This window comes from Nanorana parkeri, unplaced genomic scaffold (assembly GCF_000935625.1).
Source record: "Nanorana parkeri isolate BGI_ZX_2015 unplaced genomic scaffold, ASM93562v1 scaffold737, whole genome shotgun sequence".
NCBI lineage: Eukaryota > Metazoa > Chordata > Amphibia > Anura > Dicroglossidae > Nanorana > Nanorana parkeri.
In genome coordinates, this window is record NW_017307005.1 from 314518 (window position 1) to 384397 (window position 69880).

The following is a 69880-nucleotide window of genomic DNA, read 5'->3' on the forward strand; positions in this document are numbered from 1 at the left end:
AGAGTACAACAAATCACAGCAATAGTACATTATAGCTGGCGGTATTCGGCATTGCACCACTGTATAATGTATTATTGCTGGTATTTGTTGTACTCCTCTATAGCTGGTGGTATTCTGCATTGCGCTGTGGTATTCCTTGATTTGTAGTCCTCTATACAGCGCAATGTGGAATACCAGCAGCTATATAGGAATACAACAAATCCTAGTGTATAATGTATTGCTGGGATTTGTATTCCTCTATAGCTGATGGTACATTGCGCTGTATAATATATAATATATATATAACCTCCTTACTTCTTTTCCCCGCGTCCCTGTGCCGATCGTGGATTTGGGCGGGCGGTGAGCGTGAGGCAGGGAGGAGGTGCGGTGTGTGGATGCGGGCGGGTCTGGCAGAGGCAAACATGAGGTGGGGAGGAGGAGGTGAGGCGTGCAGCATGTGGAGCCGTGAACAGGGCCAACCAATCGGAAGCCGATTAATCGATGATTGAAAAAGTTGACAACTTTTTCAATCATCGATTATGTCGATTAGTTGTTACAGCCCTAGTTCAGTCACCTTACAAGCTGCCACGGAGATACCTTTGCATGCGCGCTCCTGGCTGCCAATACACAGGATTCTCTAGCATGCATTCGAACAGATAGTCCCATCCCAAGCCCCTCCCCTTTTTCTCCTCCAAGTGAGTGACTGACAGCAGCTTTCCATACCTGAAATCAATGCCTTGGGACCCAGAGCCACAGAATTGAACCAAAAAGAATGTAAGTGTTGACTGAGGAATGTTTAAAGTATTATTAAATGCTCAATCTTTTTTTTTTTCAATAATAAATCCAGATCAAACAAATATGCATTGCCCATTAAAGTATTTCTTTAGATTTCTGCCCGAGTACTTACAGTCATCGTATTCCTTAACAGCACCAACTCTCTCAGCTCTGGCTCCCTGAACATCCTGCTGAGTACAAGATCACCAAGGACAGCATACTTTTCACCAACTGTCCATCTGCTAGCTTGGAGAAGCTTACTAGCACACACAAGGGTGGCTCCATGAGACCGTGCAAGGGAAAAGAGCCACTCTGGGGGCCGGTTCACACCATCTGTGCTCGGGCTGCGCTGGCCGTTTATTTTCCAGTGCAATCTGAACGCAAGGCAAAGCAATCTGCCTTGTCATAGATGGGCTTGGTTCACACCATTGCTTTCCAGCGGTGTGCATTTAAAAAAAGTATGGCATATAGGTTTTGTTTTTTTTTGGGGGGGGGGGGGGGGGGGGTTTTTTGTTTTTTTAAGCGCACCGCAGTGAGCCCATAGAACTGGATGAAATGTCCCTTGGTACATTTCGTAAGTTCTAAAAAGAAAGGTAGCTCGATCAAGCGCATCGGCACTGTCCAGGGACTTAGACACCAGCAGCCGTGCAGTTGAGCACAGCTGCTAGTGTGAACCTACCAAAAACAATGGGCAGCATCCATTGTAAGTGATTTCATCAGCATATGAAATAGAATAAAAGCCTTGTGACTTTAATATCACTTTAATTGTCTTTTTAGAATGCATATATTTAGAAAAAAGTGGATGGTTTAGTACTACTTTCATTTTTAATGCTGCGCCTCTCAATTTATTTCTTCCTATAGTTTAAGGTCCACATTCTTTGCAAGCTACTCTGTTTACCTTATAGGTCATTTCCACCTGAACAAAAAATTAATAAAATGCACACATATTCAAAAAAGAAATGTATTATTTTTTTGCATTAAATGCCAACAAAGCATTGCAACCAGAATCAGTGGATTCTCCCTCCCATCCCGTTCTGTTACTGACATTTAGTAACAGGGATATGAGGAAATGTCAATGAACTACAAGTGCAGTGGCAGACGGGAATTGTAACTTCCTCATTCACAGAACCTGTCAAAGGATCAGTGATTAGATGATGCAGCTGCCACGCACAGCCGCGCCTGTGGGCCATTGGGTGACCACTAATGATGTAACTTGCATTTTCGCACAGGAGTTGCATCCACCCCGGCACCAGGGCCATTCATGGCATCTTAGAGATGCTGTGAATGAGCGGAATGTGTACACTGCATGGTATGTGTGCCTTATAGTGTAAAAAGAAAAATTTGCTGCCAAAAAACCCTGCCTCCCAGGATTTTTTTTACTTTAAATTCTACATAATGCAATCGACATAACACTCTTGTTCTTTTTCAGTGCTTGTAGGCAGGACTGCAGCATTTTTCAGACGATTCTTTGCAGTCTCAGAGTATTGCACAGCATGAGAACATGCTGGAATTCACCGAGTGAGCAGAACAGCCAAAAGTACAAGGTGAATGCCCAGACGGTTCCCTCAGCTGGCACACTCTGTCCAGTGAGTAAACTGAATCCAGTCACCATGTTTGACTAGGAAGGCTTTACCAAATTGGCGTAGATGTTGCTTCTAAAAGCACATAGAAAACTCTTGCCATCATGTTAGGCCTCATGCATGCCCCTGGAGATTGCCATGTCAAGAAACTGCAAATTTTTGCGGCAGGAAACCCAGGTGTATCTGTATAGATGTGGCCACTGTGCCCATTCAGGGAATGACGAGCCGACAGCAGCTGAATCGGTTTGTGGCTGTCCACATGTAATCCTACATGGAACAATTACCTATGGATCAGAAGGGATGCTTGTCCTGGATACAAAGAGGGGCAATGATCTCTTCTGATCCACAGGTAACGGTTCCATGTAGAATTAGTTGAAGACAGCCATGGCCACTGTCACCATGTCATTAACTTGAACAGGCACAGTGGCCACTTCTATACGGACACACCTGGGTTACCTGCCGCAAAAATCCAGAGATTATTTCCACAGCAATGCTCAGTCACAGCCTCGAATGTTGTGTGCATGAAGCCTGACTAGGTAGCATTATGTCAAATGAAGTTAATTATTTGCATGAGGAAATGGTCTCATACATGGCTGAAGACAGAATCAGTCAGCCATGAACATGTAACATTCACAGGATGTATTTGACTTTAACTTGAACACGCAATATACAGCTGTTGCTTATAGTGGGCCTGAACATAAAAAAGTGAACATTTGCCATGTAAAGCTGGCCACACACCTATAGATTTTCTGCAGATTTTCTGTGGTCAGATGGGAAAAGTGCAACAGATTCCTCCATCTACACTAAACTATTTGGATGGAGGAATCTCCCACTGGGCCAAGCTTCAGTATCTTGCTAGTCGGCCCCGCTGGCTCTCAAAATACCTGCCTCCAATCAGACTGTTCAAGTATTTTGAGAGCCAGAGAGCCCGACTAGCAAGATACTGTAGCTTGGCCCAGTGGGAGATTCCTCCATTCACACAGTTTAGCGTAGATGGAGGAATCTATTGCACTTTTCCCATCTGACCATAGAAAATCTATAGGTGTATGGTCAGCTTTATCAGGAATATCTGAAAATGGTAATTGTGTCCAAGCAGTACCCTGAGAAATCTCCCATTTGCCTGAATTTCTCCTGAAAAATAGCAGTGTACGCCCTGGTATGTGACTGTGCCACCGCACTTCTATTATATAGGTGTATACCTGCAGTTTGAGACCTCAGGTACTGCTGACTCTGACTGCAAGTCTCAGGAGATTTGGTGATGTCACTAATGTGTTGTTCAATGATTTCCTTGCTAGAGAGGAAGCTGTATCTGAGGATCTGCAATGAAGAGATTGCTTTGCTTTTGTATCATTCATTCTCTGGACATGTGCTTCCGCCACCTCTCCTGCTGCTACACCAGTCCTCAGGACACCAATTTTTCAATAGACTTTTGTTAACGGAGCCGGGCCGAAAACTGTTGGGTTAACAGTGAAGGAAGCCAATCAGCTGCAGTTACTGTTTGCATACTCGGACAGCAATGGGTGCAATAGTCCAGCAGGTGAAAATCCCCCAAGCATTTAGTGTGAATGGTGAAAGCGAGTAATGGTTCTCGTTCAGGCCACTTCCTCCTGTATTATAACAGTGCATCTGTGGACATTTTTATCAGAAAATATATAGCTGGCCAAAGTACAAGTAGCATCCAACGTTTTATACCTATGATCTGCTTTAGGACCATATCACAGTAGACAAGGTTTGTTATTTTCTGCTGAAAATTTCTGAGCTGGATACAGGGATTCCACTCTGAGGTACAATGCTGGTGTATAAAACTACAAATCCCTGTGCGTAATTTCAGCTAGGGATGCACCGATATCGTTTTTTCTGTATCTAGTACCGATATTTTGCTTTCGGTACTCGCCGATACCGAGGACCGATACTGGTGCTTCTGCTGGCATGGAGCAGGCTTCCCAAGCAATCAGGAAGCCGGTCGGCATTGTTTGGCCGGCTTGATTATGATTGGCCGGGAAACCGGCTTCCCGGCCAATCAGGAAGCCAAGCGGCGAGTAATGACCCGGCATCAGGTACAGAAGCACTGATATCCATGCTGTTCGGCCCGCTCGATGCCGATTGGCCGGGAAGACGGCTTCCCAGCCTATCAGCAAGGAGCCGGCTTCCTGGCCAATCAGGAAGCTGGGAGGCAGGTAATTACTCGCCACCCGGCTTCCTGAGTGCCCAGGAAGCCGGCTCCATGTTCCCCTATGGCACTGCCGTGAAGGGGAAATTTTCCTCTGACCAGAAGTTCCAGTATCGGAATATTTGAGCGAGTACTCGTAATACTCAGTATCAGCACAGATAGTAGTATCGGTGCATTCCTAAATGTGTGTTGTTGTTTTTTCTTTACATGTGGATAGGGCTGCAACAACTAATCGACATAATCGATGATTGAAAAAGTTGTCAACTTTTTCAATCATCGATTAATCGGCTTTTGATTGGCTGGCCCTGTTCACGGCTCCACACACGCTGCATGCCACACCTCCTCCCCACCTCACGCTCGCCGCTGCCAGACCTGCCCGCATCCATGCTCCACACACCGCACCCCCTCCCTGCCTCACGCTCGCCGCTGCCAGACCTGCCCGCATCCACGCTCCACACACCGCACCCCCTCCCTGCCTCACGCTCACCGCGCGCCGAAATCCACGATCGGCACAGGGACGCGGGAAGAAGAAGTAAGGAGGAGCAGGTGTGGGGGGGATGACACCTGACAATAGACAGGCCCGATCTCAGAAACAAGTTGCTGGAAGACTGATCAGGTAAGTCTGCACTTTCCCACACATGGTGCTCTATAATGTATTGCTGGGATTTGTATTTCTCTATAGCTGATGGTACATTGTGCTGTATATTATACAGAGCAATGTACCATCAGCTATAGAGGAATACATATCCCAGCAATACATTATACACTGTATATTGCACGCCACACTTTATTTCCTTTTTTACTTCCCCGCTCCAAGCTTGCTCCTGTGATGGACTGCAATCTCAATACAAACTAGTAGTCCCATCACTGGAGCCATTTTTTAAAATGTATTTTATTTTTTATCCGATTAATCGAACTTAATAAATCGGCTAACTAATCGATTTTGAAAATAATCGTTAGCTGCAGCTCTACATGTGGAAGAAGGTTATGCCCCCTGTCAGTCTTACTGCTATCCAGAGATACATTAGAGAGATTTCCCCTCACTTTCTGTTTTGGGAACAACCTTTTATCAAACAGGAAGAGAGGGGAAATCTGCAAAAGGGAAACACACAAAAAGCTGAATGGGGTTCTAGCATTCCCTTACTTATATAAAGTATTTTCTTCTGTCTGTGTTGCGGTTAGAGATTTCCTCTCACTTCCTGTCTATGGGGACAACCTTTTTACTAGACAGGAACTATGACTATGGAAATTTCTCCAGAGGCGCCTCTGACCCTAGTAAACCCTAACAAGATTCCTAATCCTTTCCCACTCTATCCAAAATTAAATCAAATTCCAATGCGCCTTGGCTCCATGTAGTCTGGGGCAAATATTTAGTAGTGGAAAGAGAGCGCTGGGCATGTTAAGTGATGTGAATATGTCATATGTCAATATGCCATGCACCAACTACACAGTTAGCTGATGTGTAGTTGGTGTATGGTCAACAGTGGCACCCTATAAATGTGAAGCCAGCACTCCTTAAACACTATGTAGTAAAAGCAGATGTGTTAGTAGCATATATTGCAGCAAGACGCGGAAGCCACTCTGTCCCATCAAAGCCCATTCTGTATAGTGCAATGTTCGATGCACGGCAGAACATAACGCACATATTGTGCATTGTGGTGTAATGCATTGCTTACAAGGGGTCATGTCCCTTTTTCATATGTTGGAATGTATTGCCAGCCTATTCATAATCTGCTGTAACACATGGAATGCCCAAGTGTGAATGGGCCCTAAAAGCTTGCTGTACACATTGCTCTTCAAACTAGTGTTACATGTTGGCTCCAGTGTCTGTTAAACCAGTTTACAACTCTCAGCTGTTATTTGTTTTCCCTTTTGTGTACACATTATCCTGGGGACATTCCTCAATAGACACAGACCGCAGAATGGAACTTCAGTTATCCCAATACCTCCCACCAATATACACGGGTTTATGATCAGCGCTCCGTTCCATTAGGCACAAGCACTATACAGGTAGTGAATAGTGATGTGCGTGAGCTAGGCGAGAATCCAGTTTGCTAGAGTTCGCCTCGCAAAACGGTCAGCGACACCCCCCCCTCTCAGCCCAATCAGTAGTGGTCAGGGCATTCTCCGCTCCTTTGTTACGTGTAGCTGTGGAGTGGGAAATGCCCTGGCACCAATTGATTTGGCTGGGGGAGGAATGTGTCGCTGACAGTTTTGCACACACTAGTGCTCCCACCAAACCCACGCACATCACTAATGAACCGGGTTCTGCATGGACAATGGACAGAAAACAAGAGGGAACTCCCCATATATTTTCTAAATAACTAATTTTACCACCAAAACACAAGATTGAGATTGACCCTGAGATTTTTGTGCTGTGATCACTTGTATACCATACAGAGTCTGATTGTCAAATGACAGTGTGGTCCGTTTCTACAAACTGGGCCAAAGAAAAAACAGGGCTGTTTCCAATAGCAACCATCTTTGTGTCATAATGTCTGTTCTTCGCTGGGAAAATGAAACTAAAACTGTTACTGGTTGCTATGGGAAGAGACTAACTGATCCATATTTATCCCCTATATACCCCTAACATATACCTACCTCTACTTCCCTCCGTTCAGTCCCGGGATCTTAAGAATGAAGCTGAGAGGTATGGGAGCTGAAGGCCTGGTACGGGGGAACATGTGACTCACTCTATAGGACAGTGCTGGGCCAATCAGCATAGTCACATGTGGCTGTTTTTGCCTAGAGCAGAGGTAGCAGAGGCCCTCCAGCTGTGGTGCAACTACAAATCCATTGAGGCATTGCCAAACTCTGACCACGGGCATGACTTCCAGAGACAGCTGCATGATGGGTTTTGTAGTTTTGAACGCAGCTGGAGGGCCAGAGTCTGCCAACCTCTGGCCTAAAGGATGATGAATAATTAATGTCCTTACATTATTCCTCGTTCTGTGGCAGCTGGCGCTCTCCGACGTCCTGGATTGTAGGTGAGCCCTCGGCGACCGCAAGTACAATACAGGAACGTAGTTCCGCATTGTACGGGATGACCAATAGAGAGCTGAGACCAGTCAGGCAGTGAAGAGGAGCGCTTTGGGGGGACCGGTCTTACAGCACGCAGGAAGCCTGGAGGAGTGAGGAATAATGTCAGTATATAATCTCATACATCATCCTCCGGGGGAAACAAGCAGTGTGGAGGGGGACCTGCCGCAAGAGGAAGGGGTTTTACCCCAGAGTCCAGCTTTAAGGGGCAAATCCATCTGAATCTACCCATACATGGAACAATACACTCAATAAAAGAACAGTAAATGGCCGATTTGATGACTTCACCCTCACCTTCCCTCTTGCACAGTTGTACCGGCTCCTCTCCTGGACTGAAATTACTTGCTCTGATTTCACTGTACACTGCGATCCTCTCACAATGTGCATTGGAAGCTGCAGCAATAAGATAGAGCCCGCCTCATTTCCTGGCTGGAAGACGTCCAGCAACATATAGCTCTTTACTCCCCAACATGACTGTCTCTTGCCTGCCTCGTTCAGTCATTTGATTTCAGTTTTACCAATTATGGAAGCTCAGCATCACATGTGGACGTTACTTAAAGCTGGTCATACATCTATAGATTATCTGCAGATTTTCTACGGTCAGATGGAAAAAGTGCAACAGATTCCTCCATCTACGCTAAACTGTGTGGATGGAGGAATCTCCCACTGGGCCAAGCTTCAGTATCTTGCTAGTCGTCCCGAATGACTCTCAAAGTACCTGAACAATGCCTGCATCCAATCAGACTGTTCAGGTATTTTGAGAGCCAGCGGGGCCGACTAGCAAGATACTGAGGCTTGGCCCAGTGGGAGATTCCTCCATCCACACAGTTTAGCTCAGATGGAGGAATCTGTTGCACTTTTTCCATGTGACCATAGAAAATCTGCAGATAAGTTATAGGTGTATGGCCAGCTTTAGACTGTCTGCATGCAAATGCATCCAACCTTGGAACACACACTCCTCCAGATGAACATCCCCCATCAAGGGATTTTGATTTGCTTAACTCCTCCACTGCTTGTATCAAGGCTGAGAGCTTTTGAAAGAAGCACAGAGGCAGGGTCCTGTGATGTTTTCAGGATGTTTCATGTAAACCACCCTGCTGACCCCTCCCACCAGCCTTGAGCTGCCTGCATTACCATTCAATTATTACTACTACTATAATACGGAAGACATTACAATCACAACACAATTCAAGAGAAGATGGTAAGGAGGGCCTTGCCCCTGAGGGCTTACAATCTAACAGATCTAAATAATGATTTAAAAGAATAAAAAAAAAAAAGAAGAAGAAGACGACGTTGAAAAGACCTGTTGCCCCGTTCTATATCATTACATGTATAGACAGCAAATAAACAGACATTTCAGTACTGGGTAGATATTGAAGAGCTGAATGCCCTGAAGGATTCTCCAGCAGTGAGATCCCTGAACCCGGGTTCCAAGGTGCCCCAACTTCCTTGGTCCTACATGCACTGCTGGATGCAGGGAACAGGCAATGCCATGGCCGGTGACGCAGAGTTGGCCCATTGGGCATATAGACCTCAATAAGCTACTAGCGGGTAAGGTGCCATCCTCTGTGTTTCACCCATAATTAAAAAATACATTATAAGTGGGCACACCCCTAATAATTACATATCTGATACTTACAGCAAACCATCATTATATAGAAATCACACACAAACCACAATTACTTTTTACCTCCAGCACACCAGTGGACTTCTTACCTGCGGTTCATCGGCCGGACTCGCACTGCCACCTTGACAGACGCCATGTCTCATGCCTGTAATGGGGATGGCACTCACAAGCACCGAAATCTTCCGAAAGTGAAAGAACTCCCGGAAGGAGAACCCACTTGGATCTGTTACCTGGGCATCTAATGGGAAGAGATCTCCTGGGTACACCCCTAATAATCCTCAAGTCCCCCAGTCCAGTGACCGAGTTCTATACTAAATGCCTCCAGCCAGCAGAGTGAGTGCCAGGGGAACCACTGTCACAAGTTCAGCATGTTTCACTGTAACAGGCTCTCCTGGTGTTATTGCAGACACAGGCAATAACAAGGGGACAGGTGGAGATTTGTAGAGTCACAGGCTAATTTGGGCTGGCCAGCTGTCAGATGGGGCTTGCTGCCTAATGATCTCCCTTATTGACATCTAATTCAGAAAGGGAGGAAGAGTGCTGCCCGAGGCCCCTCCTCTACACCTCACTACAGTGTCATCATTTCAATCAGCTGCCCTCTTTCACCATGTGACACCATGTACCTCGCGGGGCATGCTGGGAGGAGTTGTAGTTTCTCCATGCGGAGAAATGCCAGAGGGTGATGAACGGCCGGACTACGAGTCCTAGGGTGCACAGCGCCCTGGCACTGTTTATGGTCAATGGTCACGTGGCCGTGTGAGTGCTGGGTGGCAGAGGAAATAGGCGAAGGAGCGGTGTACAGAGCATGGAGTGTGCGGCGTGATATGTTTACATGTGTGTGTCAGCAAGTTAAGACTGATGCAAATACGTGTGAAGTTCTCAGTCAGAGCATTGTTTGTGTAATTTCTGCTCAGTGACATGAATTACATAGAAGAAGTGGGGAGTTTGCACATGAAGTGCTGCTACTCATAAAGGGGACGTTTAAAGCCAATGTTATGTTAAAAAAAAGTTCCCCTTACACCTGACGGTTAAATGGTTAAAAGTTCCCCTTAAGGTCCCCATACACCTTGCGATAATCGCGGGAAATCCCGCGATCGTACGATTATCGTAAGGTGTGTGGAAGCCATGCGACCTCTACTACTATAAGGTTGCACAACTTTAAACTTACAAACATGTTTGAAAACCCGCCGAGCATCGTACGATGTTCGGCGGGTGTGTAGTATGTTCGTAAGATAAAAGCCGGACGGGCCGGTGTGCGCAAGCGCACACTGCCCGTTCGGCATTGCGGTCATCGGAAGCCCGCCCCTCAGGGGGGCGCGGCTTGTGATCATCGCAAGTACGATCTGCCTGTCCAAGATAGGCAGATCGTACATTTTTTTAAGTACCTTACAACCATCGCAAGACAAAAGTCTTGTGCCCAGCCTTACACCCTGCAAGGATTAAAATCTTGGTAATGTCTAGGACGGCCACCATTTACTTACCTGATCCCCGATTCTGCTGCCTACAAGACCGGCGCCCTCGGCTTCTTTATAGTGGTCAGATGCCCACTGATGTCATCACACCTAATGAAGGGTCCATAGCCCTTATTGACATGGGCATGTATAATGCAGGGCCCGTAGCCCTTCATTATATGATAAAACCTGAGGGAGAGTCCATGAGTCAGAGGGGAGAGAGGTAAGCACTGGGGCAGCGGAGATTAGGTAAGTATAAGAATGTGCTCCAATAGCTTATTGTTGGTTTCTGCAGCCGAGCAGGAGCGGAAGTGATGCAATTAGCGTTGCTTCTGGTCCCATTCAGCGGGGAGGCGATCATCGAACAGACGGCAATTTCTAGCTTGTGTGACACAATTGTCACTGGTGTGTTGTCTCGAATAACAAATGCGCTCATGTGACTTGGTCCTAAGGGATATTTTAGCTGTAAGCAGCTGTGCTTAGTGACCTGCTGGTTTTTTGATAGCGATATATTTTAGCGTTACCTGTATGCGTTAAAGCTGAACCCCAGGCAGGTGTAAAATATACAAATTATTGCAACTCTGTAGCTATTAAAACACCATTAAATTTCTTTTGGTTTTTTTAGTGCCTGAATTTGACCTGATATAAGGCTCCTGCAGTCCACTGTATGGCAGACCACAGCCTGGGAGAAGAAGAAGCAGCACAAGGAACCAATCAGTCGTGCTGCAGTGCTCATTTGCTACCAAGAAACATGCTGAAAAGGGAAGAAGGCAGAGTGACAGAGAGATGAACTTGTCAGTCTCCTGCTTCTCCTTTCACTCATTAGTCACAGGCTGGGGGAGGGACAAGACCTGTAATTGTTCCTTAACTGCAGCAGAGAAAAATCTGGTCTCCTGCCTTGACAGACTAGGCGGTGCGGCAAAGCTGTGTAAAACTCAAAGCTGAGACACATACAAAGCATTTAGCAGGTAAAACAACATTATTATATGTATTTTATCGATATATTTATGTTTGCCTGGAGTTCAGCTTTAACCTCCCTGGCGGTATTCCCGAGTGTAGCTCGTGGTTACTTTTCCATACCATAAACCAGGGCTCAAAATTTCCACGCGCCCCCTCGCAATTGGCGAGTGAAAATTGCGTGGGGGCGAGTGGAAATCCAGGGGGGGGACTTCCGCCGATTCGGCAGCGCCGATCGCTGTCTATTTCCTCCACCCGCTTCTTGGAGTGGCACCGCAGCCTCCGACGGCCGGGCCGCTTCTCCCTCGGCCCTGGCCACGCCTCCTCGTACACCCGGCAGTTCGCTTTCAGGCCCCATTAGCGGCGCGCTGCCGGGTGTGCGAGGAGACGTGGCCAGGGCCGAGGGAGAAGCGGCCCGGCCGTCGGAGGCTGCGGAACTCTTAAGGCCTGGCTAGTAGCTCAGGACTTGAAATTTTGAGTCCTGCCATAAGCGGTAACCCCGAGATACACTCGGGAAAGCCGCATAGTATTTACTTACCTTGTCTCTCGAGCCGCACTGTGTTCTGCAGCCGATGCCGGCTTCCATCTTCCGGGTTCCGTCGCTTGCGAGCATACGCGTCGCAGGGGGGACGAAAAAAAAATAGAGCGAAAAATGACATGAAAAAAAATAAAAATCTGCATGATTAGCTGCATGAAGCTAGCTAAATGTTTGCAAATGCTTGCTCTTTAGACTAGACATGTAAAGGTCAAAGTAAGTATAAAAAAGCTGTAAGAGAGGTTTGACCTGCACCACTGCTTCTCTGCTGGCTGCTATGTCTCTTCTTTGTCTGGTTTTGATGTAGCAGCCGGCAGATCAAACCACAGTGTGCAGCGAAGGACCCAGCATCCGATAAACCAAAAAGTGTGTCAGATGCTGAAAATTCTTCAGTCAATGTGGCTCTTGAAGAAAGCAAATATCTGAGGCAGGACGGGAAAGTATAACACCTCTTTCTTTTTTCATTTTAGCAACAGAGTCACTTTAATCTTTTTGCTGCCAGGCCCTGTACAGCAGCCGCAGGTTATTTGTGCAATTTTCACTTCTATTTTTTTAGACATTGTAAAATACCCACAAACCACATATTTTTAGAAAGCACGTTGCCACTAAAATAAAAAATAAATAAATTAAAAAGACGGTACTACTAATTATTTAGATCCTGTGATAGTTGCACAAATGTTTGTAAAAACAATATTTTTAAATAAAAATACACTAAAATCAATATTTGTACACAAATGCAATATAACTTCCAAAATTCCTGGATTCACACAGCGATTGCGCGTTTGGGCTGTGCTGGTCGATTATTCCAGCGTAGCCCCAACGCTAGACAAGGCAATTTGTCTTGCTCACGTGCACTACTTTTTTTAGCGCAACAGGAATGCGACGCGGTACAACCGTATCGCACCACGCTGTGCCCATAGAACTAAATGAAATACCACTGGTGACATTTCAATAAAGTTTTAACAACAAAAAAAAGTAAATAGTGCAATGCGCCAAGACTGCCACGTCAACACGTTTCTGGCAACGCACACTGCAGCGGCCGTGCGTTGTAGTGCAGATGCTGGCGTGAATCGGCCCTGAATCTAACATACAAAACTGTATCAATTTGCCAAATAACAAATATTTGTACATTTAAAATTGTGCCTTTGTTAGAAACGGCAAAAATTGCAGGTAAATAAGCAACTTATGCTAAAAATCAGGAGGTTGGGTTCACACCAGGGATGCACCAATACTGATACTAGTATCGGTGACAATACCAAATATTTGGGCGAGTACTGGTACTTGCCCAAATGTAGAGCTGCAACAATTATTCGATTAAGTCGATTAAAATCGACGATGGAAAACGTTGCCAACGTTTTCCATCGTCGATTCATCGGCTAAAATTCAAATTTCCCGCTCGCCGCTCACGCACGCTGCTTACGCCCGCCGTTTACGCCACGCCTACGTCAGTTAAGCCGCTTGCACCTACGCTGTTGTCACGCGACGCCGCGCCCACGCTGAGGACATTGCGTCTGGCCCTCTCCTCCCGGTGAGCTTCCCAACTCGCCGCTGCCCGCCGCGATCGAACAACGCCGCTGCCCGCCGACAACACCGTCATTCAAGGTAAGTCGAGATCCGCCGGGAGCTTTTAAATGTTTCCTGTGTGTTGTTTTTTATTTTTAAACGGCACACTGCAGAACATTAGTAGCTATAGAAATTAATCAAACTCAATAATCGGCTAACTAATCGATTATGAAAATAATCGTTAGCTGCAGCCCTACCCAAATGCTCCCAATAGTTATCCCGATACCGGAACTTCCGGTATCAGGAAGCTGGGCGGCGAGTCATTACACACCGCCTGGCTTCCTGATTGGCCAGAAAGCCGGCTCCATGCTCTCTCGTCGCCAAGTGACAAGAGAGCATGGAGCTGGCTTCCTGATTGGCTGGGAAGCCGACTCCATGCTCTCTCGTCATTTGGTGACGAGGGAGCATTGAGCCAGGGTCCTGGCCAATCAGGATGCCGGTGGGCGTGTAATGAATCACCGCCCGGCTTCCTAATTAGTCGGGTAGCATTGAGCCAGCTTCCCGGCCAATCATGAAGCTGGGGGGCATGTAATTCAACCCCCGGCTTCCTGATTGGTCAGAAATCAGACTCCATGCTTCTTTGTCACCTGTTGACAAGGCAGCATGAAGCCGGCTTCCCGGCTAATCAGGAAGCCAGGTGGTGAGTCATTATACGCCGCCCGACTTCCTTAACCACTTCAAGACCAGGTGTTTAGACCCCCTTCCTGGCCAGGCCATTTTTCAGTATTCAGCGCTGCGGTACTTTGACTGACATTTATTCCGTCATGCAACGCTGTACTGAAATGAATTTTATACCATTTTTTGGGGACAGATAGAGCTTTCTTTTGGTGGTATTTAAACACCACTGAGGTTTTTATTTTTTACTATAATTAGGAAAAATGACAGAAATATTTACATTATGTTAGGAAACATTTATTATTACCCAGTTTTTTGGAAAATATAAAAGATCGGGTCACGTCGGGTAAATAGACACCAAACATGTCAAGCTTTAAAATTGCGCCCACCCGCGAAATCGCAGAAAACTACCATACCCAAAATTGGCCATAGGCGACGCTTTAAAAGCTTTTACCGCTCATCAGTTTAGTGTTATCAGTGATTGATGGCCCTAAACTTATTGCTCTCACTGCGACAGGGGGACCAATCGGCACACCATACATGCGATCCGCCGGCTCTACAGCCGGCGGATCGCTTTTATGGTAACAGGCATCGCTGCCGGTTTTTAGATACCGGCCATTTCCCGCTCGCGCGGGGGGCATGTCTGAGCGGACGTCTAAAGACGCCCGCTCAGATCTAGAGACCTCTCGGCCAGAGGTGGTTAATGGGACTTTTGGTATCGGCGAGTTCCTGTAAAAAAAATATCAGTTCTCGTACTTGATACAGAAAAACCAGTATCAGTGCATACCTAGTTCACACCTATGCATTGAGGAAAATGCCCAATTTGCAGTGCCGTGTGTGTGCTGTGTTCATGTGTGTCACAATAAAATTATACAGGTAAACATTTTATCACAATGCACCACTTTACAATACAGTGTCACAACATAATAACGTGCTCTGGTATGAATAGATCTTTGGTGTGTTGGTGCACTACAATGCATACACATGCATATCGCAAAGGGGGGAGGGGGTCCACTGGGGGATGAGGACCAGATGGCACATGGAGGTTCTTGCAGCAAAATGGTTAAACAATACCCTCGTGTTTAGTGCCATAGTGTTACACCATGTACAATATAAAATACAGTAGTTATGTTTTAGAGAACAGTAGAAAGACAAGCAATGTTAAGCAGAAATAAAAGCACAATGTGATCACAGTGAAATACATTGAACAAAGGCCTCATTCATTGACATGTCAAGCTGGATAACATATCACCTGGAAAAATACTTCCTAAAATCAGATCAGAGAAGAACCAATGCAAAGCATGGAATGTGAGGAAGTAGTTAGCAATCAGCCAAAACACTCATCAGCATAATCATGGAGGTTTTCTGGTATAAATCATAACACTATCAATGGACAAGGAACGTCTCACATCTCTTTCACCTCTTCCAGATTAGCAGAATAAAAAAACATAGTCATAACCCACCTGTCAGGGCAAAATTAAAGAGGTGGAAGAAATGGGAGCAATGCATCATAACATCAACTAACATACACTGATACTCCAAGAGCGCTATTATAGCAATAATATATCAAACTAATTGGATTATTTAGAGATGCAGAACAACAGTGATGCAAAAAAGTATCTATTGACAGCTCATTGATTTTCTTTTACTAATGTGAGGGCAGTTAAAGCCTGTTCACATAACTCATTGATCTTTGGCTAACCGAATTGACCTGTTAGACTTAGGATTATCTCAAACTAAATGTGTTTTTCTCCATATTTTGTAAAAAAAAAAAAAAAAAATGGCCACTCTGAGCCAATGCAACTAAAACAACTTTTCCTGCCATCACAATGCATTTAGGTAATGGACACACCCCTGCCACGTTCACAGTTATGCGGACCATTAGAAATGTATACGCCCAAAGATACTTCCTCTAGATTCAATGCTACCTGGCACTACTGGCTCGAATATACAACCACGGATTAATACCGGGCATATATGTCATCTTGAGCAATGCCAACTTTCTGGTACCCCTGACCCCTCTACCTCTCTGACTTTATCTATGCTCTACCTTGCCTTATCTCTACCCCTCTCTTTACCCCCGCCCCCTTTCCTTCAGCATTCAAGTATCTATCCCTCCCTCAGGTATTCAACACCTTCTCAGGGGTAGTGGTTATTTATGGTTCACTAAGTGGACGATATGATATCTAAGCCATTTACGGACCATTTAAAAGTTGGAGCTTTCCCCTGAGTGGATAGAAGTGCTCGACTCCTGAATTTGGGGATGTCTTGCTTACAGCTCAATGTTTTCATACCAATTTCCCTGTGCTGCCCTGAGACGTTATTAATATTACTGAATGCCTGTAATTTCCATGCTCTCCCCACATACGGTATGTCTGTTTATGATTTATATGTGTACTTTCCACCTCTACTGTATGTAACTGACATAACATGCTATGTCACAAAAATAAAATAATTCATTTAAAAAAAAGAAATGTATACGCCAAAGATGATTGGTTAAACCCAGTCTTTTTTTTCACCATTACTTTTCCTTTATACCGTTTTATTTTTTTTTCAAAAAGCAAGCAAGATAATTAAGAGATCAGAAGATGGTTTTAGTGCAAAAAAACACCTTTGGTAGTTATTTGAAACATTTTCAAAGATATCTGTACATCAGACCAAAAAGAGGGACAACTGAGAAGGAAAGAGAGACTTGGGGATTTGGTTCCAAGTGACAGATAGCTGGAAGGTATGATTTTTCATCATATCTAGTTTTTTTTTCTTCTTCCAATTATACATTTTTATTGAAAGAAGAGATAACAAATGACTCCAAGAAAATGGAAACACATAAAAGTCAAAATACAGCCAATGGTTGAGAGCAATCGTAGTCTAGCGAGCATATCATAAACAGATACATGGGGATGGACAACCGAATGCATGAATAAAAATGAGACCTATAGTGCATATATTGTGCAAATGAGAAAGGCAACATGGAACAAAAGGGTAGCAATGGCTATAAGGTCCAAATAATCCAGGGGCCCCTCGAAAACCCCTCCAGTTTTCTATATTTTAGAACCCCTTGCAAACAAGGGAGGAGAAAAGAAAAAGAAAGGAGAAACTAACAAAGCAAAGAAAGAAACAAAAAGGCAGGAGCAGGGACAAAAAAAACAAAAACCCTTGCCTTAAAGATAAGCATCATATTCTGAGGAATAACGGAAATCTATCCAATAAAACCAAGTACGTTGGAATTTGTCAGAGCGATCTTGGAGTTCAGCGGTAAGTTCTTCCATATATCCATCGTATCATTTATTCTAGCAAACCATTGACTGATCATGGGGGGGTAGATTGTTTCCATAAGATTGGGATAAAGGCCCTGGCAGCACTCAGGAGGTGGACATCATATGTAGTTTGATAGACAGTTGGGAGGTATGATTTTCCATCATATCTAGTTTGAGCTAAATCTTAGATTTCCTACTTGTTGGTTACACGCCGCTAATGCATTTCACCCATTTGGGCTTAAAAGAGAACTATGGGGTAACCGTTTTATCCCATAGTTCTCTTTAGGGTCAAGGGAGGACATTTACTAACCTCCTCCCCTGACCCAAAGCTTAGTATATAGCGGGCTATTGCTCTCTATATACTGAGAGTGCCACAGCCAGGACGGATCCTGACAATACTATCCCAGGTGGATGATTGACAGCGGGCTCTGCCTATCTAGAGGCAGAGCCAGCTGTGCCCACCTCTCCCCCATTTTTTCCTCCAGTCAGCGCTAAAGGATCGGAGAGGGTAGGGGGGAATCCCTGCAGGGAGCGGTGACTGACAGTCACTGCTCTCTGCAGGAATATGATGGGGAAGTGACGGTATGTTTTCACTCACATCCTGATCTATAGCGCCGACGTGTGACAGTTTCATTGTCACATGTCAGCTCTAACTATGAGGATGAGTGTAAATCACTCACCTCATAGTTCTTCTTTAATCATAGCTATCTACAGGTGAAATATGTTAGAGCCATGTGGCTATGTGACTGTAATGAGAAGACACAAATAAACTCAGTATTTGGTGGAGCCATGGAGTGCAGGACTTTCTTTTTGCTTTGAGAAAGGTCAGGACAGGCAGCAGACAGTAATGGAATTTGTGTACACGGCCAACAGTCAGCACAGGGAATAAACAAACAAAGGTCAGGTACACTTAGTCAGCAGGAACCTGATCACAAGCACAGGGGCACAGGCTGATTAGGTTTAAATAAGGCGTCTCGTGGCCATGAACCAATCCCAGAGCTGACAAGGAAGTTGGGGAAAGTATAGAGCAGCAGCTAATAACCACTGGGAGGACTGAATCCTGTTGCCCATCAACCAAGATGCTAGCCGAGCAGAGGAGGAGCACTGCATCCTGTTGCTGGGCAATGGGACGCAAGCCACCGCTGGTAGCCGGAAGCAGACAGTGAGGGCCACCACAGGACAGGTAAGAATGCAAGCTGCCTAACAACAAATATCCGTAAGCAACATAATGGAAAATGATTCACAGGAATGGCTTCACATAACTTTATCAAGTAAGAACAAACCTTTGCTCAGATCCTGTGCCCTATGCAGACTTTAAATTAAGTCTGGTGATGTCAGATGCATGCCTGTAGCAAGTCTCCATGTATGGGGATCTATTTATAAACTATTCACAAAACCATTCGCCCTTCAAATCTATGTCAATGTCTTCTATGCTCCTCAGCTCTATCTAGTGGCCGTTATGCAGTATTACATTACTTTCAACCTGAAAAGAAAATGATTAATCTTCTATGCTCCTCAGCTCTATCTAGTGGCCATTATGCAGTATTACATCATTAAATCACATTACATTCAACCTGAAAAGAAAATATTCTAAGAATGTTTGTTTTTGCCTTTATTCACACAGTACATACATCTGCAGAGATTTGCAGGGTGCATTGCTCTGTAAATTGTTTATAAATAAACCCCATGGTGTATGTGAATATGTGGTATGGCTGCAGTAAATTGGGCACTTAGTTAACCCTTTAAAGTGTATCTGAATCTAAACCAAAACTTTCTTTAGACTAGAGAAGGATTAAAACCTCAGTGAGGATTTTTACTGCCGTCTGTGGCCCCACTGGGGTGATTCATTATCAGTCAACGAAAAGGACATTTGTTCCAATTACAATGGTCTATTATTCTCTCTCTTTAGAGTGCTTTTCTCTGACTTTCTGTACAGTAAGTAGACAGGAACAGGAAGTGAAGGGAAATCTCCTCAACAGGGCAGAGACAAAAACATAAAACCTCACAGGGTTGTTTTTTAGCCTACGCTATTAAAAACAAAAAAAGGAAATCACTAGAGCCTTGTCACAGGAGGGATTCTGTATAAATAATTTTCAAAAACGACAGACTTCTCCTTAGTGATCTTTGTTGCCAGGAAAAATAGAATTGCAGTCAGTGTTCTTCGCTGCAGTCATTCCAGCAATTTGTAGCTCAATTGCTGAACAATTGACTTTTTGCAGTTTTTTTGAGAGCTAGACACAAAATCACCAGCTTTAGAAGCTACTCATGTTATATAACATAGCTGCTGATAATCATGGCACACTAGCAATTTGTAGGTGCGTAGATATGTATTTCAGCCAGAGAAGAAACTCTGTAAGTGGCTACAAATCACCAGAGAAATGTGTAGCTGCTGTAAACTGATTCTTTTGTGATATAATTCTAACAGTACCTCAAATCTGAAATTTAACTTTTTCACTGCCAGCGACGTATTCCTTACATACGTCTAATAGACCCCTAATGTGACCTTAAAGAGTACCTGTCACCTCCAATGTGCTATCACATATGTGATAGCAATGAAGTTAATAGAGAACTATGGTGTAAGTGTTGTTCCCAATAGTTCTCTTCTCAAGGTGAGTGATTTCCACTAATCCTCATAGTTAGAGCCGACCTGTGACAAAGAAGCTGTCACAGGTCGGCTCTATCGATCGGGCAGAACAAATGGTCAGTAAGTGAATGCTGCGCTTTGCGCACCCCAATCCTAAACAAAATGCCATATCAACATACTATACAATCATGAAACCCCCAAAAGAAATGAAAATAACAAAATACTAACCCTACAACAAAAGCCTTCTTGTTTCTTTTAAAAAACCTAGCAGGAAAAAAAAGTAGTTGCTATAGCTCTTTCACGTATTATTTGATTGATTTAGAGAGTAAATACATTGTTAGTAGCTTGTGATTCATATATTCATATCACATCATTTTAACAAAAGGTCATCTAAAAGCATTTCATTACAATGCTGCTAGGTTCCTTCTTTCTTTGTTACCAGTTCCTTTTCAATATCATTCTACTGTTCCAGCCAACCCTCATCAGTATTAAATAGCTATGAAAATAGCATTAAACCTGCAGTTTTGTCCTTAAAATTGATTTTTACAACATTTATTATATAAAGAGTATATTTTGTTCTTCTGCAATAGGCCAGTTTATTACTTTTTTTTACTCATCATAAACCATTCATTCTACTTCAAAGCGACTGAGAAGGTCATGTCAAATGTTAATGCTAAAAAGTATAATAAAAACAGCGAGTTACACATGCTAATAGATATTTTAGAATGTTCTATCTTGTGAGAGCACGTGTATATTAGATTTCAGAATGTAGCTACGTGTTTGGAGGTTTTAAGTTAAGAAAAGATTTATCACAACCATTACTACAACAAACTAAAAAAAAACAATTTTTGTTTAATTCATGCCGGCAATTCCCCTTTTGCCATTAAAAAAAGGAATTGTGCTTTTACAGTGCTCCTCAATGATTTTCCAGAGACGTATAATGGGAACAGTTGGCCGTAAAAATGCCTTTAAGCAGAAATGTGTTAGTAACATAGAGTAAATGTAGGTCTATATCTAGCATTTAGAGCTGGTCTCATTAATTCATGTGTCAGTTGATATTGGGCACTTCTAGTTATTAATGCACTATTCTTCCTTACTGCACCCATGAATAGACATCAACAAATCACAGGCTGCTCCAGGGTTGAATTTTATTTACCAAAAACTATATACTCTGGAGTCTGGATCTTTGCAGTATCATGGACCCGAGGCAATATATAACTAGCCCTACCTGGCAATGTGGACAGCTACAGGGATTTTACACTTTGCATAGAAAAAGTTCTAATGCGCCCTCAAAGTCAGCTAGTTAGTGGTCTTTGGATTCTCACATGCTAGTCATTTATCAAGAGCTTTTACTTTATAGCTTGAGAATATCTAACATGCCAGGGAGAAGATGTGATGCGGGACAGATATGGATGTGCAGCAAAGGATGCATCTAGTGCTGTAGATAGCCTAGTATGATTAGGCCCGTGGCGTGATTTTTCTGATACAGTATAATAGCTTAAAGTCTCACTAAACTCAGGAGTGAAATCTTAAAAATGAATTCAAGTACCTTAACTATTAACAATAATGTATCTTATTTGAGTATCACTCGGCTGTAGGTCTTCAAATCATTTCTAAACTCATGCTGATACTGTCCTTCCTTCTGGAGGGTGGCTACTTTTGTTCCCCATGGTCCCTATGTATGTTGTAAAAGGGCCACCGCTCCAAGCTCACTCCTGTGATGGACTATAATTTTAATAGAAATTAGATACCTAAACGTGAGATTGTAGTCCATCACAGGAGTGAGCTTGGAGCGATGGTTATTTTATAACACAGTGACCATGGGAACAAAAAAAAAGCCACCCTCCAGCAGGAAGGACACAAATAAGATACATTTTGTTCATAGTTAGGGTACTTGAATTAATTTTTACGTTTTATCTCCTGAGTTTAGTGTCACTTTAATTCAACATCATATTAAAAGCTAACAGCTTTAAATAAAACTTAAATGATAAGTTCACCTTTTGCCAAAATTAAATAAATGCATAATAATTAGTAATATATATTAAAATTTTATATGCATTTCTTTAATATTTGCATTCAAGCCTGGAAAGCATTGCAATCGTGATCACTCGATCACAGCTGAAAAGCTCAGGCTTCTGATTGGCAGCGCTCGTACGGAGGTACCGAGTTTCAGTTAGGAGAGATCGGGGAAGGACGGCTGGACTTCAAACTGCATTAAATCACCTCATACGGCATCGAGCCGTCCTCCCTCTAGGTAGATGCGAGAATATGGGCAGCTCTACCTGTGAAGGTCTGAAATAAAAGTTAATGATCGGATACCACAGCTCCCAGTATTCCTCCGTGGCAGCTGACAGTCCCCTATCTCCTGCTGTCAGTTCAGCAGGGGCCCGGGGACAGAGAGGAATTTAACAGAAATCGCTGCTGGAGTGGGCATCTGGGACTGGCCCCTGCCCTGCTTTCCTGTAATAGAGCCCCCTCTGTCCCCCAGCCCCCCTGCTGCCTGGCAGGCCACAAGGCCCCCATGATTGCGAGGCCCTAGGTGACTGCCTAGAATGGCCTAATGGAAGAGCCACCTCTGCCCCAACATCTTATACTCACCTGCATTCACTTGTTACTGTATTGCTCTGCAGACCTTACCGTGTGTTGATGATGTCAGTTTCTTCCATCACATTATAATGTTTGGGCTTGGTGATTGGCTGCTCGGGCATGAGCTCTGCATCATGGGAAGAAGCCACAGGTGTCCCCATTCCTAAAAGTACAGACATTTTGCTTTGGAAAAAGGGCAGCACGCCACAAATGTCTCTAAATTTTACTCAGAATTTTATTTAAGACACCCAATCCAAACACAAGTTTCAAGTAAATTTTGCAAATATATCATATGGAGTGCTATCCTTTTCCCTTAATTATTTCTGAAGCCCCCAGTGTTTTACAGACAACTCTTATATGCTTCTTTAGGTATGTGTATGGGATGTGTTTTGGGATAGTTGAATATGATTCCTGAAACATGGATTTTGCTGTGGCTCCAACTGTAGCAGAGAAGGTCATTATACGTGGGTTGGGGGGTGGGCTTCAAAAGGACCCTGCCATGTTGCCATGTATCAACAGAGATAGGGTTTCTTTAAGTATTTTCTCATATCTCATCTTATGGCCCAGTCACACCAACGCTTGCGTTACTACGATGCATGCCAACATACCAAGCGCATGGTGTGTTGTGGTGCTATTCATTTTGAATGGCACCTCAACGCATCTACAAAGTGAACATGTGCTGTGGTAAAGGAAAATAGAGCAGCAGTGATTTCTCCTGTTTTGGGGCCACTGAAAATGAATGAGCCACAGTAAGGCTGCATTCGCATATAGCGTTTGCGGTTCCCGCTAATGTTTTTTAATCCGTGCGGATGCCACTCGTTTGCGGTTATTAAATAGCCACGAACGTACGGAATCCGCCGGATCATCGTGCTTGCACTATTTCGGGGGCCCCGCATTGAAGTGCATTGTTTTTTGTGTTAAAAGGAGCTAAAAGGAATCCTAACTCACCTTACTGTAGTTACGAATCGTAATATACATCTGTCTGTATAATATTATTTTTACCTTTTGTTTAATCAAAACATTCATCATTGCTGCTCTGATTTTTTGTTAATTATCATAAAATGAAAAAACATCAGGTATAAAATGCCTGTATTCAAGAAGATTAAAGAGGTGTACATATGATGAATATGTTCAAATTACTCCACATTTGCCAATATTCGCTGCAAGCGCATCATTGCAAGTATCTGTAGCACGCGGAGGCAGACGAGCCTTGAAGCATTTAAAAAATAATTTCCTCACGTCGATGCTTGTTGCTTACCAACTGTTTTCCCATTACATTTCAGAGGATAATGTATATATGGGAATTCATCTAAGCGAGCAATGCAAAATTTTTCATACTGGGTAATTACAATATTAAACCTAAAATCCAAATAAATACGTAGCAGTGCATAGAGAAAAATAAACCGTGAAGCCATTCTGCAGTCGAATATTTATTTCCCCGGTCTGAGAAAACAGTTCCTTGCGGATGAAAAAAGGAGACCTTTAATGTTTCTTCATTGCCTGCCAAAGTACTTCTTCCTCTCCATATTCTGATGAATCGTCTAGAACACTAAAACTAGTTCAATAACTCAATATTCTGTAAGGCTTTGCGCCAACAATACATTTACTTGCAGGCAGCCCAAAAATAACAACGGCCTGAGAACAGCAAATAAACAAGGCAATTTGACTATGAGAAAGTGTACTAGGGTCTAAATGGATATAAATATTTCAAAGGAAAATGCATAATATTATATAATGGGGAAAGTGGCCATGGAGTGCCTGTTTGCAAAAATGGGGTTCTAATAAGATGTGCAAAATGTGCTGAGGTAGCAGTATTCCTGCAAAATAGCTATACACCTCTTATCTTTATTCATCTCTCACAATAAGATGAATGGTAGGCACAGAATCCTGGGATAAAGACCAGTTTTATATGAGGAAGGCTTTCATATAAAACTGACAGTTTCAGTACTATGAAAAGAATCTAATTTTCAAGCATTATTGCAAAGCAGGACAGTTGAAGTGTTGGTTTACCAAGGTATATTTTAGGTATAGGTGGAGTTTAGTGAGCCAAATCAGTCCCTGGCTTCTTATTATTTCTTAAATACTACAGCAGTGAGATCTTCCTTCCAAAGATTCCAACGCTTTTCCTGCCCACCTAAGAGTTATTGTGTGTTCCATTCTCCATAATTTATATAGTTATCTTTACTGTCCTATATAATTGTAAAAGGGAGTAAAGCTTTCTGTTTTCACTGGGGATTCTACTATGTTTCCTGTGATTGCTCACTGCATAGAGCTGAGTCCAGATATTATTGATAAGCCTTGAGTAGCTACTAACTGCATGTATGACTCTCAGATGTGTAATGGCTGGTGTAACCTGGTGCAATTCACTCATCAAGGGAAAGGGTATGAACTATAATTCCTCAAGCAAGTTGGAGAAATTATGGTTTATACATGACATCTCTCTGAGTCCACAACCAGCATCCCCTCTCCATCTTCTCTATCTTCACCCTCATGCTGATGACCAGTTCCTCCTTTTTATTCCTCTCCAGTGGAACTCAGTCAGATGCTGCTACTCTCTCCCATCCACCCCTCATTAAGTCTCAGATCTCGGTTAACCTTCGCTCTAGCTTGTCCAGGATTAGTCCCTGCTCTACTTCCCTGTTCCCAATCATCTTCTGTGCTTCCCAACCATGCTCAGCTACACTTTATCTATTCTCCCCATGATCAGGTAACACCATGGCTTCTCTTTTCTCCTCCCTGGTCAGCTCCTACATTGTCTTTACTTCTTCTTCCACTTTCCATTCTGCATCCTCTGCCTCCCCTTGGTCCAAGACCATGTTCCATTACATGACCCCCCTTCCTTCATCCATGTTCAGCCAACATTCTGCTTCCTCTTTCTACCCTGATGGCAATCCTATATCACCATTCCATAATCTGTTCTTCATTCTTTTTCCCCACCATGATCAGTTCTATTGACATGACACTCTTTACCAAATACTGTAATACATGGCTAGTTAAAATAGTGTCTGAATGGTCAGTATACCAGTGTGTTATGACTCACTCAGAGGCCAAAAACCATTCAGCCAAGATAACCCAATCAAGAACAGGCTCATGCTCAGTGCTGAAGCACTGTGCCAGGAGGGTACCAGACTGCTGCAGAGCCAGAATGCTGTGCTCGGTGTGATGGCAGCAGTCAGGCACTTCGGTGTACTGCTGACACAGGACAACTATTACAACAGTTTATACACACATCATAATTTTTTTTTAAAAGCCACACGCTTTACCTCTTTTGCAGACTGACTGCATAACAAGGAAAACACATTTGGCTTACTTTGGGTTTTAATTTAGCTGCGGAATACAATGTGGGAAAAAACTGTATTACTTTATGACAGCACTTACAATTTAAAATGGAAAACTCTTAAAAAATTTAAATAATGATAATGGCATAAGAAAGTAAAAAAAAAAGCCAACCAGAGACAAAAAAGCTAATTACACAGAGTGATTGATTTTTTTTTTATTGATTTTTTTTTATTTTTTTTATAACATGGGATGTAGAACGAGAAGCCTAAAGCCGAATCTGCCATTCACATCCATCTCTAATACCCTTAATTAAAATGTATTGTGAATGCATATCCCTCCATCATCAGTGGCACACATGATTTGCCATTTAGCTCTCTGTTGATAATCCTGCCACTAAACCTCTGCTCTGTTCCTGTATGGTTCATAAAACATGCAGATATTAAAGATATTATATTACATTTATGGCAGCTTTTACTAATTCGCTAGAAATGTCAAGTAGTTACAACTTAATTAATTCCAGCTCATTTATCTATATTAATTACACATTTTAATAACAAAGCATTTTATTAAAGAGTCTACAATCTCATAGGAAGAAGTACCATAAAGCAGTTCAGAAACAGCAAACATTAGGGATGAGAGACATGATGGAGATTCCATCGGGTCTGTTATACAATGGTATTCATTCTGTGAACAATGACAGCTTTCTGGAAAGGTAAAATGATAAGTGATATTGTATTTTATTTAATAAAAGATAAACCACATAACGAACAAAACATTAGGGATACCTGGCCTATGGTAAATTTAGCTGCCAACCCTATTGATTTTATGAGCAGCTACAAATAAAGAATACACCTGCAACCCTATAGCCGAAGATACTATAAGTAAGACTGGCATACCAATATCACTTAAACCTTTGTCCCATAACAAGACAGGAATTAAATGTATGTACACCAACACTAGAAGTCTGGCAAATAAATTAGAAGAGCTTGAACTTATGATATTCGAGGATGACCTCGATATAGTGGGAATATATCCCACTTTCTGGCTAGACAGCGCACATGATTGGGCCACCAATATAGAGGGGTACAACCTGTTTAGGAGGGACAGAGGTGGGAGAAGGGGGGGGTATGCATTTATGTTAAAAATAATCTAAATATGCATATAAGGGACGATATCACGTCAAATAGTGGGGAGGACGTGGATATGACGGACGACCGTCGTAAACTAATTGTGAGTATTTGTTATAAACCTCCAAATATAGGGGAGGAGGGGGAGGCTCATCTACAGTCCGAAATAGAAATAGCTGAGAGGGAGGGCAATGTAGTTGTGATGGGCGACTTCAATTACCCGGACATAAATTGGGCTAATGGAACCTCAAGTTCAACAAAGGCGGGCCACTTTCTGAACATGTTGCGAGACAATTTCATGGACCAGATGGTGGAGGTCACAATCCTAGATTTAATCATTACTAATAATGCAGAGTTAATTGAGGATATTGTTATTGGGGAGGCACTGGGCAATAGTGATCACAATGTGATTACTTTCAATATTGGATACTGGATACAGGAAAGGGATGCGGGCTGGTAGGACAAGAACCCTTAATTTCAGAAGGGCTAACTTTGAAAAACTGCGCCACCTAGTGGGGGGCATCAAATGGGAAAATGTATTTCACAATCTGAACTCGGACCAAAAGTGGGAATTTTTTAAAAACACATTACATATTGCCATTGCCAAGTGTATACTGTTGGGTAATAAAAGTAAAAGATCACAAACAAAACCTGTATGGCTGAATAAAAATGTAAAGCATCACATAAAGGAAAAGCGAGTAGGTACACAGAGTGGGTGGAAGCGTAGGTGGGTGCACAGAGTGGGTGAGTGCACAGAGTGGGTGGAAGTGTAGGTGGGTGCACAGAGAGGGTAACAGTGGGCGGGTACACAGAGTGGGCAGTGTGGATGCACAGTATCTCACCTCTCTTCCACCGGCCAATTCTAAGGGCTTGTTCACACCATATACAATGTGTTCCAGTGCGTTTAGCTGCTGGAACGCACTGTATGGCATAGTAAACTCCCCCTGTGTTCTGGTGCATGCACCATTTTTTCCAATCGCACTGGACCGCAACACAGGCACTAATGTGGCACTGCGGGCAGGGGGCGGTGCTATTGACTTCAATGCACTACCACACCCCTTCCCGCCCCAGCATGCACAGGGGAGTTTACTATGCGATTCAGTGGAACGCACTGTATATAGTGTGAACAAAGCCGAAACTCTGCTTTCCCTATTCTGCAACTTTAGGACCTGACTCCCCCCTGTCCCACCCCCCTCATTCAGTGGCCTTGGAGTGGGAAGGGCGATTTGCATATGAATGAGGCACGGCGTGATTTGCATATGAATATCACGGCTCAGTAATATGCACAGGGCCATCTTTAATATTGATTGGACCCCGGGCAAACATTTTCTTGGGCCCCCCACCACGCCCCCATGCAATATTGCCCGCTATATGCTGACAGAGCAGAGCCACGCTGCAGCTGGGATGGATCCAAAAAATATTGTCCAGATCCACCCCACCGTCTGATTGACAGCTGACTCTACCTCTCTAGAGGTTGTGTCCGCCCCATCCATCCCTCCAGTCAGCGTTGGAGGATCAGAGAGGGGAGTATTCCTGCGAGGAGCCGTGACTGACAGTCACCGCTCTCTGCAGAGAGAGGGAGTGCAGAAACTGAGTGATCAGCGGTATGTGATCGCTCAGTTCTCAATCAAGAGAGCCAACCTGTCACAGCTTCAGTAACTAGGGGGAAGAGCGCATTTCACTCTCCCCATAATTCTACTTTCATGGTAAATTTGTGGATAATTCGCCACCTACCATTCCACTGCATAGAATAGCAACGATAATAATAATGACACCTGAGCATGTCCCCTGGTATCATTATTATTATGATTATGTCCCCCTGTTGTCATTATTATGTCCTCTGGAGTCATTATTACGTCCCCCCCAGTTTCATTATTATTATTATGTCCCCTGGTGCAATTTATTATTATTATGTCCCCCCCAGTGTCATTATTATTACTATTGACACGGGGGGACATAATAATAATAATAATGACACTCGGGGGACATAATAATAATAATGACACCAGGGGGACATAATAATAATAATGACACTGGGGGGACATAATTATAATAATGACACCAGGAGGACATAATAATAATAATGACACTGGGGGACATAATAATAATAATAATAATAATAATAATAAGAATGACACTGGGGGGACATAAAAAATCTTTACATGCGGTGTGCAGGCGTTTGCATGCAACTTCTGTCACCTGATCATTAACTTAGGTGACAGCTGCCATTTGTAAAACGCCAATTTAGGGATTTCTGTTGCAGGAAAACGCAAGTTCCTGAATGGCACCAGTACACAGAAAGGATGTCCTTGTGCTGGAGAGAGTCCAGCAGAGGGCAACCAAACTCATCAAGGGGATGGAGGACCAGAACTATGAGAAAAGGCTACTAAATGTAAACATGTTTATGTTGGAAGTCAGGAGATTAAGGGGGGACATGATTTTTATGTACAAAATGTTAAATAGTCATATCAACATTAGCAACAAACTCTTTAAGATTAATTCCGTAACAAAGACTAGAGGCCACCACCTAAAACTGGTAGAAAAAAAATTCAAACACAAGGGGCGAAGGGGGTTCTACTCAGTTCGCGCGGTTAGGGTATGGAACTCGCTGCCTCAAGCAGTGGTTTCCGCAAATAGTCTGGAATCATTCAAGAAGCTTTTGGACGATTTCCTGAGAGACCGTAATATACAGGGGTACAGGTACTCTTAAGAATGAGAACACTCAGGGACCTATACACACACACAATAGGTTGGACTTGATGGACTTATGTCTTTATTCAACCTCAAATACTATGTAACTGTGTAACCCTACATTATGGCAATATGTGATATTGCAGTGTTTCTTGCAAATACAATAGCTCTCTATGAGAATCCTTGTATCATAATGCTTTCAAAGCACTGAAAACATGATGCTGAAGGAGAGGGTTGTATTTGCAAGAAACACTTATTGCACTCATATGTCCTAAGTAGTATATTTTTAGGTAAACTGTGAATTGCCTTTAAAGCAAACCCGTGATGAAGGTATAACAATAATCAGCTATGACTAAGGCCGTGTAAGGCAGAAACGCGTCAACGGTTGTGCTTTGTACAGATGCATGTGGAATAAAGTTTGAATTTCTCTGAAACATTATCATGTGGTGGTTCCACAGTTTGTGAGCCTATTACTGCGGAAGAGAGTCATCCGTGCACCGAATGTGGATTGTGGGAACGCATGACAGAGGTGAACTGTGCACTTCGTGTTTTCAGTCATAACAAAAATCTGCATTTGATAAAGGAAAGCATACGTTTACGTTATCAGTTTGTTATTTTCACGCAAAACAATATCTCCCTCTAGAACCGCATGAATCACCTTCCTGGTAGTGAAGCGAATGTGCATTATTCTGTACCTCCATCTCATAATGTGATGCAACTTGAGCAGCCTGTCAGCAGGACCCAGGCACTGCCATGTTGGGGTGCAGGGCATAGGTTCTATTTGCACTTGGCCCAAAAGGGAATCACCTTGAGGTGACCTTTCTGGAGAGTGAGAAGTGCTCTGCTGTCGGCCCAATAAATAATTTTGCTGTTGGACCAAAAATGTAACCATTTGTCAATGTAACCACTAGGCTGGAAGACAACTCTTCTATTTCCCAATCGGATGTACAGCTATGTATACCACCTTCCTGCTGATTGCACAGTGGTGGTGATTCTGATTCATCCTCCGGAGAATGGACTGAGTGCCTGTTCACACGACGTCCGTTTTGTGTGCTGACCTGATCCGTACGCTCCTGCACTCAAAATGCATCCCAATGTATCCCTATGTGTTTTATGGGCTACAGTTGTCACGTGTGCAGTTCGTTCAGGTTACGACAGAAAAATACTGCATGTCACATTTTGTACGGTCAGGAAACGCAAACGCGTCAAAAACTTTTTTTTTACTGGAACGCATCAAAAACGCACTGCATCAGTAGCACCACGGAAACCTGAAACTCATGTGAACAGGCCCAAAGAGGTGATGCCGGAAGCTGCAAAGCTGGCCTAGTAAACAGGGGTGTAATCCTCCAATCTGTGTGTCAGAGATCTGTGAAATACGATATCCTGAAAATGCTACTTGCCTGGCTGTCTTCAGCTTTAATACTTTATGAATTGCTGAAATGGAACAAGTATGCATCCAGTGAAGTTAGACAGCCTCCTCTATATACTTGTACTGGATCAGTGGTTCAAAGTATTGAAGCAATAGGACCAGCACAACAGACTATTGCTTTTTACTAATGTTCATGAATGGGGTAGAAAGTAAATATTGTTGACAGATTTGACCCAGAAGTAAAACAGATTTCTGGAATACAAACGCCCCTTAGATTTATGAACACGTCTCTCTCTTGTTATGATTGGCCCAGGCTATTTCTTATGATATCTCAGGTCTGTAACCCAGGATTAGCATTTCGTAGGTCAAGCTGGTCATTTGCTCAGGGTCTCCAAGTTTCCTAGATCCTGTCAGACTTCTGGTGCCTTATCCTCTTCCCTCCTGCACTGTACATACATGCTGTCGAATCCTCAATCTGTACGTATCCCTGTGCTCCCTCTCACTTTACTTTTATCAAAAAGAATACCATAATGTGTCACTATACAATCTCTCCTCTATTTTGAATATTGCCCACAGCTCCCCCTCATGCTCCCTAATCATGTTCTCTTGAGACAGGTTCTCTCTCATGCACCCCAATCATGCCAGACACCTCTTTTCAACCAGTCATCTTTTGCTCACATCTTTCTTCACCTTTATGTGCCCTCACAATGCCTGCCTAATTTTTCTGCTCATATGTTCAACCTTGTGCACCTACATCATACCAGCAACCTATGTCAAGTGTCAACAGCTTTTTTCACTCTTATGTGCCACCATCATGCCAACCACCTTTGTCTTCTGCCCACAGCTTGCTTCATACTCATGCACCCTCATTATGTTTTCTTTCCACAAGTTGCTACACCCTCATTTGCCCCATCATGACCATTCTAGAACTGTGCCAGAATCCTCAGATGTTTATATACACCCCTTATTAATATGTGCCATGGTGTCCCAAACTCCTCAGTGTTTATTAAGTGCCATTGTGCCAATAAGACCTTATGTGTTACCATTGCTTTTCAGATTCTACCTGACATAAACTTATTGAAGGCATCAGAAAATAACTCCACACATGGGTCAGTTTTCCTTATAGTTGATTGGAAGATGGAATCATTTCATTGGTCAAACCATCAGGGGCTGCCATTGCTGACTTGATCGGTGCGGACTCGGTGCATGTCATCAGTTGGCTTCACTGCCCATACAACAGATGGGACAGTATGCACTTTTCACACTTCACTGGCTACCTGCTTGGTCAGGGTTAGTAACTGAACAAGGTAGTGAAACGAGGATGAGGTTGACAGTGTCCATCAGTTCACTTAACAAAAAAAAAACCCGGAAAAGGAAGCATTTTATAATACCATTAAGGGATATGGAAACCAATAACACATTTTCTGAAAGTATAAATAATAACAAAAGGCTGTGATAAAGCCCCTGTCATGTGCATCTGTGCCCTTGCTACATAGATTTACCAGAATAAAACATTTGGTTTCCTCATCACATACTGCCTGGAGACAATAATGAGGGCAAAATGTGATGGAATTCATCATTTTAGAGTTGTCAGGAACGAGAGGTGAGGGGGAATCTTGAAGTTTGGATAACTGTTTAGATTGTAGATTGTAAGCTCTCATGAACAAGGCCCTCCCAACCATCTTGTCTTGAATTGTATTGTAACTGTACTCTCTCCCTTTATATTGTAAAATGCTACACAAACTGCTGGCGCTATATAATATAAATCCCGTATATGAATTATAATAACTGTTCCAGTGACAAGGCTGGATTGACACTTCACCCTCGGCGGCTTTGGTTGCTTCTTGCATAATTTTTTTTTGCACGTTTGTACACACATTTTTAGGCTTGGTGCCTGTTCACACTTGTCGTGTGTGTGAATGTACACCAAAGCGTGTGCATTGGTGCACGTTCGCACAGCGCAGTAAAAACGCGCATGGCATCTTTTCCCACGCATTGACACACGCCAAAAGCAAAAAAAAACGTGTGTGGGTCACAGCTCAAACCGGTGCATGAGCTTCGTTGCCACATTTGTCCCGCACGGGCAGCCAATTGAAATTATGGGTTGATGCGTGGCAAAACACACACAAACGCAAACACATGTTCATGCAAGCTGCAAGTGTGAATGGGGGCTCAATGCCAATGGAAAGCCAGTTTCTAGGAGATGGTTGTTAGGCGTGTATCAGATAGAAAATACACGTTATGCGTGTTCTTCAGGCGGTCACATTTTAGTCTATTGAAGACATAAACAAATGATCATGACTGTTACATGGCAGCACATTGCTCAGATGTGAACGGGCATAATAGAATAACATGGAAATCTGAGTGTCAAGCATTGACGCACTTTTGTAAACACACTTCAAATTGCTCAGGTATAAATGGGTGGAATTTCCCCTGTTTTTCAGTGATTTGCTCTTTGTTTTTGACAGGAACTGAAGTTTTATCTTCCCAGGTAGACACACACACCAAATAATAATTAAAAAAAAAAACGGAAAAGAAAACGTAGGTTTTAACTATTCTTTAAAAACTTTGACTTTATGTTTGTCTCTGAAGACCACAAACAGTTGATCAGCATTGCAGTAACGTCAGTATATTAAAGGGTCACATGTCACATAAGCCTCTTCTTCTGTAATTAGCTAATCTTCAAACTACAAAATATACAGAATTTGTATTTCTACAATGCTGTATGACACTCGTGCCAGAAACTAATATGGCCGCCGCGGTTTCACGCACCTCACGTATGTTTCAACACACCGTAATCTGCAGCCAGTGCGAAAGCGAAGACAGCGGCGTGTGATGTCATTGCGTTGCCGTAAAGCGACGGGCAGCGTGCGTACACGGTGAGTAACGTGAGTTTTGTGTTCAGGGTTTGCCGGGCACATCGTCATTCATTGCAACAGGCGGGATTGTACCGGCGATACCGGGCTGCTGGGGGGAGGTTTCGTATTCGTGAATGTGGTGTAAAGAGAACCTGTCCATAGTGAGTATTTTATTAATCCACTTTGTTTTCTAGCAATAGTCCACATACAGGAAGTCAACAGTTGTCTGTACATACCATTAGCTTCTTTAGTACCTGAGGAGCCTTGGAATCCAGGACACCATCTGTAATAATGACCACATTGCTGAACCATGGCATAGGATGGTGGTGAAGGTGCTTTGTATTGGCTGGGTGGACAAGTTGGTCCTGGTGTAGGTACAGCTGACCACACACACCCGCTACATTCTTATTGTAGAATCTCTTTTAGGCCCACTTCACACCTTTGCAATTGAATGTGCATGCCCAGAGCTTTTCCATTGCTTTCACTGGGGCCCCTTTGTGCTGCTCTAGTTTGGCCAAAATAGTGCAGGTGCATTTTTTTAGAGTGTGTATGTTTGTGCCCCATTATTTATTTTAATGGCAGTATATGGACATGCATGTAACATGTTTTAGTGTGTGACAACCTCTACTTCAACTTTCATTTTCATTGGCCAACAGAAAAAAACAGAACATGTGAAAATGCAATAAAACCATGCATCAGCACATGGAAAGAGGTGATGCCAGTCTTAGTCCCCGTTCATACATGTGAGATTTACACTGATTTCTTCATCATGGAGTGCATGACGACCCTTCTATTGATTTTGTGATGCATAGTGCCATCCATTACTGTCGCTACAAGCACCCTCCCTTGCTATTTTTGGTCAATACACTGTATGGAGTGTGGTTTTGGACTGTATTATCTACAAGCCTGTAGGAAATATCCACATCACACATGGTCAGTCACCCAAAAAACGACCAGGCCTACCGCAAGCAAAGGAAGAGAGATTACTGGGTACTGTAGTGGCACTTTAAATGATGAGGAAAACAGTGTAATCAGTGACAAAACAACCAGCATTTAGGGGCCATGTAAGGTCCTTTCCCCAAGTGTGTCACCTTGAGGAAGGGACCCCGCGTGGCCCTGAAACCTTGGCTGTTTTGACCTATGTGACGATATGTAAATACATTTAAACCAATTTCTTCATCACGGAGTGCTGGTGACCCTTTCTTTACTTCCCACAGGCTGTCTAGGGTTCTCTCAGGGTCCAGAAGAGGAGGGACAACAGTGTAAGGGGATAGTAGGACATTGGTGGGGTTAATATTATCCCGTAGAGGGGCTTTAAAGTGATCCTGTCACTTTAACAAAAAAACAAAACCAGCTGCTGAGCAGGCACCCACCACCGTCCATACACCAGGCAGTAGTGATCAGGTACCTCACTACAGTTAGTGTCTGAGCTTGCCCGCTTGCTACTGCCACCCATGCATTCTACTGGCCTACCAATATGAATGTGTGAGAGGGGTCAGGCAAGCTTCTGCATCACCAAGAACTGCCAAATCAAAACAGCCTGGCATTCTGACAGAGTAGGAGCTGAGGCAGGTATGTTTAGGCACCTCTTGGTTTGAGCCTCAATTAGTTTATGATATAGTATGGTGCAGAACTGTGTATGAACTTTATTATTTTCCATTGTACACAGAATGGACTAAAAGTAGTATAGCAAACTGTACATAAACCACCCTTATGTTGTATTAGTTGTGAGTTGTTTCCTCCCTTTGTATTATACTAATAACATGATGTGCTTATCCTCCAGGTTTAGAAAATATTGCAAAAATGGATATCCGGCCGAATCATACAGTTTATATTAACAACTTAAATGACAAAATTAAGAAGGAAGGTAAGGAAATGTCAAGCTTTAATTTAAAGGAAATGTGCAGTTTGTATATATTATATGCAAGACTAAAAATTAACTTTTAAAAAATGTTTAATTTTATGCTGCTAATTATGGATATTTTATATGTACCTGTTTCTAGTAAGCAGGTGAACTTCAGGTTAGTTTTCCCAGCCAAACAACTGCATTGTTGAAAAGCCCTATTGCTTCCAGCACTGAATGACTGACTGAAGTTCACATTACAAACACAGCTGATTGGGAAGTGACTTAACCACCCCCTTCTCTTTCTGCCATAAACCTATAGATTATCTGCAGATTTTCTATGGTCAGATGGAAAAAGTGCAACAGATTCCTCCATCTACGCTAAACTGTGTGGATGGAGGAATCTCCCACTGGGCCAAGCTTCAGTATCTTGCTAGTAGGCCCAACTGGCTCTCAAAATACCTGAACAATGCCTGCATCCAATCGGATTGTTCAGCGGGGCCGACTAGCAAGATACTGAAGCTTGGCCCAGTGGGAGCTTCCTCCATCCACACAGTTTAGCATAGATAGAGGAATATGTTGGTCTTTTTCCATCTGACCATAGAAAATCTGCAGATAATCTATATTTTTCAGGACTGAATGACTAATGTTCTAATAAGACACACAGTTGAATGTATCGGAGGAGGCACACCCCGCCCATTATGTATGCGTCTAAGGAGACTAAGTTAGAGAGAGACAACTTGAAAGCAAATATCTCTCAGCCTGTTTTTATGCATTTACCTGCCTGACCTGGATGCTGAAAGATCTAAAAACAAACAGCTTCTACCGTGGTTTCTCTTTAGTAAATCTTAATGCTCTGTGATATCCGTTTTATGGATACACCTTGCATTCAAAACATGCACTGAATGGCACTTAATATAGATATTAATAAAATAACACCTGTAAAAATGTAATCGAACCAAAAACATTATAGATGCAATACAGCTGTAGTTGTCAAAAAGCACATGAGAGTAGCGAGAATTTCAGATGGATGCAGATTTATACCTTTTGATTTTGGTGAGAATAGACACTTGGGGGGAGTTTTTCAGCGGAGGGTGATTATTGCAATGTGTTCAATACATACTGCAATATTCCTCTCCACTGCAATCTGCATTTAATGGCTCTTTCAAACCAAGAGCTAGGTGGTTGGAGGGGCTAGTTGCATGACTTTGACAGTTCGCCCTCATTCACACGAGTAACAGCCGGCCCATACAGATCCGTGCTGCGTGCACGGATCTGTCCTGTCTGCATACGAGTACGGACACCCGCACGGACGTGCAGTTCGGGTGAGCGCAGTGCAGCGTACGGCCGCGTGCTCCCATAGAGAAGAAAGTGTTGATGCGTATATTCAAACGCAGCAGCTGTTCTTCCCGGGAGCGGCCTGATACGGCCGTGTATGCAACACGGATCTGTGCGGGCTGGCTGTTACCCGTGTGAATGAGGGCTTCATGTGACCAGACTCTCTTCCTGTGTGTTCTGCTGGCTCAGAAGCTAATCATTGCTGGCTAATCATTGTTTAGTATATATTGGGCAGTGGGACATTATCATTGGGAATAATCTGTTATGTAAATGGCTGAGCTTTCTTGTTTCTCATATCTGTTGTAATATAATTTGACTTTCTTTCTAGAAATAAAGAGATCTCTGTATGCGCTCTTCTCCCAGTTTGGTCACGTGATGGACATTGTGGCCTTAAAGACAATGAAGATGAGGGGACAAGCCTTTGTAATATTTAAGGAACTTAGCTCAGCTACCACTGCTCTGAGACAACTACAAGGATTTCCATTTTATGAGAAGCCAATGGTACGTCATGTCTAAGTCACCCTGCTTTCTCAGGCCTAAAGGAAATCGCCTATCTTGGGAATGCAGGTCTAGCTACCGTATGTTTGTTTCTTTTTTTTAATGGTACAAGCGCCAGGGCTGCTGTTTATTTTTGGGCATTGTATAAAGAGGTAAATGCGGTGTTCTTTCAGATACCCTTATCTTGTGTTTGAGATCCTTCAAAGTTCCTGCAAACCCCTCTAGCTGCTAATACATTTTCATTGACATTTTTCTTTCTTCATTTTATTACTTGTGGAGTTACTGATTTCTTGTTTGGTCTTGGCAAGTGGCTCCTTAAGTATATAAAAGCATTATTTTGTATAAAATAAGGAAGTATTGTAATTAAGATGAGATATTCTTTGCTGTATGCTTGCACAATTGCAGAGTATGGAACATCTAATGAGGTGTGCAGGTTCCCTTTGCTGACCTGCTTCTGAAAATACCTATCTGGCTGTCATGAGGAATTTGTGATATTTAATATTTTGAGCAACTGACCCAAAATAAGGATATTGGTTGGGAGTTCTGACTTGTCATCTGCAAGCATTTTTCCAGGCCAGTAATTCAGGAAGTACTGAAGTCATTAAATCAACAAGATAGGACATTTATCATTTTAAAAAGCAATGTCAGGCTCTGTATATCAGTGCAGCTTTACGTTAAGATCATGCAAACAAAGTGGGGCATGCCAACCGATACCATGACCTATGTGCCATAATGGGGGGGGGGTGACTGGAGCAGTTGTCTATGCAACCAATCCGCTTCTATCTTCAGTTTCTTCGGTTAAGCTTTGAAAATGAAACGGAGACGCTGATTGGTTGCCATGGGCAACTGCTCCAGTATTGATAAATTCCCCTCAATGTATTTTGAGAATGACTCAATACAAGTTTTCTAGCAATTAAACATAACTTGCAGAATATAAATATAAAACTGATGTGGAAAAGCAGAAGATTGCAGTTCACATATTTATGAAAATTCACACAGGTTTGTGCAAGTTATAAGACAAAGTTACTGGAAATCATTATCTCGCATCTGTTTGGCTAATGGCAGTGATAGTTAAGTTGTGTTTGCTGTCATCTGCTGTGATTTTACTGATCAGTGAAGTCTCCAAATCCTGTACATAGAAAGTGACATTCTGTTTGACTTCAGTACTTCTGTCCTTTTACTTCTACAGTTCAATCTCTCCTTCATTCTCTTAGTAGATAAAACGTAATATACAGGGGTACGGGTACTCCTAGAATGAGATCCTAATAGGTTGGACTTGATGGACTAATGTCTTTATTCAACCTCAAATACTATGTGGCATTTGTAAAAGGACATGATTCAAAGGATTTTCTAGTAAATGTTGCAGATTTAGTTATTTGTTTTTGTTTTTTTATAATAGTTGGGGTTATACCTTCTGTCTTGATAATGTCCTAAAACTTTTCCTTATGAAAATTTGACTATTGTTGTCAAGTGTCAAAAATGCAAAATACTTTTTAAACGGACCTTTCATTTCAAAAACAATCTACCCATAAGATTTAACATATTTCAGCTATGCTATTTACATGTGAAGGCCTCCCTTCTGTACACATTCAAAAACCCTGCAGCTGCTGCTGGGTGCGGCCATTTTGGATATGATGTCAGCAGGCCTAGCAGACTTGGAGCTGTCACTCAAGTGACATTCTGTAGTATTCCCTTTCACTTCTTCTGTGGCAGCTATCTAAATGGTTTTCCTGGTGCCTGCCTAGCAGCATACCTATGGTTGGTGCTCTGCCCATCTCCCAGACCGCTAAGTCTATACATTTTTTGACCCTACCCCAGTCCACCATTCACATTCTTTATTGCAGTATCCTCCCAAGTAGCTAGTTATTTAACCATAGGTAGGCTGCCATTTAGGCACCTAGAAAATGGAATACCTACCTTTCCGTAGTTTTTCTTTCCTGGTAACAATACATGGCAGCATAACACCCTCTTGTCACGTGAATGGTGGACTGGGGTAGGGTCAAAAAATATATAGATTTAGCGGTCTTGGGGATTGGAGATGGGCAGAGCACCAACCATAGGTATGCTGCCATGTATAGGCACCAGGAAAGGAAAGTTACAGAAAGGTAAGTGTTCAGTTTTCCATTATCTAGGGAGGTGAAGTCAGAGATGGAGATGCTAGGCCAGCACAGAGAGTAATTACACTCCCAGAAGATGAGAAAGAAAGCTGTGATGTGGCGGCAGGGGCTTTGTTAGGGAATTGACTAGTCAGATTTTCTAACCGGTTCAGAGGCACATTATAAGTTAATGAAAAAAAAAAAAGATTTAAAAGAGAACGATGGGGTTAGGGCTTTTCCCCATAGTTCTCCTTAGGGTAACGGGAGGACACAAACTAGCGTCCTCCCATCACCCAAAGCTCAGTATACCGCGAGCTACAGCTGAGATGCCGCAGCTGAAACGGATCCCAGCAATTATGTCTGGATCTGCCCAGCTGCGTGAGTGACAGCTGACTGCCTATCTAGAGGCAGAGTCAGCTGTACCCTCACCTGTCACGGCTCTGCAGTGACAGGATTGAGAAGTGAAGGGAACGCCGGTATGTGTTCTCTCACTTCCCGATCTACTGAGCCGACCTGTGACAGTTTAATTGTCACAGGTCAGCTAGAACTATGAGGTGAGTGAAAATCACTCGCCTCATAGTTCTCCTTTTAAGAAAAGAAAAAACACTGGAAGTAAGCATTTAAAATACTTTATTTTATGCGCTTTTACCAGCAATATTTTTGAAGGTAAGAGGGTGTTGTATTTTTTTGCAGACGTTGGGCTGAACGCTCTATTGTTGGATATTTCTGGTTATAAGGTTTTTTGTTTTGTTTTTTAATCAAAGATCTGCCTCTATTCATTGCTGATAATCATTGTGCTGTAAAGTGCTTCATGTGATCCTGTGAGGTCGTAAAACGTATTCAAATGAATTTGTGTGCCTGCTGAGATTCTGTCATCGGGCTTTTGAGGGCTCATCACCATCTGGTGCAGGAATCCTGTTTACGGTCCATGTCCTGGATTCTGGGGCTCCACGAGCTCACAGAAAATGTTTTGTTGATTAACCCTTTGTGACAGCGATACGCCTTTTCCACAATGGCCTTGGCAACCCTAAAGTGACGCTAACATCAGGATTTAAATCTTGAGAATGCATTCAAGTACCTTACTGATTAGCAAAAAATGTATCTTATTTGTGTATCACTCAGCTGTAGATCCTCAAATCATCTCTGAATTCATGCTGATACTGTTCTTCCTTCTGGAGGGTAGCTACTTTTGTTCTCCATGGTCACTGTGTGTGTTGTAAAGTAGCCACTGCTCCAAGCTCACTCGTGTGACAGATTACAATCTCACGTTTAGTTTACTAATTTGACATAAACTAGGATTGTAGCCGATCCTGGGAGTGAGTTTGGAGTGGTGGCTACATTACTTCACAAACAGGAAGCATGGGAAACAAAAGTTGCCTTTAACAAGCTAGTTCTTGTAATGTTCCAGTGATGGACTACAATCTCAATACAAATTAGTAAACTAAACCTGAGACTGTAGTCCATCCCCAGAAGTGAGCTTGGAGCGGTGACTACTTTACAACACACACAAGGACCATGGGGGAACAAAAGTAGCCACCCTCCAGAAGGAAGGACAGTTTCAGCACCAATTCAATCATTCCTCCAATGATTTGGAGGATCTACAGCTGAGTGATGCGCAAATAAGATACATTTCTGTTTATAGGGTACTTGAATGCATTTTTAGGATTTAACTCCTGAGTTTAGTGTCACTAGGTTTGTAGCGGAGAATTAGGAATGCGCAACTGTTCCTCATTTTCATGCCCCATGTCGGAAATTAGTCAGTTATTGTCACGGTAGCTGAAAAATACTGACACTCCAAAATATGGTATGGGCATCCATGCTTAAAACAATGCTGGTGGGTTAATGTGCATGCAGGGTCTGCACATTTTGCCCATATTTATAGCAAGGTTGGTGGAATCCTTCAAAATGTATCACCCTTACCAATTAGGAAATGTTCAGGAATCTGCAGTGAACGTTAAGCTTGCAGGATTCTGACTTCTGCCACCAGGCAAGCTTGTATCATGTGTAGGTTGTTATTTAAGTGTAATTTAGTCCTGTTAATAATATTGAGTATTTTCAATTAATAACTAAATTTTTGTATCCTGCAGCGAATTCAATATGCAAAATCTGACTCTGATTTAGTATCCAAGATGCGTGGAACATTTGCAGATAAAGAGAAAAAGAAAGAAAAGAAAAAGAACAAAGCTCAAGAGCAGGCGGCAAATGCAGCAAACAAAAAACCTGCACAGGTGAGACAACAAATTCTGTAACGGTATGCGGATTTTAGAAGTACATGGTGCTTTGTATTCTGTCTCTGACCCGCATGGTGTTTATTTCTACTGAGCTGCTGGGATTTATGATGTTTACAGGGATAAAATTCTCTGTATGTTTTCATCTGCCTACATTCTCATTGACATTGCTGTTCTCATCCTCCTGGTATCTAGCAGATGAAAACATCGGCCCATCTGCTCCCAGCTCAGGCAAGTCATTTCAGTTCCCATCTGTGAGCTGATGTCCATTGCAGTTTCAGATCTACGGCCATAAGCAACTTTGCTGCTTTTAACTGCTTGAATTGGAAATTGTGTTATTGTGTATTAAAACATTGTGAACCAGACTAAAATGTATGCAGGGGGATGTGTGCAAACTATTCTTTTTAGTGTCAGGTCGGTAATATAAACACATGTCTATAGAGTTCAACCAGCTTATGTCAAATGCTGTACCATATAATGGCCCCTGTATAGTATTGAGTACAAGGTTACCAGATTGTTAAATTACTAAAGTATATGTGGGCACCTGGTAAATAAAAGCTTTTGCGGATATACCTGCATATTCAGATATACACCTTGATGTTCAGCGCTCAGATATGTGTTGGTAAATGCAGAAGGCCTCTTGTCATTTTTGCAGTGACCACAGGCCCCAATGCACATCTCTAAGATGCCAGTGAAACATTGATGTGCTGCTGTTCATTACGTGGCCACTGAAATATAAAACAGCTGCAACCCATATTGTATGGAATATTTTTTGGCATGGGTAGATTTTCTTTTTTTCACTTTTAGATGAAGTATAAAAAATAATATCCTCTCAATGTTTGCTGCATCAGGCCCTGTTGTGGAGATAATCCTTCATGTCTTGTCCAGGTGACACTGTTGCCCTTTACTAGGGAAGAAAAGCCCAAAATAACAGGGAAATCCGCGCCTAAATTTTGGCCGCCGAAACATGTCAGCCGAAAATGGCACTTTGGGCAAAGTCCCGAAATAGCGGTGCATCTGTGATTGTCTCTCTCCGCTGGGAGCTGCTCTGTGTCCCAGCGGGTAGGAGAAAAACTGTCACAGGAGGTCGAGTGGTGCGGGAGGTGGAGAGCGCTGTGAGCGGCCGGCGTCTCTCCTCCCTACACCGCTCGGCCTCCTGTCACAGATCGGGTGAACCATGTGAGCAGAGATAGCCAGTGCTGTCATAGGAGGCCGGTGATGCGGGGGAAGAGTCAGCTGTCAGATCGAGATCTCCCGCACTGCTCACTCAGCCTCCTGTGACAGCCGATCCAGGATGGAAAGCGGGTACAAACACTCAGCGATCGCTGAGCAACTAATTGTCATCGATTTAGTTGCCCGATTATCTCTCCCTAAGCCCTAGTATGTTTCCTGTGTCCCCGATTATGAATAAATGGGAAGTGATCTACATCACCTCCTGTTCATTTATGATTGTGGACATGGTAAACATACTTTCTGGACCTCACAAGGTCCCTTTGTTAAGGCATACATTTTCCTTGAGAAAGGTGCCCTGAAGGGCCTGAAATGTTGATTGGTTATATCTTTTCTCTCGTTATACACACAAAAAAAAATCAATTCTCTCCCTTTATGGAAAAGGTGTGCTAGTCAGGATTCACTAGGGCATTTGGCCATTAAGGTTTTGTGTGCAGCTGAATGCAGCACTAAAGGCAAACTACCCAAAGTAAGAAAGAGTCTGACAGTCTGCCATTACCCCTGACCTATGCGGATTATGTGTTTTGTATGCTTGGAGGGGAGAAGGCGAATCCTGGAGAGCCTGTGCACCTGCGACTACTTGCTGGATATATTTGCCTGGAGAGCTGTCATTTACACACATTAGCATTTGGATTTAACACTATCTAGGATATAGTTAATTCAAATGTCAGCACTCAACAATAATTCACTAACAGACTTACAAACTACAGAACATGTTGACCTTTACAACCAAACTGCAATTGGATTTGTAGTTTGTTGGACGTTTTACAGCACTGATCTCCAGCCAGATATTTGGTTATCATGGAATTATTTTTAATGGCCATATAAAAATAAAAAAAATCAGGCTGATATATTTTTCACTGAAGATGTGACATTATTAAAATGCAGTTTATGATGTCTGGAGTATTTTTCTTCTATTTATCTGCCCATACTTTGGTGTGCTAATTATTGATGTTGCTATTTTCAGGTTCCAGGACAGGAATCGGACACTGCACCACCAGGAGCAGCACAGAACCCGCAGGTAACAAAGCACATGCACTTTTATAGTTTACAGAAAGGAAACCTTTGTTTTTATTTGCTGTTCTGCTTTCAGGTAAAGTATTCAGAAATGATTTGTCTTTTGGTTTTGCTTGGAGAAGACAATGAGCCAGAGAAACTATACGTGACACATCGCAGGGCACCATGTCTGGTATATTTTTGTGCTCACAATGCCCCTAATAAACTTTTTTAGGAGCATATTACAGAGTGACAGTGCACCCTAGGTGCAAGGAGCAATACAGTGAGCTATTGAAGCTCACTTTATTGCTTCTCTTCTCTCTGGGAAGAGAGAGGATTCCAGACAGCAAAGCACACTCTGCTGAGTGTCTGTGCAGACACTTATCACAGGGAATCTGATGACTGCCTTTCTCCTTCCCTCTGCTCAGCGAGGTGGAGGGAGGAGGCAGCTTCTTCCGACAGTCTACCTTGAAGTGTCTGTACAGATGCCTATAAGAGGGAGTTGGTCAGCCAGAGGCGCTGCTTATACTTGCGTTATATTGTAGCATAGATATTAGAGGTCAGAAATGGCAGCGTTCCTAATAGACTAAAGGCTGAGCAAGTAACAACATTACAGGTGATAGCTTCCTGACAGAAGAACTCCAGACAGAAAAAAACCTCCCCCCCCACTCAGTTCCAATTGGCTGCTAAATCTGTCTCTGCAGCCTCTCCATCTCCACTCATGTCCAATACAGTGTATAAGACATTTTTTCTTGGATAAGCCTGTATGTGCATAAGATGTAGAAAATGTTCTATAATACTGTAGTTATTAAGCATTATTGAAATGAAATATAATTGTGTGTTTTTATTAGGTGCCTGACAACCCACCAAATTACATCCTGTTCTTGAATAATTTGCCTGAAGAAACCAATGAGATGATGTTGTCGATGTTGTTTAACCAGTGAGTATTGCCCATTTTATTTCACCGTTGTGAAGTAGTTTTTGAATTCTGTTGTTTGAAATGATCCATAACTGGATGTATTACGTTAACCAGTTGACATCCGCGGTGTTAAACCCCCTTCCCATCCAGGCCATTTTTCAGTATTCAGCGCTGCGGTACTTTGACTGACATTTATTCCGTCATGCAGCGCTGTACTGAAATGAATTTTATACCCTTTTTTGGGGACAGATAGAGCTTTCTTTTGGTGGTATTTATTCACCACTGGGGGTTTTATTTTTTTACTATATTAAGGAAAAATATTCATGTGACTCTGTTCATTGTACTTCTGATGGGAGGATAATTGGCCTTTGCAGCCTCCTCATTTAGATCTAGTTTAGATTTAGGTCTGCCACAAAGATCTCCCTTCTGTTCTATTCTGGAATAAGTTGAAGTCTGGTATTCATTTGGAAAGGTTGGACAAGCAGGAACAATGGTTGCCTTCCTGGTTTGTTAGGTCCTGTTTGGAGGGTGCGGGCCAACTGCTGCAGCTTCTATAAATGTCTCTGCAGCCCACAATCCCTCCCACACACAGAACACCTAGTGTACACAAATGGGACACCTAGTGTACTGTGCTAGTCACCACTCAGTGTTATGCAATATAGTTACAAAAACTCTGAACTGGAATTCCAGCTTACACAAATATCAATGTTTTAATTAGAGTCCATTCATGGGACTGTTGAGGTGTATAGAGATTAAGGATTAGGAAGGTGTTTCCTTCTAAATTTCTGAAATAATGTCAGTATATAGAAATGTAGTTTTATGTCTTGTACCTAAAGTAACACTCAGGAGTTAACCTTAAAAATGCATTCAAGTACCAAAAATCTTCTTTTTTTTTTTGTGTATCGCTCAGCTGTAAGCCTTGTTCACACCAAATGCAGAGCAGATCCGGTCAGGTTTCTGCACACGCACGCTAGTCTTTTAGATGCGTTTTTGGCAAAAAAAATAATAATTTTTTTAAAGTTTAAAATGGGCTTTCAGTGCTTTCCATGCATTTGCATGCGTTTTTGATGCGTTTGCAGATCCAGAGCAGGTAAAATAGGGCCTGCTGCAGTTTTTTCACCTGCTCTGGACCTGCATGCTGCGATGTGAACTGGAGCAAAAAATACCATTGGAAAACATTGGACGCAGTTTTGATCCGGTCTGCAACTAATCTGCTCTGCACCTGAAACGCGCTTGGTGTGAACAAGGCCGTAAATCCTCAAATCATCTCTGAATTGGTGCTGACATTGTCCTTCCTTCTGGAGGGTGGCTACTTGGTGTGTGTGGGGGTGTGTGTGTGTGTGTTGTAAAGTAGCCACCACCCCAAGCTCGCGCCCATGATGGACTACAATCTCACATTTTATTTTTATAATTTTATATTGAGATTGTAGTCCATCATGGAAGTGAGCTTGGGGGAAGGGCAGTGTCGGCACCAATTCAGAGATGATTTGAGGATCTAAACCTGAGTGATACACAAATAAGATACAGTATTGTTAATAGGGTACTTGAATGGATTTTTAAGATTTAACTCCTGAGTTTAGTGTCACTTTAAAGTGCAGCTGAAGCCAAAACTTTTCCTTTGTAGCTTTGGATAGAGCAGAGAGGGATTAGAATACCCCTCAGGTTTTTATTGTTGACATTATGGAGATTCACCCTCTCTATTAATCCTGGTGATCTAATGGTCACCAAGAGTAATAGAGAACTGAAAGAAAATCCCAAATTTTGCGTTGTCATCAGAACAGGAATAGATGGGAAATCTTCCAATGGGGGCGATAGGTTTGATGACCCTGCTCAACACCGGGGATTTACCTCACTTTGGAGGGATTTCCTCTCACTTGCTGTTGTGGCTATCAGACAGTAAGCAAAGGAAAATCTGCCCAATAGGACACAGATGGCAAAAATAAAAAAGCTGATGGGGTTATAACCCTACATTGATCTGTCCATAATGTAAAAAAAATGGCTAGTTCTACTTAGGGTCAGACATTGTCACAATGAGAATGATTAGGTAGACTTGATGCTATGTGTGGTGGGTGGGCTGGCATGTATTTCTAAAGCGTGAAGTTTAAAGTGACCTATCCGTAAAGATGTAAGAATCTGTTGGCCCTTGATGTAAGTAGTTTGACAACATATGCTGTTGAACGGTGTGGTAGCCCATGACTGCATGCATGGGACTCGGAGGAGAATTCTTGCTTACTGTATTAACAGTATAGAACTTGGTGTGTACAGTATGAGTTTGAACTCTGCTGCTGCTAATCGCACAAAATGGCACCAGAGAGCACCCATTATTAGTTTTCCACTGGTGCTTCACAGCATTTGTTGATTTACTTCAGCCTCAGAAGATGTGATAGAATTATACTATACCTGCAGAATGCTCCTAACTATTCTGTAGTGGGAACATGGCTGGCCAGTATGTCACCAATGACACTTCTCCGAGAATTCATTTTTTTGTATGCATCCTTCCATTAGTTACCAAAGGCTTTATCGGTCATATAGGTGGTGGATATGTTCCTAAAGTAGATTTTCAGCTGTAAGGGCTGTATACAGTTTTATCTTTTGACTTTGCAAGTCTTGAACTTTTTAATGAGTTTCCCTAGAGAACCAGAGTAATTGGTCGTCTGTATGTGACTGACTGCAATCTCTTGGGAGATCAATATCTGTTACAAGGTGTTCTTGTATTGATGCTGCTACTATTACTGTGTAGAGCTCTATCTAGTGGCTGAAGAGGAGAACACAATCCATTTGTTACAAGGGTGGCAAGAGAGACTCCATTTCATATATTTCTGTATATGAAAAGCACTCTCGGAGCTGCCGGCAATTGTGTGAAGGGAAGAAGGGGTAACCATGCCACGGTACTGCGTTTTAAACTCTTCTGCTGGGGGATTATTTGTTTCAAAATGGAAATAGGAATTTCATAGAGTTTATATAAGTGCTTCCTGCAGTTGCTCTTCTGTCTGTAAATGTACTTTCACTCCTAGACTCCCCAACCTGTTTGATTTAGATATTTATGGTAATATTGGGTTAGTTTGAGGCAGTGACTGGCATTTAAAAAATCTAATGGAATGGGAGTGGAAGCTGCAGAAAGAAAGCTGGGTAGAGAAAGTTTGAGTGGTTCTTTTTAATTACTAGCTTTTACTCTGCATCAAGCTAATTCATTTCAACGTCTCCTCTTACTTTTCTTTCCCGCCAAGTTTTAGCTGAATACAGTGAACTCGTACACCTATGTTCCATTAAGCTGCACTTAGCACAACCTTAAAGGAGAACTATGAGGTGAGTGCTTTTCACTCACCTCATAGTTCTAGCCGACCTGTGACAATGAGACTGCCACAGGTCGGCTCAGTAGATCGGGGGGTGATCGAACACATACTGGCATTCGCTCACCTCTCAATCCTGTCACGGCTCTCTGCCGTGACAGGGGAGGGGCTGTCACGGCAGAGCCAGCTTTCACTTGCGCAGCTGGGTGGATCCAGACATATTTGTTGGGATACGCTTCAACTGCGGCGTCTCGGTATACCGCGAGCAGTAGCTTGCGGTATACTGAGCTTAGGGTGACGGGTGGACGCTAGTTTGTGTCCTCCCGTTACCCTAAGGAGAACTATTTGGAAAAGCCTTAACCCCAAAGTTCTCCTTTTTAATGAAGGCTGGTTTTGAGTCACGCGCACAGGCTAAGAAGGATGTATGTCCATTATGTCATCTTTTAATGTCATTGTTAGTATTGGTTGACGCTGTTTAATTCATGCACTCGGTTCTTTCTACTGGTTGCAACATTGTGTGTACTTGGAGCAGAACCCATAGTAGACCTGTGACATATGCCCATGGTTTAAGTGTAAACCTGCATTTGAAGAGTGCAGCCCTCTGGCTGGGAAGAATAATACATTTCTATTTTAATACTATTTCAGTTATTTCTATTATTTCATTATTGTTTACTACCTTCCTTAAAGCAGAACTCCAGGCAAATCAAATCCTAACCCTTGCAGTGGGCAACCCCTGTTTTGCTTACGGGAACTAAAATAACAAAGTTTTATGTTCATCTGTACTGCAATCCCGGCTTGCTCTTAGACCGGTCCCTGCAGCCTGTCTCCTCTGCTCCAGCTATGGAATGTACTCCGGCGTTGTTATGTCCAATACATACATGCATGTGATGACTAACAGGACCTTAGACTGCTGGAGGGGGGAAGGCTGAAGGGGGCAGTTTAAGAGCAAGCTGGGATTGTGGTTCAGGTGAGTAACTTTGTTATTTCAGCTCCCTAGATAAAATGAGCATTTAATCATTGCCATGCATGGGCAGCCCACTTATAATGTATAAGTACTCATTATTTAGCAAATGCTGGTATTTTTTTGCATTATTGGACTTTTACGAAGTGTTTTCTAGATGGTTCCTGTGATACAGAATTATTGCTGTATGTAAGAAGAACCGAGGCGTCGATATTCCTTTCTGTGTTCTAAACTAGCACGTGACTTGACTATCTTATTTCCACAGATTTCCTGGCTTCAAAGAGGTACGCCTGGTTCCTGGAAGACACGATATTGCCTTTGTAGAGTTTGAGAACGAAAACCAGGCAGGGTCTGCACGGGATGCACTTCAAGGTTTTAAGATTACGCCATCTCATGCTATGAAGATAACATATGCTAAAAAGTGAAACCAGTTGCCTTTTTTGGACTTATTTCATGACTTTTATTTCCTCTGGTCTTCAAGAATTCATATTTCCTGTTCAGATGCTGAATTTATAGTTATTGGTTTGTCAGATTCTCATATTTTGTACAAATAAATGTTTTTGTGGTTTTTTTTTTTATGCTGTCTGCCTTAAGCTGAAATCCGGGCTAAACAAAGATGTAACTGCAGGAGCCATATGTATTCGTCAATCCTTTATGTATTTTTTCCACATCTGTGCAGTAATCCAGCATGAAACAGCTTCTGCACTTTACCTCCTGTGTAGGATTAACCTGCAATACGGACAAGTTTACGCCGCTTATCTTCCTTGTGCAGGGTTAAAAAAGGCATTCGGTGAATGCAAGATGGATTCATATCTTTTGTGGCTGTCCAGGAATATATTTGAATGACCGTTTTTGTGCTGGGAGTTCAGCTTTAAAGGGGAGTTCCACTTTCCCAGGCGAATTTGAGAAAATGGAAATACCGCCACTAAGAACGCTTTTCAGTGGTCAGTAGGGCTGCCACCAACTAATCGATTAATTGATAGAGAATAGTTGTCAACTATTCCCATTATCCATTAGTTGGTTGGTTCCCTTAGCTCTCTCTTCCACACTGGGAGGGGGACACAGCAAGCAATAGCCAGCCTGCTTTTGGCTCTTGCAATTTTGAAACGGCCGCTAGCAGGCTGACTATTGCACCAGCCCACTACCTGCTGTGTTTACATTCAGCCTGTGGAATCTTGCCACTGGCAGCTGTCATTTCCTGGCTGAAGCTATTCAAGCACCATGTGCTAACAATACAAAAAAAAGGTGGAAAAAGGTCATTTTCGGTTTTGGCCTGACAAATTCTGCTGCTGGACATGCGTTGCAGTTCCATTCATTTCAATGACACCCTAAATGTACCTCCCACCCACAGTAAGATCGCCCACACTGGAACACACCATACGGCAATGCTGTACGTTCCAGTGCAGTGTCATTGCAAAAAAAGTAGCATGCGGCTTTATTCTGGAGCAAACTTTGTAACACTCCATTTGTGTATTTTATTTAAATTAAGGATGGTATTTATTCTTTTTTTATTTGATCGAAAAAACAATCGGCCAACGAATCGATTATGAAAATAATTATTAGTTGCAGCCCTGGTGTTCAGGTGACAGAGCTGACATCATTTGCGAGCGTAATTTGAAATACTGAGCGAAGGGCTGCGGTGCTTTTGTATAGCTCATACACAAGCAGCCGCGGAGGGGAATGACCCTTTGCGGAAAGGTAAGGCCAGCAAAGGGGGAGAAAGGCTTGTGCTTTGGGGTGTGGGTGGATTGATGGGGGTATTGCCATTTTCTTGGATCCCCTGGGCAAAGGGAATTGCCCATTAACTCATGACCTCTACATGTCCTTGGTGCTATAAAATAGGGCAAAGGAATAAGTTATAGGACTGTCATCCTGATTTTTGCTCTGCTACCTATTATATTAGTTACTCTCTTACACAGTCCTGGGGGAAAGTAGGCAAGTGCTACCTGGAGAACTGAAAACAAAAACCTAGACATGGAGATTTTCCTTTCCAATTCTGTCCATGCAGAGCAAAATATAGAGAGGGGAATTTATCAAAACTGGAGCTGCTCTGCATGGCAACCAATCAGCTTCTCTCTTCAGTTTGGCCAGTTAAGGTTTGAAAATGAAAGAGAGAAGCTGATTGGTTTCCATGCACAGTTGCTCCTGATTTTGTCTGCTCCAGTTTTGATAAATTCCCCCTCCATGTATATTATTGTAGCAGTGAACAGCCAGAAAGCTTCCAGCATGTTTGGAAAGTCTGATACAACAAACACATTTGGGTATTAACTGCTATGGGGTGGGATTGGGGTAAGTGGTGTAGGGCTGCAACAACTAATCGACATAATCGATTATAATCGATTATTGAAAAAGTTGTCAACTTTTTCAATAATCGATTAATCGGCTTCCGATCAGTTGGCCCTGTTCACGGCTCCACCCACGCCGCACTTCCTCCCCACCTCACGCTCGCTGCTGCCAGACCCGCCCCCATCCACGCTCTTCACGCCACATCTCCTCCCCGCCTTACACTCACCGCCCGCCCACATCCACGATCTGCATTCATTGCTGTATAATTTTACACTTTCCTTTTCACTATATTGCACACCACACTATTTTTTTTTTCTTTTTTACTTCCACCGCTCCAAGCTTGCTCCTGTGATGGAGTGCAATCTCAATACAAACTAGTAGTCCATCACTGGAGCCATTTTTTAAAATGTATTTTATTGTTTATCCGATTAACCGATTAATCGAACTTAATAATCGGCTAACTAATCGATTTTGAAAATAATCGTTAGCTGCAGCTCTAAAGTGGTGTTCAAATCAGTAGCATTCCTTGCAAATATCTGATTTATAAATTTAGAATTGGAATCTTTGGGGATTTTGTTTCCCCTAACAAGCAGTGTATTCTAATAGGATATTTAATGAGGCAGTAACCTAGACCCAACCACACCTTTCACTCTTATCTTTATTACTGTTCACATTGCCCTACTGGATAAGACTGCTTGTGTTTGTAAATCCTGCTGTATATTCTAGGTAACAGTGGGTTGTGGGGAAAATTGAGACTGCTTTGCCTCTGGCACTCCGCTCGCTGCAGCTAATGTGTACTAGACAGTCACTTGAGTGTGATTTGGGTAAGTTATGATAACGGTAAACTCTCCCTGCGAACCCATCCATTCACAGCAGTGTATACTTTCCTTGAACTCTCTTTCTCCCCCATCAATTTTCTAAAGGTAAGGCTAGCCGTAGCAGTGAGATGGTGATCAGAAGAATGAAATACGTTTGCAAAAATAGGCCCCATTTTTTTAGGCAAATATGAGAAGATTTCCATAGGGTGGAGAAAATCTATTTTAAAGTACATCTAATGGTTATGACAGTCTAAACAAGTAGCAAATGTACTAATTAGGCCATGCTCAAGCCTCATAAGGTAAACAAAAATACTTGGTGTTCCTGCCCTGACTGAGTTAAATCCTTCTTTGTCTCATGTGGTTCCCCTCCCAGACACTGCAGCTTTCGGTAGGTTTTCAGAAACAGGCAGTGTTGTCAATCCAGAAAGCAGTGGACACGGTTAGATAGGTGTGGCCGGCTGCTGCTTGAGAGGCTACATGTTTGTGAATCAGCAGTGGCAATGCTGATAGCTATGCCATCTGCAACATTTTCTCATCCCACTGTACATAAAACAGGTACAGCCTACATGAGTGTGGCAACGCTGCTTTGATTTCAGGAGCAGTGCAGTATCATTGCCACACCATCACAGGAAGCTGAATTAGGTGGACTTCACGGGCAGGCTCAACAGGTATTTGTTGGACTTTGCAGGGGTGCAGGCTCAACAGGTATTTGTTGGACTTTGCAGGGGTGCAGGCTCAACAGGTATTTGTTGGACTTTGCAGGGGTGCAGGCTCAACAGGTATTTGTTGGACTTTGCAGGGGTGCTAACAGAAAACTGTAAGGCCCGGTTCACACCTGGGCGTTTTGTAGTGCGTTCGAACGCTCTGCAAAACGCTCAAACACCGAAATCCCATTATTTCCTATGGGTATGGTTCACACCAGGCCGTATGAACGGCCAGACATTTTCTGCCAGAGATCGGACGTAGAACGGGTGCCTACAGATGTTATTGTGACCAAAGAATTTTGATTATCTTCCAAGTCAGTTGACATTTAGGGGTTGATTTACTAACCTTATAAACACACCACGAACATGTATACACCTCTGTAGTGTGTTCCCTCCCAGCATGATCTATTGCTGGAATCTAAACACCTTTTGTAGTGTGTACACACCCAGCAGGTGTGTTGTGCAAAGCCCTGCATGAATTGCAAGGTAATGTTGTGTAAATTAGCTCTACATTGTGTTGCTTGCATTGATGAATGCAGGAATGTAAATGCATGAGCTAACCATTTTTGTCTAAACTGTGAAGCAGCATTATATATGCATCATTTTTCCATATATGGCATTAGTGGAAATATGCTTTTAGAGACTTTTTGGTTGATAAATACGTTTTGCTGTGTAAAAATAACACACACCTTGTGCATGCGTGTGTTTAGGTTAGTAAATCACCCCCTTATTCTCTAAATGTCCTTAATCTGTGGTAAGTTATCTTGTAACACTTATTGAGGGGAATTTATCAAAACTCGTGCAGACTAAATCTGGAGCAGCTATGCATGGCAACCAATCATCCACCTTTTAATTTTCAAAGTTTAACTCCACAAACTGAAGAGAGAAGCTGATTGGTTGCCCTAGGCAACTGCTCCAGTTTTGATAAATCCCCCCCATTGTATATAGCCAGTGTCTGTATCTGTCTTACAGACTTCAATATAGACCTTGTCTATAGCTCACTGTATGTCCCTGATTATTGGAAGTTAGACAAGAGCATGAGCTGGTACACCCTACGCTAGGCTGAGATTTTATGACTGCTGACCTGCAAAGATGTCTGGCTGCCATGATGTAGCTCTGGCTTCAGTGCTTTCTGAGGTACTATCCTGGAAAAGGATGCAGCCAGTGAAGTCTGGGGTGTAGCCATAATTCCTAATCACTGACTCCAAGCTCTGAGGCAAATGAATTAGCATGACAGCCAGGTGACCTACATTTTTAGAAGGCGAGGAAGCAATAGCTCATATAGTTTTCACAGCACAGGTTTTCTTTACCGCTGGTTTATGGGCACCTTTTTATAAAAAAAAAAAAAAAGACATGCTTCAAACTAAAACTGAAGTCATGTGACAGCCTAGATCCAGAGTCTCTATTTTTTGGTCTGTGCTGTGAGTGTATCTCAAGATTAAATGTCCACATCTTACTTATTGACATGGAGGTTTCCTAATGGCTGTAAGAGGAGTCCATTGGAGGGTCCTGAGGAGTTCAAGCAGCCCCGCCATGGTGTCACAATGCGAGGGGCAGCGTCAGGACTGGTTGCCTGAAGTTGGATTCCTGAAGCAAATCACTGTTTTTCAATACCGGAACAGTCAACTTGTAATGAGAGAAATATGAGGGTTAAGTATTACCGTATATACTCGAGTATAAGCCGTGCCGAATATAAGCCGAGGTACCTAATTTTACCAAAAAAAAGTATTGACCCGAATATAAGCCGAGGGTGGGAAATGAGGCAGCTAATGGTATCAAACCTTTTTTTTTTCCCCAATATTGTTGCCAGATCAACTAAATATACACAACAAAGTATTTTTTTTCCCCATTTTTGTAAGGATTACAAGATTAAGATGGCTGACCTCTTGAAAATGCTAATTGTCTGGCTCTATCTGAAATACACATACAAAAAAAATAGAAGCACTTAAATCAGAACTCCTCTGCATGCTTATTCTAGGTTAGTAACTCATGTCAGTAATGGAGGACTAGCATTTCCCAACGGAGGTCCACAACGACAGCCTCTGTACTACCATGACAAGTTTTTTTTTTAATGATATTGTATATCCAACTAAACGAATCATTGTTTTACGTGAACCTAAGTTTTTGGTTCCCTATAGAAATGCTGTGTTCATTTTTTAAACTCTTAACTTTTTTTTCAATAATGAATGCTGATCAAACGAGTATACATTGCCAGCAAAGTATTTCTTTATATGTTTGCCCAAGCACTTACAGTCATTATGTTTTAGAATAGATCTAACTCTCTCAGCTCGACTTCCCTGAACTGCCTGTCCAGTATAAGATCACAAGGGACAGAGCAGTCTCCAGCAGCTGTCTATGTGCCAGCTTAGAGAAGAAAAGATTGAAGGAGGATAGGGGAGCAGGGTGTGAGGAAAGTGTCTTGCCTTGCTGTGTTTGTGTAGACATGCACAGCTTACTAGCACACACAAGAGTGGCTCCATAGGACCTTGCAAGGGAAAGGGGCCCCTCTAATACAGGATAACAGGGCCAGTGCACGGGGAGCAGCTGATTCTGCAGAAAGCTGAACTTTTAAACATCAAGGAGCAGAATCAATTGTAAGTGGTTAATCAGCATTTGAAAGAGCTTAAAAACCTTTTGACTTTTATGTCACTTTAGGTCTCTTATGGCTGCTTTCCCCAGCTAGATTTTCCAATAAACTCTCTAAAAAAACTGCTTTTCAATGTACAATGTGACTGGTGCCATTGTTCAATCACATTTTGACACCTGTCAGAATTTACACAAGTTGCTCATGTGTAAATGAACTGTACCCTGCTGTCTTCAGCTTTTAACTTTTTTTCTGAATTCACTGAGATAATTTTTTTTAGCTTAAACAGTTAAGTTGATGTCTTATACTTCTTCAGCAACTTTTTTCAGTAACTTTTTGTCATAACATGGTTTGTTTTTGCTTAGCCACTCTTGCATACAAAACACGGTCTTTTACGCTTCAATTGCGGATTCTTGATTTCTTCCTCGCTCCCTGTAAATAAATTACGGGCAGAAACTTCAACATTATGCAGAATCTCACTGTGCGCCCTTCAAGAAGAAACAGCTCTTCCGTGTCATCCAGCCGCACACACACATGAACACAGCCTTGAAAGTTTATCCGCGGCTGAAATACCTCGGAGGTCTTCTTTAAAAACGATCTTTTGTGATTATGACACACGCAAGGTCTTTGTGCTCTAGACGGTTCCTCATCACAAGATCTGAAAAATTGGACTGAACGTTAAAATAGAAGATTGAAGATTTTCGGAGGCTGAAGCCAGCTTTTGTTTTGTTAATTCATTGCTGTGAACAGTGTTATGGGTCTGCTTCCTGACAGGGTCATTCTTTATCCGGATATTGGTTACCTTATGCGCTTCAAGGCGAACCTGTTCTTTTGCACTGACGTGTTATCCCGACATCAGTAAAGTTTATCTAAACCCAAAGTACAAAAATGTAATTAAGCTTACTAGTCCTTAGATGTGGTTATTGTGACATTTATATATGTATATATATATATATATATATAACCGAGCCCCCCTCCGTCAACAGAGAATGGCAGAGGCGGCAGGGTTAGTTTTCTTTATTTTTATTGTTTCTTTATTTTTTTTACTTTTTTATCACTTTTTTAAATTTATTTTTACATTTTTAGTTTATCGTTTACTTTTATTTTTTTATCCTTTTGTTTATTTCATATAATTATTTTCATATGTTTTTTCTTATTATTTCTTGCTATCTTCTCTCTCCGCTCACAGTTTGCTAACTGGACAAGGTTCTGAAGATGCAAGTGGAAACCAGAATGGGTGTCCCTATAGCAAGATTTCCCCTAACCTCCTGTTCTGGTGACAACTTTAACATTTTTGTATTTTCCATCACTTTCTGTCTTGGTGATATTGGTCACCAGGACAAAGAGAGAGGATGAATCTACCAAGTGTTGAGACGGACAGCAATAACAAAACAAAAACTTTGCATGGATTCTGATATTTCCTGACTCTACCTGCTTTAGCTGAGGTGATGAATGGGCAACTCTGGAACATCTTTCCATAAGTATTTTGTGCTGGTTGGTTTTATAGTGAGAGCCAAAGCAAAACAATACAGCTAACAGTGAGCCATCTTCATCTTTTATGGCACTGGCTATTGTGCTCACAATTTTTCCCTATAACAGCAAAAATCCATCCAAAGAAGTAAATATGCAGTTTGAATACGTTTAGTTGAAAAGAACTCTGGGCATGTAAAAAATTTAACCCGTGCAGTGGGGCTACCCCTGCACTGCAAGGGGATGGCGCTCGTTGTTTTGCTTAGGGTCCAAAAAAAAAAAAAGATATACTCATCCGATCCTCAGTCCTGCCTGATTGCTAGACTAGTCCCCACAGTCTCTTCCTCCCCAGGCTCCGGCGGTCTAAGGATCTGTGACATCACATTCACTTACTCTGTGTCCTCACATCCAATGTAAGTATCAGGTTAGTGTATCTTCTTTATTTTAGACCCTAGACCAGACCACACTTAACCCTTGCTGTACGGGGGTATCCCCACTGCATATAAATGTATATTTTATTAGAAAATCTAGCTGGGGAAAGCAGCTATAAGAGATTTACAGTGATATTAAATGTAAAAGGCTTTTAAGATATTTCAAATACTGAATAAATCACTTACGAAGGATGCTGCTCCTTGATGTTTCAAAGTTTTAGTTTCCTGGAGAATCAGCTGGTTCCCTGAGCACTGGCCCTAATATCCTGTTTTAGAGTGACTCCTCTCTCAAGCTGAGTGCTATGCAGTCACCCTTGTGTGTGCTAGTAAGTGGTGTGTGTCTCCACAAACACACAGACACAGCAAAACAAGCTACTTCCCTCCTTTCTCCAAGCTAGTAGATGAACACTCTGAACACTGGCCCTGATATCATGTTTTAAGGTGGCTCCTTTCCCTTGCAGGATACTATAGAGTCACCTGTGTTTGTGCTAGTAAGCTGTGTGTCTCCACAAACACCCAGGCACAGCAAGGCAAGACACTTCTCATCTACCTGCTCCCCACTCTTACTGCCTCCTTCCTCACAATTCACTTCTCCCTTCTACAAAGTAGAAGATGGATGGCTGCAGGAGACTGCTTTGACCTTTGTGATCTTGTACTGGACAGGAAGTTCAGGGAAGTCGAGCTGAGAAAGTTGTTGCAAGCTGATGACTGCTTAGACAAACATTTAAAGAAATATTTTGCTGGACAATGTAATGTTTGATCTGGATTCATTACTGGGGAAGAAAAAAAAATCAGTTTAATACTACTTGAAGTGTTTTGCTGCCGAATGACTTGTACTTCTGTAGAGACAATCTTGTTAGTCACATACATCGTCCACCCTGCAAAACCACACAGGTGACTGTAATTCATCATCCTAGTCACCTGTCCATCTTCAGCCTCCTTACAGGTCCTTGAGTCATCAACTCTATCCAGTCAGCTGGGAGCTGACCCAGGAATTAGGAATGGCAAACTAGGGCAGAGTGATCTGACAGTGGTGTGTATTTTACAAGACTGTCAATGTGCAAAATTACAAAACCTGTAGTAGCTAAAACAGTAAATGTATACATATTTTACATGCGGTTTAGCTGTTTGCCTAGAGTCCCACTTTAAAGCATACTTGTGATTGTCCATTCAGAGTTCCCCTACAGCTTTTCTCAATGTCAGGAGCTGAAAGATATACCCGATTCTTTAGGGTATGGAGGAACTGGGCCAATCAGTGCTGTCACAGGGAGTCTATAGTAGAGTTGCCACCTGCCCAGGATTCAATCTTAGTCTATAGTCCCGTGTAATCTACAACTCGGGCCATAACAGGGTTTACACGGAGCTTTCCTTTCACTCCCTGAGCACCAAGGTAAACAAATGAAAGGAATGTATACATGTCTGTGGAAGTCTGCATGTAGATGAACCTGTTGCTTTGCTCTGCAAGGGCAAAGCACAGATTGCCTTTAAAGTCTATCTTTAGCCAAAACTTTTTTTTCTAGTTTTAGATGGAGTGGAAAGGGTTGGAAACCCCCTATCAGGTTTTACTGCTATCCTGGGCTCTGAGATTTTCATTCACTTCCTATTCTGTAGACTAGGTGTTACCAGACAGAAAGTGACGGGAAATCTGCAACAGGTAGAAATACAACAAGCTGACAGAGGTTCTAGTATTACCCTACTTCACCCTTATCTTTAAAATGACAACAAAGACACCTTTAGAAATGTTTAGTAATGACAATCTACAAACACATGCGTATAGATAATTGCCGGGTTTGTATTCTTTGCATACCTTATTTCTCTTTTCCTCCATATTCTTCTAAATGTGGCCATTTTTACTAAGGACAGATGTATCCATCTCCCTATACTTCCTAGAGCTATGGCACATGTGACTAGGACATGTGACTATGCACATCATCTCGGGGTGGGGGGAAATACGTTTAGTTGAAAAGAACTCTGGGCATGTAAAAAATTTAACCCGTGCAGTGGGGCTACCCCTGCACTGCAAGGGGATGGCGCTCGTTGTTTTGCTTAGGGTCCAAAAAAAAAAAAAGATATACTCATCCGATCCTCAGTCCTGCCTGATTGCTAGACTAGTCCCCACAGTCTCTTCCTCCCCAGGCTCCGGCGGTCTAAGGATCTGTGACATCACATTCACTTACTCTGTGTCCTCACATCCAATGTAAGTATCAGGTTAGTGTATCTTCTTTATTTTAGACCCTAGACCAGACCACACTTAACCCTTGCTGTACGGGGGTATCCCCACTGCATATAAATGTATATTTTATTAGAAAATCTAGCTGGGGAAAGCAGCTATAAGAGATTTACAGTGATATTAAATGTAAAAGGCTTTTAAGATATTTCAAATACTGAATAAATCACTTACGAAGGATGCTGCTCCTTGATGTTTCAAAGTTTTAGTTTCCTGGAGAATCAGCTGGTTCCCTGAGCACTGGCCCTAATATCCTGTTTTAGAGTGACTCCTCTCTCAAGCTGAGTGCTATGCAGTCACCCTTGTGTGTGCTAGTAAGTGGTGTGTGTCTCCACAAACACACAGACACAGCAAAACAAGCTACTTCCCTCCTTTCTCCAAGCTAGTAGATGAACACTCTGAACACTGGCCCTGATATCATGTTTTAAGGTGGCTCCTTTCCCTTGCAGGATACTATAGAGTCACCTGTGTTTGTGCTAGTAAGCTGTGTGTCTCCACAAACACCCAGGCACAGCAAGGCAAGACACTTCTCATCTACCTGCTCCCCACTCTTACTGCCTCCTTCCTCACAATTCACTTCTCCCTTCTACAAAGTAGAAGATGGATGGCTGCAGGAGACTGCTTTGACCTTTGTGATCTTGTACTGGACAGGAAGTTCAGGGAAGTCGAGCTGAGAAAGTTGTTGCAAGCTGATGACTGCTTAGACAAACATTTAAAGAAATATTTTGCTGGACAATGTAATGTTTGATCTGGATTCATTACTGGGGAAGAAAAAAAAATCAGTTTAATACTACTTGAAGTGTTTTGCTGCCGAATGACTTGTACTTCTGTAGAGACAATCTTGTTAGTCACATACATCGTCCACCCTGCAAAACCACACAGGTGACTGTAATTCATCATCCTAGTCACCTGTCCATCTTCAGCCTCCTTACAGGTCCTTGAGTCATCAACTCTATCCAGTCAGCTGGGAGCTGACCCAGGAATTAGGAATGGCAAACTAGGGCAGAGTGATCTGACAGTGGTGTGTATTTTACAAGACTGTCAATGTGCAAAATTACAAAACCTGTAGTAGCTAAAACAGTAAATGTATACATATTTTACATGCGGTTTAGCTGTTTGCCTAGAGTCCCACTTTAAAGCATACTTGTGATTGTCCATTCAGAGTTCCCCTACAGCTTTTCTCAATGTCAGGAGCTGAAAGATATACCCGATTCTTTAGGGTATGGAGGAACTGGGCCAATCAGTGCTGTCACAGGGAGTCTATAGTAGAGTTGCCACCTGCCCAGGATTCAATCTTAGTCTATAGTCCCGTGTAATCTACAACTCGGGCCATAACAGGGTTTACACGGAGCTTTCCTTTCACTCCCTGAGCACCAAGGTAAACAAATGAAAGGAATGTATACATGTCTGTGGAAGTCTGCATGTAGATGAACCTGTTGCTTTGCTCTGCAAGGGCAAAGCACAGATTGCCTTTAAAGTCTATCTTTAGCCAAAACTTTTTTTTCTAGTTTTAGATGGAGTGGAAAGGGTTGGAAACCCCCTATCAGGTTTTACTGCTATCCTGGGCTCTGAGATTTTCATTCACTTCCTATTCTGTAGACTAGGTGTTACCAGACAGAAAGTGACGGGAAATCTGCAACAGGTAGAAATACAACAAGCTGACAGAGGTTCTAGTATTACCCTACTTCACCCTTATCTTTAAAATGACAACAAAGACACCTTTAGAAATGTTTAGTAATGACAATCATCACCCGTATCTTTAAAATGACAACAAAGACACCTTTAGAAATGTTTAGTAATGACAATCTACAAACACATGCGTATAGATAATTGCCGGGTTTGTATTATTTGCATACCTTATTTCTCTTTTCCTCCATATTCTTCTAAATGTGGCCATTTTTACTAAGGACAGATGTATCCATCTCCCTCTACTTCCTAGAGCTATGGAACATGTGACTAGGACATGTGACTATGCACATCATCTCGGGGAAAAAAAGGGAGAAAAATGCCTTTCCCTGAGATCTCGTGAGACTTTGCAGTTTACAGATGAGATTTCCCAGCAATACACATTGATGTAAGACTCCCAGGATGCATCCCTGGGGCATGGGCTACATCACTAATGCCTAAGTGTACCAGGAAGGGGAAAAACAATCATTGTACGTGTAGTGCCCCCCTGACCCCCAAAGAGCAGAGAGGGCTGACATTTCATTCTCAGGGGCGGATCCCAGGCCAGTGAAGGGATGTGCAATCAAAGAACGGTTGGGCGCCAGTCACTTTAAATGGCGTTTTGAATGCTTTATTGGAGGACTTCATAACTGGGAGAAAAGGTATAGGGCTTAGGACATCCCTGGCAAAAACAGAATAGAACAAAATTCCAGACTCACCAGTCCCTTTCAGTATTCCATAGTGCAGAATCAATAGGAGCACAGACACTGGGTATTAGAGCTGAATAGCGATAGGCACAAAATCTTTCATGGGAGAAAGACCAGACTTGCTCCTAAGGTCCATTCCAGTACCCGGCACCTCCAGCAACCATCCAGCTTTTCAGTTCTCTTCCTCCATCAGTATTAGGCCTCCCCCAGGCTTGAGGCCTAGTCAGACATTTTCCCGAACTTAAAGTGACTTTAAACCCTCAGATTTTTTAACATAACACTATACTGTAATGTGTGCCTTACTGTAATCTATGGTTGTTTCCCTTTTCTTTGCTGCTCTTCTTTTTAAATCTGTATCTGTTCTCATGCTCTGCAGAACTTCTGTTGTGCAGCAGACTGCCTTGTCTCAGGAATGGATACACGGTGTCTGTGTATAAGGTTGTATAGGCTTGAAACCTGAGCCAGCACTACAGGAAGAGGCCCTGAGCTGAAAAGGGAAGTTCTCCCCAAGCATGAGAAGACATGAGGATTTAAAAGGAAGAGCAGCAAAGAGAAGGGAAACAACCATGGATTACAGTAAGGCACACATTACAGTATTGTTTTATGTTAAAAAATCTGAGGGTTTAATGTCACTTTAAGCAATCCCACCCCCCAGGCCAAGCCTGGGGCAGGCTGGAACTTGACTGAGCACATTGCAATTCCCCTGAGTATATATGCACTCCCCCAGCATGCATCACTGGCCATGAAACCCCCAGTGATTGGCTGGTGAGCCACACATGCACTCATAATGTTCCCCAATTGGCTGTCCCACACTGCAGCAAGATCACACCCCACTCAAGCAGGTACAATCAATTCCAAAATTTCTGGAATTAACCAGATAAATACCAAATATTCAGCCATACTGACTACAGCTCTGGCAACACTAAATTTCTAGCAGCCATGCCACAAAGGTGTTAGGGGCTACATAGGAAATAATCTTACATTTTTATTTTACTTATCAGCATGCAGAGCTGCATCAAGATGTGATTTTTTAGTGAAAGGAGATAAAGGTCCACTTTAACATAAAAAAAAGGGTTTTTACTTTGCTTTGTGTTGTTGGAGAGTTTCCCTCACTTCCTGTGTACTCAACTACAGTACTTATGTCTACTGCAAAGCATAAAAGGGAGTAAGAAGTTGAACAAAAGCTGCTGAGTTTATTCCACATTATTGTAGTAATGAAACTGTGTTACCTTTACCCACATGTCTTTGTCAGACACTCTTGTGTTAATCTGAACAAGTCAGCTATTCAGTGCCGCTTACATTGTCTTTTAACTTTGAATTCTGCTGACTGTACGGATTTTTATTAAAAGCCAGCGCCTCTGCTATAAAACATGCTACATTGTGCAGGAGTGAAAGCTGAATTAAAGAGCATACTGTCTGTCTGCTAGGTATGTAGAAAGGTTACTGGTTTTTGTAATATATTATCTAACAAAAACATGTTCGTTGCTGATAAGAGAACATAGGTACAGTTGGAGGGACATTGCCTTGAAGTGTTATTTAATCCTCCCTGGAGAAATAGATATGTAGCACCATACCTTAATGTGACACTAAACTCAGGAGTTAAACTTTAAACATGCATTCAAGTACCTTAACTATTAACATTACTTTATCTTATTTGTGTATCACTCGGCTGTAGATCCTCAAATTATCTATGAATTTGCTCTGACACTGTCCTTCCTTCTGGAGGGTGGCTACTTTTGTTCCCCATGGTCCCTGTGTGTGTGTTGTAAAGTTGCCATCACTCCAAGCTCACTAATGTGATGGACTACAATCTCAATACAAATCAGTAAATTAAATGTGAGATTGTAGTCCATCACAGGAGCGATCATGGGGCGGTGGCTACTTCACAACACACACATGGACTACTGGGAACAAAAGTAGCCACCCTCTAGACGGAAGGACAATGTCAGCACCAATTTAGAGATGATTTGAGGATCTACAGCTGAGTGATGGACAAATAAGTTACACTTTTGTTAATAGTTGCGGTACTTGAATGCATTTTTAAAATTTAACTCCTGAGTTTAGCATCACTTTAAAGCAAACCCGAGCAAAAGGAAGGTAAGTATATATGTTTGTGAAGGTCTGCTTCAAAGTGAACCTGTTGGTTTGCATATCATGGGTATAGCACAGTTCCACTTTAAAATATCAATTCTGCCACAGAGGTGGAGTTTAAAAAAAAATCTATTTTGGAGCAGATACTTCAGTAAATTGTGTGTGCTTACAGTGTTCTCTTCCTACAGTGAGTTATGCTACTGCGTGTCTTTGATAAACAACTGCACAGGAGCCCTCTTGTATCCACGTGCCCATGTGTGTGAATGGAATGCTGTGCAGGTCATTTCCTATTGGCTGTCTGTATTTTTCCAGATGTTCAGCTCCAGCATAAATGTACTGCAAATGATTAAAAGTGAAGAGGAACACAGTATACACAGTATACTCTTCGAAGACACTGACCGAGCTCTTGGGAGGAAGCTCTAAGAGAAATGGCTAAGACTATTTATGTTGTGGTCATGGTCCTATGCCTGGGATTTATGCATCAAAAGGCAACCGGTGCTTATATGCAGAAGCTGGCAGAGAAGAAGCTCTGCGCTGATGATGAATGTATTTGTAAGTTTGCCAAAAATGCAAATCCTGTTGTATTTATCTTCTTTATGTCTTCTAATTTATTTTTTTCTTCTAAATTTAATTCTACTGAGTTGCAGAATTCTTTTTGTTTATTATTGATTTTTGTAGTTTCTATCAGTGGTTCTCAGCACAAGTTAGTGTACCCTCAGGGTACTTCTCAGATACAAAGGGTACTCATGTTTGGAAGATCAGATTATGTGCAAGTCTGAAGCTTAGGAAATACTAAATATTATACATAACAAACTGGACTTACTAAGCGTTGAATATTAATACCAAATCAAGGCTTCATATTATTTCCTCAATTTATAACACCTGTTATTGTTAGTAAATGTGATTGTCATGTATGTTTTTGCGTTATAATAAAAAATAATAAAACTATAATTATACAGGCAGCCCCCAGGTTATGAACAAGATAGGGTCTGTAGGTTTGTTCTTAAGTTGAATTTGTATGCAAGTTGGAACAGGTAAAAATTTTTAAGTGTAACTCCAGCCAAAAAAATAGTTTTCAGTTTTGGATAGCATAGGGAAGGGTTAACCCCCTGTAACGTTTGTTTTGTGTGTGTGCCCCGTTCAGAAGATTTCACCTCACTTTCTGTCCTGTGACAATTGTATTTTGAAAATTTTGGGTTGTTGTGAAAACAAGGTTTGGTGCTAGGCGTATCGAATATACGCGTTTGTCGCACGTTTCGTGACGCGCGTTTTTGCCGCAATTTGCGGTAAAAAACGCATGACAAACGCGCGTTTCTGTGGGCTACTTGGCGGTATCCCAATGGAAACGCGCAACAAAAACGCCCCAAAGAAGCTCTTGTACTTCTTTGGGCGTAGGGCGTTTTGTAGCGCTTTCATATGGCCTGTAATACGCCCAGGTGTGAACCATACCCATAGGAAATAATGGGATTTCGGTGTTTGAGCGTTTTGCAGAGCGTTCGAACGCGCTACAAAACGCCCAGGTGTGAACCAGGCCTCACAGGAGTGAATTTCCCTTCCTTGGGGTAGATTTCCTCTCACTTTCTGTTGTCTTAAGGACAGGAAGTGAGATTCATTCTTCCTAATGAGGATACAGAAAGCAGTAAAAACCTAACAGTGACCCGGAAGGAGAGGTGGGCACCCCTCGTCTGCACGTCTAACAAGAGCCAACATCCTGTAATGTACGTACGGTACTACGAACCAGACCCAGAAAGGTGGGCACTCCTCGTCCGCACGAGCCCAGCAGCATTACAACAACTGAAATGCTGCGTGGTACACTTTGGCTGCAGTGTGTGTGTGTCTGTCTGTCTAAGATTACCTGTACCCCTATATAACTTGTTCGCTGAGAAAAGTATCTAAATGGTTCTTGAATGATTCCATACTCTCAGCTGATACCACTGTCTGTGGAAGGGAGTTCCACAATTTTACAGCTCTCACAGTAAAGAATCCTTTTCACTGTTTAAGATTAAACAGTTTCAGGTGGTGGACTAAAGCGACAGTCCACTAGGACCCCAAAAATCTTTTTCCACCTCTTATACCCCCAGTGGGAGGGCCGTCACTGAGCAGCTCGCTTTTGTATTTTTAACCCCAAAATGCATAACCTTACACTTCTCAATATTAAACATCATCTGCCATGTAGCTGCCCACCCCCCTATTTTATCCAGATCTTCCTGTAATATTTCTATGTCTTCTGTAGAGTTTATTACCCTACAAATGTTGGTATCATCAGAAAAAACTGAAATATTGTTATTATATCAGTCCCGATATCATTAGCAAACAGGTTTAACAGCAATGCCGCCAAGACAGAACCCTGGGGCACACCACTGCCAACCAAGGACCACTTTGGAAATGAGCCATTTATTGATACTTTATGGACACGTTCACATAGCCAGCTATCTATCCAAGCACACACCATTTCATCAATGCCCAAAGATTGTAGCTTGTAAATTAAATGTTTATGAGGTACCGCATCAAATGCTTTTGCAAAATCAAGGTATACCACATCCACTGGCTTTCCTCTGTCTAGGTTACCGCTCACTTCTTCATAGAACACTAATACGGTAGGTTGGTTTAACAAGAACGTTCTTTTCTTAAGCCGTGTTGGTTGTCACTTATGATATCATGGCCATCAGCATATTCATAAATATGGTCCTTTATCATCCCCTCAAATAACTTGCATACATGGATGTTAATCCTGTTTGTACTGGAACACGCTGAGTATTTTGTCCTGCTGTTCACCCCTCAGATGCTATATCACTTGGTAAAGCTGAAGATGATTACTATGCTCCAGACTGCAGATTCATCAACATCAAGAGAGGAGAGCTGGTCTTCATCTACACCAAGCTAATAAAGGAAGTTGAGGACGCGGGTGAATTTTGGTCTGGAAGTGTAAGATTCTATATTATCATTGATGGCCAGTGCCTTGTTATTTTAAACTTCCTTGGTACAGGTTTGATATATACTGTAGCAGTCCATGTTTTTATCTGCTGGGGTATAAATTATTGTCCCAGGATTAGTCACTTACTTTGTTTTCAGAATTGCTGAACATAAGAAAAAAACCCTAATTTTTTCATAATAAACTTGTACTATCTATTATTTTATTGTGCTAAGGTGAATCTATTATACATACATTTACATATAGATTGTGTTGCCTCTCATCACGTCCTGTCTCAGTGACCATTGTCACATGAAAAGGAAGTAAGAGAAATCCTTCCTGATAGACACACATAGACATACAGGGTCATTCACTAAAGGGTGAAGGGTTTGGAGAAAGCAGGAGAAGTGAACAATCTAAGACAACATAACTGGTTTGGAAAAATTCTCTAAGTCAGCTCACTTTCCAGTTCACCTATGTTGTCCTAGATTGTTCACTTCTCCTGCCTTCTCCAAACTCTTCACCCTTTAGTGAATAAGCCTGTTAATGTTTAGCACTGGCTAGGTAACCACATGGACTTCGTTTAAAATAAACTCCAGGCAGATAATAAAAAATGTAGATTGTTTTATATTTTCCCATTTTGTAAGGAAGGGGTGGGGGCACACTGTAAGCCTGTTGTAAGCATGCCAGGATGTTCTGCAGTGTGCAGTGATATCAGCCTCCCTGCCTGAACATGGGTAAAGCAAACCTTTCCTAAGAGTTATGTGTAGGCTGCCATTGATAATACCCTTCTAGTACACAGACCAATGGTTTAGTAAGGTTTGAGCTGAAGTGAGCACACGGATGACCTCATCAATATGCTGCTGTTAGTTCATTGTCCAGTCATAAACTGGGATTGGTCTTTGATTAGGTTGTATTCTTTATCTGTCTCCAGGGAGGTCTAGGACCTGGTTTTGCTGTGTGGCAGAGGTGCTTGTAAATACAATACTGAGCATTTACAGTTGCCTGTAGTTCAGTTTGAAGGCTGCTGCAGGTCATTGAGATGCTTTATTTGCTTAATTTGATAAATGTCCCCCATAGTATGTCTCTTCTGCAATAGAAAACAACTCCCTTCTCGCAAATGTTCAAGTGTATTCTAAAGTACACTTCAATAATGGGTTAGGACAGGGCTCTGTGTTCTTACATGAAGAGTTATTGGATTTCATTTCCACTCAGACTTGTTCTGTATGTAGTTTGTACTTTCTGTGATGGCCTCTCATGAACCAAATTAATATTATTGGCTCGGATGACTTCTGCTTAAAAGGCATATGCACCAAGATGGTTCATAGCGAAATATGGCCATCCTAGCACAGCCCCTTTTTTTCAATATAGGTTTCCATCCTGCAGGACCACCCCAGTATTTGAACAGAATTCCACTGTCCCATAGATCTAGGACATAACCCACCATAGAAGTGATTGGGTTGCTACCAGCCCAATCTGTTCATTGTAGAAGTGAATGAGTGGCTGCTTTCCAAGCTGTCAACCATAGAAGTGAATGGGTGGCTGAATGGGCAAGCTGTCCAAGGGTGCTTGCACTTGTAGGACCAACCACCGATGTCAGATTTGTTTAAAGTTTGTTATAAAGTTGGGAGGTATAAATCCCCCCTCCTGGATGTTACAGAGCTGCAGAGCCCCATGCAAGCCAAGTAGCATAGATTTTTTACAGTTTTTATTTTATTTGGGTTCACCTGCAGCAAACAGCAGGAAGTACAGTCACAACACAAGTAAAGCACAAATCAAAGTTCAGAGCCTGCAAATTGACTGATGCTTATAGGCTATAAATATGATTTATCTAAATTTCTTTGTGTCCAGGCCTTCACAAACAAGTTCATATAACTTTTATTTAAGTAGTAATTTCATATTCAGCGATTGAAGATATCTCACTGTTAGAATGTCTGAACTGATGCAGGAGCTGGAGTTCCTCTAACGAGATTCTATAATGCATGAAACATGTCGGTTGGAGGAAAAATCTCTGCAGCAGGCAACTAATGATCTTGACGGCAGAGGTGTGATTTACCGCTTATTAGTGCCACGTGGTCCATCTGCTCTCCTAGAAATACAATTTTTGAGATTTGTTTGACTATTCATGTGTAAGAATGCTGGGAGAAACAAGAGGCTGCAGAGTAGATGTGACAGCTGTATAGTTCTGTACCTGTATGAGTCTGTGTGAACTACAGGCATCCTGTTCTAACTCTCCTTCTCACTGACAGGTTTATAGTGACCAGTACAGAGATCAGCAAGGACTTGTTGGTTATTTTCCCAGCAGCCTTGTCACAGAGATCAGTGTCTACAAGGATGAACTTCAAGAATTACCCACCACAGTAAGTGTGAAAGATACCCGAGACAAAAACAGCATTAAAGAACTTCTAACAAAAAAATTATATTTAGTCAAAATTGCAGTAAGTTTATTGATCTTTTAAAAGAAACCTGAACTTTATTATTAGAAGGCAAAGTGACACAGATAGTATACAGCAGGTACCAGAACCTGAGTGCATTTTGGCTCCCCG

General features: G+C 42.4%; 3 protein-coding genes across 3 annotated transcripts in view; 2 read left to right on the plus strand and 1 right to left on the minus strand.

Annotated features, from left to right (window-relative positions):
- Window positions 1-9461, minus strand: part of KIF16B (kinesin family member 16B) — a 264485-nt gene extending 255024 nt beyond the window's left edge. Inside the window, exon 1 of the mRNA XM_018564217.1 lies at window positions 9259-9461. Coding sequence (XP_018419719.1) covers window positions 9259-9305 — 47 coding nt within the window. The 5' untranslated portion in view covers window positions 9306-9461. The remainder of the gene's footprint in view (window positions 1-9258) is intronic.
- Window positions 9462-34023: 24562 nt separating this feature from the next.
- Window positions 34024-50011, plus strand: SNRPB2 (small nuclear ribonucleoprotein polypeptide B2). Its single transcript, XM_018564218.1, has 7 exons — window positions 34024-34062; window positions 35825-35908; window positions 37551-37723; window positions 41904-42044; window positions 44242-44295; window positions 45122-45210; window positions 49706-50011. Exons 2-7 carry the CDS (start codon window positions 35845-35847, stop codon window positions 49863-49865), a joined length of 681 nt encoding a protein of 226 aa, XP_018419720.1. The 5' UTR covers window positions 34024-34062; window positions 35825-35844; the 3' UTR covers window positions 49866-50011.
- A 14784-nt stretch (window positions 50012-64795) lies between these two features.
- The window catches only part of OTOR (otoraplin), a 13899-nt gene continuing 8814 nt past the window's right edge, over window positions 64796-69880 (plus strand). Inside the window, exons 1-3 of the mRNA XM_018564221.1 lie at window positions 64796-64975; window positions 67206-67348; window positions 69584-69694. Coding sequence (XP_018419723.1) covers window positions 64852-64975; window positions 67206-67348; window positions 69584-69694 — 378 coding nt within the window. The 5' untranslated portion in view covers window positions 64796-64851. The remainder of the gene's footprint in view (window positions 64976-67205; window positions 67349-69583; window positions 69695-69880) is intronic.

Bases quoted from the DNA above. Each gene is read 5' to 3' on its own strand.
- SNRPB2 (XM_018564218.1), top strand. From the start codon at position 35,845: ATGGATATCCGGCCGAATCATACAGTTTATATTAACAACTTAAATGAC. The intron at 35,909-37,550 runs GTAAGGAAATGT...CTTTCTTTCTAG, and splicing joins TGACAAAATTAAGAAGGAAG to AAATAAAGAGATCTCTGTAT. The intron at 42,045-44,241 runs GTGAGACAACAA...TGCTATTTTCAG, and splicing joins CAAACAAAAAACCTGCACAG to GTTCCAGGACAGGAATCGGA.